This window comes from Pleurodeles waltl, chromosome 3_1, assembly GCF_031143425.1.
Source record: "Pleurodeles waltl isolate 20211129_DDA chromosome 3_1, aPleWal1.hap1.20221129, whole genome shotgun sequence".
NCBI classification, from domain to species: Eukaryota; Metazoa; Chordata; class Amphibia; order Caudata; family Salamandridae; genus Pleurodeles; species Pleurodeles waltl.
The window spans coordinates 272,998,259-273,068,564 of NC_090440.1; the positions used below are offsets into that span (position 1 = coordinate 272,998,259).

The following is a 70,306-nucleotide window of genomic DNA, read 5'->3' on the forward strand; positions in this document are numbered from 1 at the left end:
GACACACACCAGGGGGTTGGAGACTGCATTGTGTGAGGGCAGGCACAGCCCTTTCAGGTGTGAGTGACCAGTCCTTTCCTCCCTCCTACCACAGATGGCTGATCAGGAAATGCAGACTACACCCCAGCTCCCTTTGTGTCACTGTCTAGTGAGAGGTGCAACCAGTCCAGCTGTCAAACTGACCCAGATAAAGAATCCACAAACAGGTAGAGTCACAGAATGGTTTAAGCAAGAAAATGCTCACTTTCTAAAAGTGGCATTTTCCAACACACAATCTTAAAATAAACTTTACTAAAAGATGCATTTTTAAATTGTGAGCTCAGAGACCCCTAACTCCACATATCTATCTGTACCCAAATGGAATCTACACTTTTATCATATTTAAAGGTAGCCCCCTTGTTAACCTATGAGCGGGAGAGGCCTTGCAACAGTGAAAAACAAATTTAGCAGTATTTCACAGTCAGGGCATATAAAACACATTACTATATGCCCTACCTTATCCATACACTGCACCCGGCCCTTGGGGCTACCTAGGGCATACCTTAGGGTGCCTTATTTGTAAGAAAAGGGAAGGTTTAGGCCTGGCAAGTGGGAACACTTGCCAAGTCGAATTTACAGTTTCAAACTACACACACACACACACACACACAGACACTGCAGAGGCAGGTCTCGGACGGGATTACAGAGCTACTTAGGTGGGTGGCACAACCAGTACTACAGGCCCACTAGCAGCATTTGGTTTCCAGGCCCTGGGCACCTCTAGTGCACTTTACTAGGGATTTACTAGTAAATCAAATATGCCAATCATGTATAAACCAATTACATACACATTTTGTATCGGAGCACTTGCACTTCAGCAGTGGTAAAGTGCCCAGAGTAACAAAAACAGTCCAGCACACATCAACGACCTGGGAAACAGAGGCAAAAGGTTAAGGGAGACCACGCCAAGGATGAAAAGTCTAACATAAATGTTGCCATGTTTGAGAACGCAGCGTACCAAATGCACAATTATGAATGGTTAGAGGTGGTGGGGTGAAGGCGGCAGCTGTGGTTGGCTCCAAGCTTTCAAGAGTATAGGGGTACATTGACATTCACACCTATGATGGTGAACTGCATCCCAATCTTACTCTGCCCTGAAGACACAGTGCTTGCAGTTTAGACCCCCTCCCCTTTCTGGATTGGCGGGTTTATGGATTTTCATTCAGAATTCAGCCTGTAGTGTTGGGGGCCCTAGGATCTCATTCTACTAACAAGCATTTGCAAAACAATAGGTCTTGCATTTGCTTAAGTTGGAGCTATTGCCATTGTAAATTCATAACTGGACAGTCATAGTCTAATAAGGATGTTTATCCGATATTACAAACAAGGCCTTAAAACAAAACTTCTCTCAGCTGTAAAACAAAAGTTCTAGCCATGAGAACGCTTAAAAGACACTGAATGGTGGGAGGGGTTATTATTTTGGGGTCCCCACTAACCTAGTGTGGGGATCCAGAGATGGTGTGGATAGAAAGAGCGTTTTGAAGATGGTCCCCTTGTCCTAGGGCCACCACAGGCTGAGTTATAAGCAAAAATGTTATGAAAAAGTAATGCCGTGCAAAGCATTACAGGGCGAGTTTTCATGCAGCGAATATTATAGTATGCAACACTGAATGGTGGAAGGGTTAATTATTTTAGGGTCCCACTTGCCTAGTGTGGGGACACAGAGATGATAAAGAGAGAAAGAGCACGTTGTTGTGAACGTTTTGGTGGTGATCCCATTGTCCTAGGACCACCATAGGCTGAGTTATGAATACAAATGTTTTGTAAAAGTAATGCCCTGCAGAGCATTATGGGACAAGTTCCAATACCACAAATATTTTAGTATGTTAACTGTAATGTTTAGAACAGCCCCTAGAGGATACCACAATGAAAACAGTATTTGTAAACATGGCCATGTAACTATATATTAGCCCCTAGAGAGTATAACCACGCAAAAAGAAAATGGCAATAAATAATGCAGAGATCTCCCTGAAGGTGTTCAGGCTTCATGGATAGTGAAACTGCAAAGCCGGAGGACCCTTGGATGAAAGGCCGTCTTCCTTGAAGGCCTTGGTGCTTCCTAACGTCCACTGGTACAGCAGCTTCAGGCTCCCCTCTTGTGCCAGGACTCCATCGCACAGGAGTCTGCTAAAGGGCCTTTTGCCGGGCTGCCATGGGAGCGTGTGGACTGTGCGGGGCCTGTCACAGGATAAGCAAAGGCATTGCTGAGGAACAACCACCAGGACCACATACAAGTCACGATTGCAGCCGCAAAGGTGGTTGTCACAGGGTTTGTGTGCTCTAGCCGTCGGGACTCATGTGCATGGGCCTTAGTCAAGTAGTATTTGGGTGACCAGTCTCTGTCTGCGACCTCAGGCGAATCCTGATGTGTCAAAAGCAGCTCTGCAATAGGCACAGGGAAGCACTGTCACCAAGACTCCCTTGAGGTCCTTGCCCCTGGACTGCCATGGGACCACGTGGGCTGTGTGGGTGTCTCATAGGCCATGCCAAGGGGGTCACTTCAGAACTCCTAACTGGGCCACGTCTAAGCCTTGTGCAACCCCAAGAGTGGATGGTCAAACGGTGGAGTATGCTCTTTTCACTCAAGGGAGCAGCGATTGTGCCTCGATACTGCGCCATCGCAGGGCTTGCTCCTGCCTCTGTTCCGGTTTGCTTGGCATGGTCAGTCACTCCTCATGACATGCTCAATAATGGGCCAATGGTGATCCATCAGGTGCTGGGGTGTGGCCCGCCGTTAGGGCATTGTTTGCTCAAAATTGCTTGTCACTCACAGGGCTCTCTTTTTCTCAGGCTCCTGCCCATGCTGTCAGGTCCGCTGGTTCGACCCTCTGTATATCCCTGACTTTATGCTCTCTGTCCTTCTTCCCGGGTGCCCTCGGCTGGTGCTTTTACGTGCCCATTCTCGGCTCACTCGAGGAGATGCAGGGGAAAGTACTGGGATGCAGCTGCGGGGCTCTTTCATTGCCAGCTCCACAGTAGGTGTTGTTTCATGACAGAAGGCTGCAATAGTGTCACACATCCGCATTATCTGTTGAGGCCACAGTAGTCTTCCTAGCGATGCGGGCCTTAATCTCCTGGGGGTGCAACGTTAACTCTGGATGAGGCAGGGCTGACCCAAGCTTCTCTCACCTGCGGGCAGTGTCTCAGCAGGCAGTCAGCATATTTCTTACTGTGCGCATGTCCAGATGGATCACCGGGGCAGTCTTCTCGGTGTGGCACTGTGTTCAGTGGCCGGCAGCCTGCACGTCTCTCTCACAGGCCGCTGCACCGTTTTCAGCCTGGTAGGCTGCAGGGGCCCACCGGGTGATGCCGCTGTCCCCAGTGGGTGGCCTTCTTGTCGCCCTGCACCGGTTGCTGTCCTGCTGGCAGTGGGTGCCATAGACAGAGGCTATTCTTCACCCACAAGGAACAGCAAAGTGGGGTCTTTCTTTCCCCCCCCCCCCCTCCCCACAAATCACCATTGTAGTGTTGGGGGCCCTAGGCTCCCCCCCACCCCACAAATCACCATTGTAGTGTTGGGGGCCCTAGGCTCCCATCATACTACAAATGACCACACGGACACATAGCTGTAATTCCTAGAACTGGCCCAGGGCACGTGCACCCAGCCCCTTTAATTAGCAGGGTCATCTGACTGGTGACACCTGTGATGGATGGGTGTGGGGCGAATGCGGAATCCAACCCTCAAGGAGTGGGTTGTAGAAGCACGTCAATGTATAAACACTGGTATGAGTCCAGCCAAACTCTACACAGCCTACACTCTGAAATGGAGCAGTGGGGAGCCACAGTCTTATAATATTTATAAAATGTCATCAAGCTGCCGACCTACAGAGGCTCCCACGTCTTCAGTGAGGCTTGGGAGCAACTGTAGCGGCTTTGGTAAATTGCCCTAGCTCCCAAAGACAATTACTGTCTTTACAGAGAAAAGGAAAACATACATTTTCAGACTAAGTTATTAGAGCAAAGAGGTGCCTAGAATCTCACAAACCAGTCAGAAAATATCTTGCTCTTAGAGGGTGGTTTAAATAAGAAAAAAATAAAGAAAGAAAGAAAGTGCCCACAAACCATAGTGTTAATAATTAGTATTTACTATGCACTATTTATTTTTCACAAATCATATAACAGTCATTATATTTAATATCTCATTGATGACCAGCATTTTCAAAGTGAATAAGATGTAAGCATCCTTAACCTATTAGTCAAAAACTGCCTATTTTCCTTACATCATCTGATTAACATTACTCAGTTGGCTGTCAAAGCACAGAATACGCCTGTAGACTATAGGGAAGTAGTTCTTAACACTTTGACCTCTGTGAATCCCAACGTAATTGTTACTGAAACTCGGGGACCCCTCAGTGAATCATTATTGGAATCCTGGACCCCAATGAGTCGTTACTAGAAGCTGGGAGCCTGGCCAAAGTACTTTTGATGATTTGAACCGCAAACAAATATACACAAAAAATACAGACACAAGCATTCATTAAATAAATATACAAATGATGAAATATTTGATTGAAACCACAATGTGAAGAAAAACAAAATAAATTGAGAAGATTGGCGTTTTTTAAACTCAAATTGAGGCCACTCATCGTCCATACTATATTCTGCTTGATGCACTTGTCCTGCTCCCATGAATCAATCTGATGATACTAACATAAGTTTTACCATCCAATTTCAAATTCCTTCACATTTACAGAATGTCTGAAATTTCAATTTTATATTTTGCTTCTTTATTCATGTACACTTTATTAATGTGGGTATATCATTTAATTTTTTAAGATGTTGTGGACCCCCTGAGTAGGTTTTGCGGACCCTCTCTCTGCAACAGATTTGAGCTGATCGGAGAATACTAAGAGTTCTATGATCTGGTTGAGGTGGACTAGAGACCACCTGAGGAAGAAATTTAGGATTTGTGCTTAGGATTACCCCGTCTTTGTGGACTTGTACAAAGGTTCATGAAGCATGTGGGCCTGAATCTTGCTTGTGCGAAGTATGGAGCCATCTGATGTGATCAGTAGCCATGCAGAGTGGTGTACGGAAGACTTCCTGACAGGAGTTGAATAGTTCTGGGTGTCGTTGAAAGTGGAGGCACCGTTCTCAGCACTTCCTCTGCAGTGGTTGTTTATGCAGAACCCCCTAGTAAGTACCCCCTGGGCGATTGCTGGTGATGCAGCTGCCTCTAGTGAGTGCAGAAGTGTTGAGGTTGCCTGCTCTGCAGTGTTGCCTCTGAAATTACCATTTGGGTGTAGCAGATTGAAGAGCACCCATAAGCATTTACGGTGTCTGCATCCTATTTCAGCTTTACTAATATTGGATACACTTGTGACCCAAAGAGGTGATCATCATTGAATAGCAAATTCAATGTATGAAGGTGGACACTTGGCTTTAATCCAGACAACTGCAGCCAGAAATGACACCTAGTGAGGATGCTGGTGTTGATACCTCGTGCACACTTACGTTCAGTGTGCACCAGTAAAGAGGTGGGCGGTAGTTGTCCCTAGATGTACATGGATCGCTAAGGGATGCTTTAGATTTGTTATCCACCTGGGGGTGATAACTAGTTTTCTCAGGATCAGTAGATGCGTCAGCTGATGTTATAAGCATTCGCTTGAGCATCAATAAGCATTGCACCATGTGTTGTGTCTTTGATAATGTCTCTACAAGGAAGTTGTAGTCTTCTTGTTCTTTTTGTCTTTCTCTAGGACATGCATGCTTACTTTGCGATAGCTAGCCACCCTTTAGATCACCTAGTGGTAAGTGGTGGTTTCATCTGGCGGGGATGGTCTAGCTGGGTAGACATCTGGGTCTATGTCACCCTGTCGGACGATATTGTAGTTCTCCTAGGGATGTCCTGCAGGCTCTGGGTTTTAAGGGGCATTATAAGATAAATATGGCTTTACTCCCCTTGTGAAGAGAGTGGGGACCTCCTTGAAGTGCATGGCTAAGGGGGCATACAAGCTGGTGGTAGTGGAGGATCTGAGGTGGGAGAACAGCCATTACTACGCAGCTGTTAACACGCATGCGTTACAAAACATGCTGTTTACCACGCATAACCTTAACCACACATTGTTTACAACACATATGCCTTTACCACACACGCCTTTACAACAAATTAGGTTGTAAAGGTATGCATGGTAAGGGCATATTCATGTTGAAGGTGTGGTAAAGGGTATCAGCATCGTTAGAGGAAACAGAAAGACTTCTGTTTCCTCTTTACGACCTGCCTCACTGGAGACCTGCCTGCTTGCCGTTGTGAGGAGATTAAGGTAAGGGACACGGGGGTAGGGTTTAGGACTGGGGAGAGAGGGGATTGTTTTAGGGCTCAGAGCAGGTTTTTAAAAAACTTTTTTTAAAGGGGCGGGTTTAGGGCTTGGTGGGGGATGGTTTAGGACTTGAAGGGGGTATAGCTTTAGTGTTGGGGCGGTGATAGGGCTTGTTGGGGTGGGTTTTTCTTTTTTAAATGGTTGGTGACAGAGGGGAGGTGTCACACTGTGGTACTGTTTTACTGCCTGGAAGGTGTGTGTGGGTCTAGTATTGGGGCAGGGGGCCCTTTTTTTGTTTTGCTTTTTATTTTTTTATAAAGAGTTTGGGTTGGGGGAGTTGTCGCTCTGGCGTCCTAATTTAGGGCTTGGGGCAAGGGGGGTGGTGGTGTAAGGGCTCAGGGCAGGGTGCAGGTATTTTTTTTTTTAATAAACAGGTTGGGGTTTAGGGGTCACTGGTGTGAGGTCTTAGGACTTTGGGGGTCAGTTTTAAAGGTTCAGGGCAGGAATCATTTTTTTTTTTTAAATGGTTGTGGGTGGGGGGTGCAGAGGTTCGGTTTTAGTTTTTAGGGCAGGGGCCAGGGAAAACCTAAACCACGCATATGCATTTAATATGCATGCTTTTACAACAAAATGCATTGTAAACGCATGCATGGTGTAGGAAGCCGGCTCTGTATATACTACATCAAAGTGAGATATAGTGTGCACAGAGTCCAGGGGTTCCCCAGAGGCTTAACAGAGGCTAAAGTAGATAATACTAATGCTCTTTTGTGGTAGTGTGATCGAGCAGTTAAGCTTATCAGAGGGTAGTGTAAAGCATTTGTTGTACACACACAGACAATAGAAAAGCACACACTCAGTGACTTAACTCCAGACCAGTGGTTTTTGTATAGCAAAAATATATTCTCTTTATTTATTTCTAGAACCACAAGATTCAAGTTGCAGGTACTTACTTCAATAGATTTGAATTTCACACATCAATAGTACTTTGTTTGAAATCAATAAGTGATACTTTTAAAATATTGGCAATTATCGTTTTTAAAAGTTGACAGTGCAATTTTCAGAAACAGTAAGTTAGTACGATTTAGAGGTAAGTACTTGACCTACAGTTCCAGTCCCTGTGGGGTTAGGAAGTCCACAGCTTGAGGTTCAAGTGGACCCCAAACACCCACCACCAGCAACACGGGGCCGGCTGGATGCAGGGGTCAATGTTGAGGCAAATTTAACATGGGCTCCTATAGAGACTGGGGCACTCGGAATCTGGCCTGCCTGCGGGTAAGTACCTGCGACTTTGAAGGGCAGAGCCAGGGGGTTTAGAGGTGCACGGGGGGGCACAAGTAGGCACCAAACATACACTCTCAGCGGCACTGGAGCAGCCAGATGCAGGGTGCAAACAAGGTGTCTGGTTTCCAAAGCTAGTCTATGAGGGGACGCCGGGGGTCACTCAGATGCTGCAGGCGGGGTCCAGGGGGTCGACTTGGACAAACCACAGGCAGGAAAGGGAGGAGGGCTGCCTGATGAACGTAGCTGCACTGGACGTCAGGTTCTCAAAGGCCTGGGGGTTGGGGGTGCAGTGGTCTTTTAGGCATCGGATATCTTTGTCTGGAGCTTTCGTGGTAAGGGGAGTCCTTGGTATTCCCTCTGCTGGCATCGGCGTGGAGGGGTAGAGAGGTCAACCCAGGGTGGGCACTTGCTCACAATCGCCTGGGGACTCTCTATAGCTGGTTGGCCACCTGGTCACCAGCCAACTGTGTCGGTTGCAGGGTGGTCAGGACTCTGGGATCAGGGGAGGCTCTGGAGTCCCTTGGTTGTAGTTTCTTCTCGGACAGGGCAGCTGTTCACGGGAGTCCTTGGTGAGGCAGGGTAGTCCTCTGGAGATTGGCAGAGGTTGCTGGCCCATCATTGATCCTAAATCTGAGGCTCTTGACTGCGGAGGAAGGTGAAGGAAGTGTCCCAAGGAAATCTGGCCAGTTAAGTTCCATCCAATTGGAGGGGTTGTTCCTTACAACTGGAACCTTGGTTTTTCCCCCGTTCAGTTTAAAACAACTGGTGGACATCCAGTTAGTTACCTGTTTCAGACAAGCGTTTGATTGGAGGTTTTGTTAGTGTCCAAAGTGAGATGAGTATCTGTGTGTGGTCAATAGCTCCACCAGTGGAAGAACGTATTAGTTGAAGAGCAAGGCACTTAGGAAAGAGATCTGTGGAACTCCACACTTTAGGGGGGTAAGCTGTTGAGAGCAACAATTCCTCCTGAACCTGAAAACTCCTGTTTTCAAGAACTGTGGCAAGCCATTTGAGGGCAGCTCCCACAATTCCTGCCTCTTCAAGCCTTTGAATTAGGACAGGAAGTTAAACAGTGACAAAGGCCACACTTCGATTCAGCAAAACAAATGTCTGCTGAGCCACCTTGGTTGATGATTGCTTTTAGTTCTTCGGTTGTTGCTAACTGAACAGTTTCTGTGCTGCTGCTCGGCCTGAATCATGTTTGGGTGTAGGATGGCATGTGCCTCCAAAAAACAAGAGGACAGGTGATTATTAAAATACCTCTCAGGTGCCTTGCTAAGCCCTGGAAGGAGGGAGATGGGTTGAAAGTTCTCTACACAAAGGGAATCTGCCAATGGCTTTTTCAGAATAAGTCTAATGATGGCATGTTTCCACAGAGGGAACAGTGTTGCTTTGCAGTAAGTAGTTGAAAGTGTCTGTCAATTTGGACAGGATCATATACACTCCTTTCCTGAGTAAATAAGAGAGGCTGGGTTGAGCAGTGACCCCGATTTAATAGTTCGAATGCTTTCCTTGGTGGTCTCACTGTTAATGGACGGGAAGGTCGGTAGTTTGATTTTAGTCGGGTTTGATGTGATCGAGGTTATGTTTAGAGTAGCTTATTTGGGAAGGGAGAATAATGTTATTCATTCACTTTTCCTATAAAAAAAAGTTTGCAAGCATCTTGCAGTGCTCCTCTGTAGGCAGGGGGCCGTTTGGCACTTGGCTGGTTTCACTAGCTTGTTTATCAGCTTGAATAACATTTTTGATTAATTAGGGGCATTTTCCATTTTAGCACTGAAATCTCTCACTTCTCTTATGGCATACTGGTATCTTTTCATAGTTTTCTTGTATGAAGCCTTGCCATCATACGTTTTTATCGAAGCTTTTTCTGGCTAGTTAGCTTCCTTTTTTAGTACAGCGAGTTTAGATGTGAACCAAGGGGCGTGTCCTGCCGGGCGACTGGGCCCCCCAATTTTTTTTTTTTTTTGGGGGACAAGGACGTCCATGGAGCCGCAGTCAGTCCTCAAAACGTTTGTATCTTTCTCCAATGTCCCATTCCATTGTGTGAACGGATTCCGCTAGGGAGCTTTCCCAACCTGTAGTGTGGAGGTTAGACCTACATAGACTATTCTTGGGGGCAAGGGGCAGTTTAGATTTGTGCCGGATTTTGTGCATGGAAAAGGGCACTCTGTAGTGGCCCGACCAATATATTGGGATGGGAAAGTCTGTTGCCAAATCACTTATATTTGAAAAGATGGGATCACGTATGTGCCCAATTTATGGGTCGGATGGCTCACGAGTTGAATCATCTGGATAGCAGCCAGATCTTTAATTACGTTTTTTTTTAAACACTGCTGTCATTGTCGAAGTGTAAATTTAAATCTTTCAGTAATGTGAAATTAGCATTCTGTAGGCTCAGTTCAGCTATTAGCTCTGGGAGTGTTGGCTATATTTATTGACGGGGGGGGAGGAGAAAGACATATCAGTACACCTGGGGGGGGGGGGAAGAATATATCAGCATACCTGAGAAGGTGAACGTGGCAGAAAGCTCCAGGGTGAAAAGCAAACTTTCACTCCCAGGAATCTTTATGGGTGTTAGTTGTCCTTTTAGTTTGCCTTTGAAAATTATGGCTAACTCCCCCCCCCCCTTTTTTCTCTTCACAGTCGCACCTTGCGATAGATAACATAACCTTGTGGGAGAGACATGACTGAGTAATAAACACTACACAAATAGAAAGCCTATATAAAATTAAAGATTGTGACGTCACTATTTCTTCCATAACATTCTGCAGGTAGTTTCTGCTTTTTAAACATGTTAAAATTACAGTTCAAAATAATTTACAATCCAGGAGGCATGCTAGATTTTTGATATTGTAAATCCTTTGGTGTTTCGGTACATGTTCCTTGTTATAAGCCTGAGGTTGTCTAAAGCAGGTCTCATTAGAAAAAATATTTTGTTTGGGTGTTGAGTACGAACAGCTGTTTTATCAAAACTTAAACTACTAGACTGCCATCATCACACACAGAAAGAATGACTACTTTTAACTTTTTGTAAACGTCTTTATTGGTTGTCACTTAAATTCGTGCATTCCTTACATTCACTCTATTGTAGACATTTTTCCTGCATTCATTTTTAACAATGTTAAACGTTAGGTGTGGCCCAGGACTCCCTGCTATCTACACCCACATTTTGAACGTATTTGCCGACACAATGCTAATCCTGCAATTTTTAGGGAATTGAGCTAGGGAAGTTCAAGGTAAACAACCTAACAGAACTGAATTAGTAGCATAAAGCATGGGAGGGTTTGTTTGTCATTTAAGTGTTCTACTCCTGCACACCATGATGCCTCGCAGAAACTACTTGCATGCCTTCATTCCATATCTTTCCCTCCCTGTAACTATTTCTTCTCTGTTATGGGGCTGTACACCTTCATCTTGTTTGACAGTCCCAACTGTGTTCACAGCCTCGTTGCTGCATCCCATTTGGCTTTAACTTCTGGGTCCCAGCCATAAGTTAGTGACAGGGACATAATGGCTCAAAATGTGGATCTGTAGTTTACCAGTAAAGCTGCATGAACCAAACAAGCTGTAGTTTCTATAAACATGGCCAAAGGAATTGGGTCTTAACACTCATTCCACAGTATGTACGTCTTTTATCTTGTGAAATCAAATACTTTTTTCACTGAAAAAAAGATTGTAGGACGATTACTTTTAATAAATACATTGACTGATTTAACCTTAATAAAGGCAGATGAAGTACAGATACTGTACATTAAATATGCAGAAAAGTGTCAATACCACGATGTTAAAACTCATTTTCCTGCTTTAGACATCGTAATGTCACTAAATATACAGAGAGCCATCTGCGGGTCCCACATACCCTACTCCAATTAACAGAACATCTATCAGTGTCCATATTCCAAGACCTCCAAAGCTGAAAAGTTTTCCAAGTCCCTCACGCCACTGGCCCAGGTAAAAGCGATCTGCTCCAAATCCACCAAGGGTAATGCTGCAGGGAAAAAACAACAGAAAGAACGTTAGATAATTCTCCATTATGAGATTGTCATAGTCTTAAAATTTAGAATCTCTCTGCAGTTGTGGAAGCCTAGAACATAGCAACTAAACGTTGATGTAAAGGTACATTTTTTTGTGTGTGTATTAAATATACATAAACACATACATACAGTACATTTTATACTAAAACTTGCTGGAATAAAAATGGTTTAAAACTTAAACAAAGAAGCAGCCTGCGCCAACCATTATTCTGGTTTCTTTCATAAAAGAAAAATCAAGGACAAACTAGCGTATCATTTTAAGGCAACAAAGAGCCAAGAGAATCCCAGCATGCAACATGTTGGCACTTGATCATGCAGTTCTTGCTTTCTTAAGAGTGATGGAGATCACAGTACACCGACTCCTTCTTTTTCAGATGCATGTTTGTTTAAAATTGAGTGCAGCCAAATAATATCACAGTATAATTTAAGTCAGACTCGTCATCAAGATTTCTTCACTTCAGTTAGGATTTATCATTTCTCAATCACTTCTGTTGCAGTGGTTTCTGACCCGCTCAGTTTTCTCACTTTTTTCCAATAGCATAATTATAATAGTTTATAGCTTACAGTAGTACTAGACTCCATAGCCCTTATTTCTAGAGCACCCTTAAGGGTCTACATTCCAGTCCAGTGAAAAGTTTGACTTCAAAGCTAGTTCATAAGTAGATGTTTTTCACTCCAAGTACAAGTTACATCTCTCCACACTAGTCCAATTCCAATTTTCTCTTCCACATTTCTTACGTCTATCTCCATGAATGTAATGAGCTTGCTATGCTATTCTAAAATCTATGAATTTAATGAACATTCGATGAAAGAGGTTAAAATTTTAGGGATGGAGTTTAGCCGTTTCAGAAGATGGCATGCCTTTGAACGGCTCAGTGAGCAGCTGGGCCATTACTTGCGGTACTCATCACCACATGTCAGATCGCGATCAGGCATACATGGCCAGAATCATGAAGAGGATCTTCATGCTGAGCTGCCGCAGCACAGAAGGTATGGTGCTGCAGACAATGTCCTGCATGCACTCATTCAGGGGTTCACCTCTGGGTTGCTGGCACCCACCAAGGTTTAGGATCCCGGAGTCTGGAGGGAATCAACACCACCTGAGCTTCTCTCTCTGGCTGCGACAATCCCGACGGGACTGCTGGAGGGTTGCTGTATTCACAGTGGCAAGACACCCTCCCACCTCCACCGGATTATCAACAATATTCACCAGCAAAATTTCACACTACCTTCCCCCTACAATGAGTACTGAAGAATTATAACAGGAACACAGGGCCTCGAGGTGAGCGGGTCATCAATGATGTCACTTACCGATCCTTAATGGGTAGTGGGGTGAGAGAGTTGGTGGGTCCATAAGCGGCAGACATCTTTGTTTGGGCAAGAGCCGGAAAAGCAATATAATTGAGGATGCAAAGTTCCTCTTTTGGACAGTCTAAAGGTAATTTTCTATGCATACTGACAACTAGTGGCGAAAAAGGAGTACTGCAGCTATGTATGTGTTATCTAAATCACCTGCATTTCTCCTCTCTGCAATTCTACTGACCTCTTACTAGTTGTTTCTAAAGATGAACAGGTGGGTACTGGACCATACAGGCTGGCATACCTCTTGTTCACTACTACTGAGGGGCAAGAAGTCCCAAAAGTTATCTTTTTCATAGGCGTCAATAAGCAGAAGGAGGAAAACTCATCCGATGCTTTCAGACTCCAGCACGGTTTGATCAAACTTTATGGACTTATGAAAACTGAAAGACATTAAAGTCTCAAACACAGTGGAATCATCATTAGCAGAAACAGAGATGAAATCTACAAGGAGAGGTCACTCTTTAAAACTCAACTTAGTAAGTCCTAAAAACTTCTTGAAGCTCTGGAAAGGAGGCTGAAGAAACACTGGACTAGGGTGCTGAACAATGGCACTTAAAACGGTCATGGACTTGGAAGAAAAAAGCAGAAGAGGCAATGTCTACCTACATGGCCACCCACAAACGGAGGAAAGAGAAGGTATGTCAGGCTTTTTGGCAACTTTCCTACCAAAGCTAATTCAAGTGGACTTTCGAAACCTCTAGAATGCTAAAGATCCTTTGGACTGATATAGACCAGGAACTCGAGCAGAAAAAAAAAACCAACACTGATGAAAATGTGCCTCTTATGACACCAGCATGCAATGTTCACGGTTCAGTCAGACATCACGGCCTTTGTTTCTAAGGGCACTGGTCTATTCTTTGCCACCAACTTCTCCCATAAAATTAGTGTGCTCTGGAGTAGATTCCTCACCCTCCATCCTGCATTATAATAAAAAGGAATTATATTCGTCTTTTATAGATCTAGCAACAATGCTTATAACGGTTGAGGAGATAACACAGGAGTTTGAAGATCCTTAAAAATGTCAAAACGTTCCTGGAACTGCTGGATCAGAATCCGATGGATGTGATGCTTTTATCTCCCAGAGGGAGAGAGTTAAGCCACTAGTGCAAACTCAGACTGAGTTGGAAACCTCCAAAATGGATGCCAGCTCCTTGCAAGTGCAATACGGGTATCTTCCCAGAAATTATTACACACAAAGGGGAGATAGAGAGAGCGCACCCTACGCCTGACACCCTGCCTCCCAACATTATAGATGTGTAGCTTCAGTTAGAGAGACCCATATTTTTGGTCTACTGGGGCACTACAAGTAGACAAAGATAATAGGAGAATACACACCACCCACAATTCATTGCGGCATGCTTTATCATTAGTGCCTTCTCACCATCCAGGTACGTTAATACCCCTTGAATGGCTTAAACCATTGGTGAAAGTTCGATAATTTTTTTTACTGGATAGAGCAGGGATCAAAGTGCCTAAAAAGGTCTTAGACTACACCCAAAGATTTCTCTTTTATTACCATGGCATCCTAGACACATTTAAAAATAGAAATGGGATGTTTGAAATTAATGTTTCATACATTCACTCTAATTTTGCCTACCAAGGGTGCTAATGCCATGAAAAAAGTGTTTTTATCAATTTCAAGCTACTTTGCATTTTTATTTACAATCAGAATTCTGACCTACTGTTACTCATGAAAAGGGTGCTTGTGAAGCACGCAGGTAATTCAGTTTCTTCACAATTAGTCATGATTAGCACTGGCCTTCACACAGACAAAATTAGCATCAAGCTTAAACTACTGGTGATGCAGTAATCACGTCGGATATAATGTGAATATTCTACGGACCTGCCTACTCCTACAGACGTATTGGATCCCAGTTTGGCATTAACTGTAGAGACCAGTGCGCTGGCAACAGTGCAATTATTGGAACTTGCAATGCTTCATGATACTGACAGGAAGTACAATCCCAAGAAAAGATGACTGAACTTTGCCCAACAGTAGTAGCATTTTGTGCTGTTAGACATTGGAAATTAGGAGACCCACCAAGGATCTCACAATGGAAAGTAGCCATGATTTTAATGGCATCATATGAACATGTGATTTAAAAGCTAAATCATTACCCACAAAAACACAAGGAAGTATAGGAGTCCTATATTCAAAAACTTGTAACCCACCATAGTGAACATGCTGGAAGCTCCTATTACTTGTGTGTTTATGATTCCACTTACATTGAATGTGTTTCATATTGCTAAGTTTCAAGCTGAAGACCTTGGTTGGGTCAGGACTCTCCATTTTTTTTTTGTACTGTGCTATCGCGTGTTAGGACATTGTTACGAATCATGTGATGAAGCATGTATATCCCTGGCCTTTCCTTCTAGTTGTGCTTATGTTAAGTAGGTCACACTTCTGAAATTCTGTGTAATGATGATAATCTAATAAAAAAGTTCTCAGTCATGCCATCTTCCATAATGTTGTATGCAACCATTCATCCTTCCACAGAGAGCCGTTGAAATGGAAACAAAGCTTTGAGCTCTAATTTCTTCACTAGATCAACAAGACGAACTAATGATTTAACTTTGACTGTCATCATGCTGGGACTGTCGTCACTTGTGGCTACGTTAACGGAACAGTGATGTTTTACTTTAAAGTGAGACATGCCTATGGGAACAGTTTCCAGGGGACACAAAAATCTAGAGCATCGACAATGTGTGTAGCTTTTAACGACATTTTGATTTTCAAGCCGTTGTCCTCTGTTTTGTTAAAAGAGAACATAGACATTAAGGACAAGTTTAGGAACCCTCAATTTCTTATACAAACGTATCCTGCTTAGAACACCACCACCACCTTTTTTTTGCTAATCACAGCCGCTATAAGCACTCCCCCCCCTTGAATCGAGATTTCTTTAAAAATGTGCTCCAGAACAGTTGTTTTCATTAAATTAACTGAACAGCTGCACTGTAGTTCAGCTAGGCCTATGGAAAGATTAAGTATCTGAAGCGTGGCGGTCTCTAAGTGGATCCTAGCTTGTGACACACGGCGGACATGCTGAAAAACGCAAGGACTTGCCTTTGAGATTCTTCTCTGTGACAAACAACTGTTCCCTAGGTGGTTTGCTGGGCTGTCAAAAAATCCCACTCGCATAAGTAAAATATTTCATGTCCTTGTGCAGGCTTCAAGAGTATTTCATCATGGCTTTCTTTCAGCATCACAACAAGTTTGTCTCCGCTTAATGTATTTGATTTATGTGACAATGGTATCAAAAAAGATGGATAAACAATGGTCATTGTGCGTTTTTAATGGCCAGTTACTAATCATCTTATAATTGTATAATCACAGAATTCTTATTTCAGAATAGCCAATATGGTTTATGCCTCTACCAGAAAGTAACAAAGCAACACGTTTCTTCACTGATCAAGAGGTTTCATGTCAAGGAGCCACAGAGGACAAAGAAAAGCTTTGTCAGGGGTAAGTCATCTCCCTTATGTAAACCAGTCACAGTTTCAAAACAGACTTCCAATCCACTGTACTACAGATGCTGCACCCAAGTTCATTTTATTCTGTCAATAAGGCACTCCTTGTAAGAAGTGGGAAGTGAGTATCTACTAACTGAACCAGCCTTATAACCCATACCCACTTCAGTAAATTGCTATCTAAAATATTAGTTTTCTACTACTGAGAAGAAGAAAAAAAGGTATGTCCCGGCATAAAATAAAAGGAATTACACAAGTCTGCACTATATGAGCATTGCAAAATGCAAATCACAGTTCACCTTCAGTACACCCCTCGTGTCCACGGCACTGGGTGGTGAGGATGGCTCTCAGAGGTATACCTCACAGTCAATCAAATATACCAATTTTATGGTTGTTCTTATGGTCCTTTTGGTAGCAGCATCGTCCTTCACAAAACCGCTAAAACATCACAAAACTGATCTCAAATGTCAGCGGATTTATATGACTGGCAATTGAGACAATAGGCTGTTCATGTCTCAGAATGCAGTCATCAGGAAACAAACTACTTTCAGCAACTACCTTCTGCAGGATCAGGGACACACAAACTGAAGAGAATATGCCATCCCACCTCCCATGCCACGAGAGGCACATACTAGGTTTCAACAGGCTAGGAACAAACAGTTCTTCAACTTCCAAAATAGAAGGCAGTTTGAATGAATACAGATTCAGAACTCTTTCTCTCCCCGGTTAGAAAAGCTGGGTGGGTCAGGGATGTGGAATTCCTATCGCCCGACGCCCGGGACATCTTGTTTGGGGTCAAGGGCAACAAGTTTTTATGTTTACTTTGTCCTTGGGACAAGTAGGCCCAACCCTCTGCAGCACAAACCCTTTGGCTGCCTGTTTACAAAGAGTGGAACTCTCTGCAGTTGAGGTAATGTGTTTCCAAAAGATAATGCTGTTCGAACTTGTATTTATGGTTCATTATTTGAAAGTCTTCATTATTAGGGTGAGTGCTGTAAATAAATGTTTTAAGGTCACACTTCACTACTGACGTTGGTTCCAGTAAAAAAAAAAAAAAAAGTGTATACACATATTTGAAAAGTTTAGGCTATGAGGCTAAATATAATGCTCCCAGAATGCTCTCTGATTAGATGCAAATGAAGTGTCATTTAGTAAAATGTGTTGATGCATGCTAGTATTTCCCAAAAATATTTCTAATGGAAAATCAGTGTAACCATTTTCAACACGATTATGGGAAGCATAAAAATAAACAAACACTGACAAAGTCAACTGATCCAACTTATTTTTATAAGTCTTTTAGTTTCATCAATGCGTGTCTTGTTTTGACATGGTTTTTGTAACACTTTATTGTTGTGGGAGCTACCAGGCCCTCAACATTGTAACAAACACTGGCAAAAACCACCCAAAAAGTTTTTGAACTCTAAAAGCACACGTTGCCACCAGTGGCATAACAAAGGCCCCGCAGCCGCCCTCCAGGGGGCCCCTTCAGCACAGCACCTGCCCTGAGTGAGTCTGGAGAGGGGTCTCCTCCATGTTCTTTGCAAAGGGGCACACTCCAGTTTCGTTACGTCACTGATTGCCACTGTAGTTCCTGACACTGAACAAAACTACTTTGTGTGCCAATATGTTCCTTGTGGAAGAGCAGAATGCGATCACTCACAGTAAAGCCAGCCGAAAGAGAGAGAAATAGAAGTTTAATAAAAACAAAATGTCTTTGTTAACACCAGACCTAATTAGGGACCAAGACCCACATGTAGGTAGCTTTTTGCATGTCGCAAACAGCGACTTTCGCTGTTTGCAATGTGCAAAAAGCACATTGAGATGCACAAACCCAGTTTTGCGATTCGGTAACCTGGTTACCGAATCGCAAAACTGGTTTGCGACTCGCAATCGGGTGTTCCCTTCCTAATTGCGACTCGCAGTGCAATGTAGGATTGTTTTGTGATCGCGAACGAGGGCGCAAACCAATCGCAGTTTGCACCCATTTCAAATGGGTGCTAACACTTTCGCGGAAGGGGTCCCCATGGGACCCCTTCCCCATTGTGAATGTCACTGTAAGCATTTTTTCAGAGCAGGCAGTGGTCCTGTGGACCACTGCCTGCTCTGAAAAAATGAAACTAAAACGTTTCATTTTCCGTTTTTGTAATGCATCTTGTTTTCCTTTAAGGAAAACGGGCTGCATTACAAAAAAATAAAAAATAAAATGCTTTATTGAAAAGCAGTCACAGACATGGTGGTCTGCTGTCTCCAGCAGGCCACCATCCCTGTGAGGGCCGCCATTCGCAAGGGGGGGGGGGTCGCAAATTGCGACCCACCTCATGATTATTCATGAGGTGGGCATTTGCGAAGCCCTTGCGAATCACAGATGGTGTCAGGGACACCATCCTACATTCGGATTTGCGAAATTGCAAGTCGCTCTGACTCGCAATTTGCGGGTCGCAAATCTGAACCTACCTACATGTGGCCCCAAATTCTTAAAGTCACAAAAGTGCACCCATGGTATATGTCGTACCCCTATAAAATATTTGTGAACTGTATTATAGCATGGGTAAATACGATGTGTAGATTTGCTCATGTGAAAATCTATTGAGCATTTGCAAGTTCATTTTCCCTCCAGCCACTTTCTTCCCAACCCTGGAAGAAGTTCTAATTCTGCCATTGTCAGGAGTAAATGTCCAACCTTTCTTATTATGGGAAAATATTAGAGAGAAGCTGGTGAAAATCTTTAAAACATGCAGGTTAGTAGGTTTGCAGACTCAAAGGCATTCCAGCCCTGGAACTATTGCTTACTGCGTCCTCCAGCCCCAGTATGCAGATCTGCAGAAAGGTGGCAAAATAAGGAAATTGCTACAGTAGGGATTGAAACTGCAAGTATTCAAGTCCTACTATGGTAGTAGCTCTGGCATAATCAGAGAGGCTATTATCAGAGCTCTTCCATAATGAGATTGCTGCCATAATTTGTCGCCACACTACATGGCACCAAAGGGACAAGTAGATCTTTTTACAGGACAAGTAGATTTGAGAAGCAACTTGTCCCCTGGACAAGTAGATATTTTAATAAATTCCACACCCCTGGTGGGTTGTTGGCATACTCCACCCAGGTAATCGTCTCAAGACCTAAGCCATACAGAAAATTGAAAAAACAAAAAAGCAACACTTTAGAAGTGCCAGGTCAGAACTTTAACGGTAGGTTGTTGATGACAAAACAACTGTCAGGTCAAACTAAAATGTAGTGTAGATGCCATCAAACCAGGCTGTGCAGCAAGATGTAGCCAGCTGTCAACTGGAGGGAGGAGTCCATACTGCACATTAACTGCTTGCTGTTTCATTCGTGATATAGAGTTTTGCAAAACCAGCATCCTCTTCCTCAGATTAGACAATGACTTCATGCTCCAATATATAAATCAGTTCGGAGGCATAAAGTCCAGGCCTTTCTGAAATCTGGCAAGGAGCATTATAGAATCACATCTCAGTAAACGCACAATATCTAGTAAGGACTCACAGCAAAGTAGCTGACCCTCCAGATATTTTCTGAATTGCAGCACCTGCTGCCTGCATCTCACTGTCTTCAGAACCTGAAATCCAAAAGTAACCATCTTTCTACAGACATTTTTGCATATCAACTCCACTCACAACTCCAGTTCATCAGCTGGAAACCCAAACAATCTAAAAGTCCTGATACTAAAAAAAAAAAAAAAAAGTGTTGAGGTGATCAGCTACCCTTTAGTTAATAGTGTTAGTGACTGCACTTCAACAGTATTAATAAAGCGTTCAACTCTTCGGAAGCTTTAAGCATCGTCACTCTACTTCCTTTGTTTGCTTTTGTCTGAATACAGGCTGGTACTCTAGAACTAATTGCCTGTAGATTTTCAGGTCTACTGCGAGAATCCTGGGTCTTCTGCAACCAGCAAAGCAATTTAGTCAAGAACTCTGGGCCCCAGGTACCACCAAAGCTTACATGTCAGACTGGAAACCTTGACATAGCTGGCGCTTGGTTGAGAATATTCACCTTACTACTATATATCTAGTCTGTTCAACATTCTGGTAGAACACAGATCATCTATTTTTGTGAAACATTAATAAATAAATAAATGGAAAACCTTCTAGTCAGCAGGGTTATGAGAGATGATCACCTCTGTGCATCTCCATCTCTTAAATGGTAATTTCCTCTGAATGTTACTCTTTCCTCAATTTTGAAGTCAGCAGAAAAATAAATCCATCACTCTCAAAATGCTTTGTGACAAGTCTAATATGGGCCTCTCTGATCTCATTTACGAATGTGTGATAACGGCAAGATATAAATCCCACACTTTTGCTAGTCTCAAGGGCCTACCTCACACATTTAAACATACTCACAAAAATTTGCAGGCAAGGGACAAATTCAATAATTATTTCAAACAACCAATATTAACTCTTGGTTTCAAGGGGTAAATTATTAGCCCTTTTTTATTCCATTTAATTGCAAACAACAGCATTCGACTCATTGGAGAGCAACCTATCTCTAATTCTATCAAAATAGCGCAGATATATACAAATCTATATACATTTAGAACAAACGTATATAACAAACAGTACATGAAGGGTCTCAAAAATAAGAATCTAAAAGAAAACATGTGCCCAACTACAAAACCTTATATGATAGTCACTATAACACAATAAACAATGTGATCTAATACCATATGATGACCAAGGGTCTTGCACCCAGCTGTACAATACCTAAATGTTTTTTGAAAAGGTATTATGTAGTGCTAAACAAATTTTGTATAACAATTCATTATCACTCCAGAACCCTTGATCCCACTAGAAAGATGTCGACGCGTTTCGGCCTTAACACTCAGGGCCTCCTCAGGACTGTCGGAGGGCACTGGCACCACTTTCTTTCCATTATGGTGAGTGTCCGATCTTATAAATTATTATGTTCGTTCTCGATTCCTTCTATTGCAGTACCACATCACAGTGGTGTTGTGCACAGAAGAAAAAAAACCTCATTGACAGATAGTAGGCAGACAGGCCCACAGGACCAGGCTAAGGGCCCACAATTCCAACAGACTATAAAGGAGGTAGTTTATGCAGAGAACAAAGCCTTTTGATCTTCTCCTCTCTCAGGTGACTGCCACAACCCAGCAATGATGCATCCATCACCATAGTCAGGTCTGGATGGGGAAGAGAGAGAAGGGTCTGTTGCTGGTCAGGTAGCAATCAAGTTACACCACTGCAGTCTCTGATGAAACCTGGATGAATTCAGACCAGTTTCCATGGTGCTTCTCAAACTAAGACTTCAGATTCCACTGCAGCACCAGCATATGCCACCTGGCCAAGTAGACTAGCAAGATGCACAAGGGCAACAGGCCAAGAAGCCTGAGAGATGCTCCAGATCCAGAACAGAGACAAACATCAGGATCAAAGCAAACTGACCTGGCCTCGTTTGGGGGAGAAAAGACCTAAACTGCACAGTGCTGAAGATGGCACTAATACAAGGAAGTCTTTGTGAAGGAGTAAGGTGTGACTTCTAGTTGATCGACAACCCCAACTACATCACAAGGTTCGCTGTTGTCTGGAGGTGGTCTACGAATGACTGATGAACAATCCATTTACAGTCAGAGGTAGGGAAAAACTGGCATCCTCAACCTCCAAAGATGGGTGGTGACCACTGCCATCACCTTTGTAAACATATGAAGGGCGCTGGTAAGGCCTGAGGAGATCGTCGCAGACCGAAAATGATCTCGGCTAACCTTGAAACACAGGTAACATCTCTGGGATTGCAGGACATCCACATGAAAGTATGCATCCTGCAGGTCCAAGGTTAACATCCAGTCATCCAGACCCAGGGAAGACAGAACCTGGGCAAGTGTAAGCATTGTGTCTTAATGCAGGAAGACGTTCAGAGGGAGATGATCAAATACAGGGCGAAGTCTTCCTTTGGTATAAGGAAACAGCAAGAGCAACATGCTGCGCCTACTCCAAATCCAAATTCATCTCCATAACCCCTTTATACAGTAGCGCACACACCTCCTGAAGTAAGATGGATAGGTGTTTCTCTGAAAGCTACTTCGATATGGGTAATACTTGCAGTGTGTTGGAAAGCAATGAAAGGGCACAGTCCTGCTAGACAATCTGTAGGATCTATCTTTTGGATGTAAATGATTGCCACCCTGGGGGAAAATGTTGTATTCTGCCACCAAATAGGTTATTGTGTGCCGCAAAGGGTGAACTAAAGTGGCTTGGGGCAGATGTTGTAGGGGCAGGAGACTTAGAGGGTGTCCCTGATGAACTGCAGGTTGCCTGTTTGGGCCCAGTCTCTGGACACCAAAGGTCTGGATTGTGTGCTGCAAAGGGCCTGGCGTTCCCTGTATCACAAACACATGGAATAACCCCGAAAGGAACAAAACCGATGAGTAAACTGTCTGGCAGGAGTCAAAAGTCCCAAAGACTGCACCATGGCTCTTCATAAAATAGGCTGGAATCCATCAAAAGGCAATCCAGGAGGGAAGCCTGTGCATCTCCAAAAAACAAAATTCTTGTGAATCGTATCCATGCATAGCGACAAGAACCCCACTAGCACAGCCTGCTAACCCCAAAGCCCCCAAACAAATCAGGTCTTATCTAGGGCAGCACAAATCACATACTCGGCTCACCCTGACCATCTTGAATGGAATGCACTAAGGAGGCCCTAAACTCCTCCAGAACTGCCAGCATTCTCGATGGGCATGTGTATAACAGTCTAGTATGGTGCACACTGTTGACAACATCAAGGCGAGGATGGCTGAAGATAACATTTGTTTTCTCAAAGCCTTTTTTTTATTTTGGGGTGAGGGGTGGGGAGGGGGTAAATAGGTAACAAATTAGGATCCATCTTCCTGGTGGAAGCTTGGACCACCAAACTCTTAGGAGTACAAAGCTGTGAGACACAGTCATGGTTGCCAGGTGCTGATCCATGTCGTATAGCCACCTACCTCTTCACAGACAGACAAGAACCAGGTTTAGAAAAGTGCTCATAAGAGCGTCACTTAGTGCTTGTTGAATGGAAGTAAGGGCTTAGAAGAAGCAGGCCCAGGTTGCAAAACATCTGCAAGGATATCAGTTTTAATTTCAAAAGAAGGCAGTTTAAGCCCCATGTCCTGTGGCCCCCTGTAAGTCCAAGTATAAGCTATCAACATAATAACATTAATGAGCGATAAATCATCCTCATCATCACTATTGTCCTCTCTGGACATTGGCAAGCTCCCGTCAGATTCAAAACCAAAAATGTTATGGAGATTCCAAGGACTACTTTGTGGTAGTGGGAGTGTAGTGTCCTAATAAGGCTGTTCAGGAACTGGGAGTGCTGAAATGGAGTTGGAGCATGACCTCGGCTAGGGTCAGACATCTGAACTCAATCCCCTTCTGGCACCAGCAGTGCTGGAGCCTATGTAAGTCTTGGAGTCTGAATGGGAGTCGCCACTGAAGTTGGCATGCACTCAGTTCAGGTCCTATGGGCTTGGCTCATAGGATGCCACGGACTGATCCGTCACCGGTAACCCAACTACAGAACCATGCAAATCCCTGAGGCCCAAAGACACACCACAGGGAGCTGGAAGAGTGCCAAAACTATACAGCATGGGCTCCTTAAAGGCTTAGACCTGCTGTGGGGTCACCAATGGACTAGGAATCTCGGGCCCAATGGTGCCAATTGCAAGATAGGTTCCTCAATCAGAGATCGGGAACAAAATAGATTGGCACATTTAAGCCAGTGCAAATTGTCTTTAAGAAGAGCGGCACAATGCTTGTTTTTCCAACTTGGACTTAGACTTACCAGAAGACTTCAACTGTGAAGAGGTCTTGTTGCAGGGTCAGTTACAGGGAGTGGGAATGGGGCAATGCCCGCGACTTGGAGGTCAGCGGGGTTTATGAGAGATCTGCAACTGCTTATAATAGTCGATGATATACAGCTTCTAATCACTGTTCTGGACCATCTTTAAGTGAAGGAGGGAACATTCACTGCATAACTTGAAGTTGTGCCTTGAGCAAAAATACCGAAGGCATACCTCATTCCGATTTGATACCTACATCTGTTTGTCAATCACTTTATAGCATGAACCCAGTAGGTTTACGTTGGAACATCGTTCTCTTGCACACTGAAATTCAATTTTGAAAAATCATCAAAACCGATGTAGAAGTAGAGCGTTCGAAGGTGTAGAAATAAAGGAACAAAAATCAGTGCTTAGGTGTGGTGCTTATATGTGGCTTTCCTCCATCACTTCTGCTGTACAAATAAGTAAACGCAAAACCTCACAGTAACACTTAGCGGGAGCACCACTATGAAAATATTTAGATCCAGTCCCTCACCTGCAGAATATTTAAAGGTGAGGAATCTGCATTTAGAAGTATCCATCAAAATAGGAGACACTCTTGGGGCTGCTGTTTGGTTCAAGAATTCTACTTTGCAAAGCCTTTATTGCATATTACTTGCTCTACTAGTTGCATACTAGCTGCTCTCAAATCTACATTTCTATTAGAAATGATGTAAACAAGCAGAAGACCCTATAGCCTGGTCATAAAAAGCAGATTTCGTTCAAATTAGTGTCAGGAAAGTTAAGATTACACTGAAGCCCCAAAGGCTAGCAATCGTGCCTTGTGCCTTAGTATTCTTTACATAAACATTTTTTCCTCCTGATAAACACTGCATATTTTTAATAACATTTGCTACTCCATCCATGAGTCAAGCTTACTTCTCAAGGTAAAGGCAGTTCACAACATTATGGAAGAATTAATCTTGGTCACTAGTGTTCACTCATGCTACATTCCAGACCATTGTTTTTGTCAGACTCAGCCACTCTGGAAAGTGCTTACTGTGTCATATATTCAATATCAGTGGTGTTTTCACAAAACTCAAAATTCCAATAGGACAGGTAACTCAGCATTCTTTGCAGTATAACAACCACAACAACAACGAACGGAAGTACAGTTAAACATCTATAGTGGTAATTATTTAAAGAGACCTAGGGATTTCATGCCTCCAAAAGAGGACTCCAGCAGCAGGCTATCCTCCTATGCAATTTACAGCATGAAAGCAGATGGCTTTGCATAAGGCAATTTTACCCTGGAAGTATGTGAGGATTCTTTATACTAAAACATGTTTCGATATAATCAGATATTATAATACCACTCACACACATCCTTTTCAGCAAATTAATTAAGGATTCTTACAACACTAATTGCTACATATTCTTTCAATGTACAAGAGCCTTGGTTTCTGTTCACGTGTCTTCAATTCCAAATCTGTTATATTGTGTGCACTTTAAGGCCAGTGTAATTCAATGTTTGAATCTTTTCAAGCATTGGCAATATGGAGGTGTATGTGTGTGTCTCTGTCTGTGTGTATGTCAAGAAGAAAAACAGTTTATGATGTCTAGTTATACTCGCCTTAGTGCCAGTGCTGTGGACCATTTGTAACCACCAGTCCAGTTACAATACAGCATCTTTGGAAAAGATCTATTACCTAAAGCAAAAAAATACAGCAGAGTCAAGAACGAAGTCTAAGGTTAAAAACTGCTAAAAATGCATCTGTTAAATTTAAATTGCACTCCCCTGATGCTTTATGGAAAGTAGGAGCCAGAGGAATAAATCATCGCACCATGCCATTAACAAGAACACACTGTTGAGAGTCAAAGAGTCACAGTATGCCTAACAGAATATTTACGTACATTTGCTTTTTTGTAGCCGACTATCATAAATATACATCATCATACTTTGATCGATAAGTCAAAAGATAGGAGGCAGTAAGATTTCATGGGTATGGCTAAACCCCAAACTATCAACTACTGGGTTATTGCATGGTTTGCTGCCAGGAAGGTATTAATCATAGTTGAGAAAACTTACTTTGACGGTTTTCCTGTAAAACAGGAAAAATTGAAGCAAATTAGTTTACAAAGTAATTTCAATACCGTATTGCCAGAGAACATTGATCTTCAACAACCACCAAATTCTTGTCCAGTATAAAAGGTCGGCTCAATTAAAATAGTTATCCTAGAGACCTGAAAAAATAAAAAGCGCAGGGGAAGGGACGGGGCAACTGTATTAGAACATGATATCAAGCAAGTAGTTGGGGCAGGCTAAAAGGATAACTTACAACAGCCTGGTGAGAAAATGGATTATTCGTTGGGGTGACTGTGAGACCACCACGAGTAATAATGGCACTATTCAGTATCAATTCCAGATAGATCACTATAATTTTAACCTCAGCTCAGTTTTGGGTATTCCACTCCAATTTATAAAAGTAAGATACATTTTAATAAATGAGTAAACAAAACCACAAGAATAGACTCAAAAGCCGATCACTGTTGTGATGGAGTAACTCGTCTGCCAATATCTAAATTAGGTCAGAGTCTTTTTTTGGAGGAATTTTCTTGTCGGCAGGGGGGCTGACGGCTGAATCTGACAGGGGGTAAGTGATGGTGGGGTAAAGCTCGGCACTGGTCCTGGTGAAATCCTCTATGTTGGGAGTTAGAAACATTTCTGAAGTGGAGCTGCTTTCAGCAGGGGAAACTAGCAAGTTGAATCGGACTAGAAATGCCATGATGGTAACGGTTCTGTGGTAGCCCTTGTTTATTTTATTTTTTATGAAAAACATCCACCTTTGCAATCCACAGAAGGGGAAAAGAGTATATTCTAACACCAGTCAAGAGTCCAGGATCTTTTCGGCACCACTTGGTGAGTTAGGACTCAATCTCCCAGAAGCCACCACCAGGATCCATGGCAAATCTAGCTGGAACTGGTCAGCTAGGCCCTCCTTGTTAAAGGCTGAAGCTACATAGGAGGGTAGCAAGCTGCCCCTTGGAGTCCACTTTTCTGTCTTGGGTTCACAGGTTAGCAGGCCCAGCCGTTGATGTTTCTCTCCACAGATCAAAACAGCAGGTTTAGTCCTTCTGGGTTCATGTCCTTTGGTTTAGCAGGTGCAGTCCTTCCGTTTTCCATAGGTCTACAAGTGTTTGGAGGAAGGTGTGCAGAGGTGACACTTTTTTGCTGTCTTGAGTTTGTGGGTAGGGAGGACTCCCTAACCAATAGGAGTAAAATTCCCCATGGGCAACCCTACCCAGTCAAACATCACTTCCTGGGTTTGGCACTAAGCTATCTTGCATGCATCTCTCTGCCCAAATCCAGGATGTCAGAACCCTTCTTCCCTGGGTCAGAGCTATGTGCACACCCAGAGGTGTGTCCAGTATAGTGAGGAATAACCTGCTGCAAAACCAGCTCTGGGAAAGCCTTTCCTCCCCCCTATTTGGGTTGGTTACTGGCTACTTAAAGAATGGCAAGGGCAGCTCTAGGTGTTGGTTTACATCTGCCTGTGACAGGGGCTGTCCTGTTGAAGCTTGTACAGTTGGTGGGCACATACCACAGGCTGTCCTGTGAGGAGGAAGTCACACCTCCTTCCCAAAATAGGCATTTCTGTTTGCTCTCCTGAGAGCAATTCAAAACTCCCAGCAGGCTACCAGGTGACAGTTGGGGGTTCTCTCTGAAAGGGCTTTTAGAGGCATTAAACATGTCTACGTTTTAAAACTCTGCAACACAAAAACGACAACTCAATATTCCCTTGTGGGCTTGGGTAACTAATCAGGTAAGTGAAGGTGCCAACAAGAGACTTACTTGGCATCACTTTTTTAGTGAGTTTGCAGTACATTAATGATGTTCAACAGTGACACGCAACTGAACTGAATAGCATATATACAGTAATCAGAGAAGAACAAAAATCTAGATGCAGGTGTGTATGTTTTTAAAATTTTATATAATCCCTTGTTGGCACTTTCACTTGCCAAACTTTCTAAAACTAGCATTTTTAAAATCCAACTTTACCATCATATTGAATTTTAAATTCTTATTAATTTTAGTCCTTGAATCATGGTCCTAGCTAGTCCAAAACTGCCTCTGCAATATTAGGGGGTATAGTGTAACCCATTACTTTTCTCTCGTAGAGACAGCCTTGCTACAGTGAAAAATTATGTTGGAGATTTTTCACTGCCACATAAAGCTTAAGTACACGTTCTACTTTTTAAATACCATGCACTTGTTAAATACTATGCCCTATGGGTTATTTTGCGAAGTCGAATTTGAAGTTTTAAAAATGGACATGCTAGGCTGCAGTGGCAAGCCTAGAGTCATTTGTCATTAGTGATGACAATCCTCACTAGTCACTAGTGATGGCATTACTAGTGATGGCATAATCATCCCTGGGCACAAAGGGTACCATGTATTATGGACGTATAGTTAAGTTGAATATGCCAATATGGTATCAACCAATTTAATTTGTATTTTAGGGATCTGAAACCATACACTGGGCGTTGAACATAAGCACCTAAGTCAGTACATCAGCACCAAATCTAGCAAAATGTGAGGGACAAAAAGTAAGGGAGTTCCTGCAAAAAGCACATTTCCTCACAGGCATGTGCAAGACAGATCATCTACAGTGGAACAGTGATCATGGGTTTAACAGCACTGCACCAGATAAAATAATGGGTTAATGGAAACGAACTAGCACAGATTGTCAAGGATAACATGGATCATTCTAATACTACCTCTGGTCCTCTTTTCCATCAGACATGAACATTTGTTCACCTAACCTACTTGCATTTGAAAACCAACATCTGGAATTCACATGATTCAGCTGTACCCACCACAGTCAAAACAAAGATTTTGGAATTATATTACATAGGTCAGTGAAGTAAATAATATTTTTGAATAAGCAATACACTGCACAACGTACAGCATCTAACATCATAAAGATTTGGAAGCACACACTTCCTAAATGTAAAGGGTTCAGAAACATTAATATTTTGCTGGTGGGAAAATAATCCAGTGGTGAGGCTGCAATTCTGCAAAGCATGTGGATCTCCCACAGAGTCGCCAAGTTAGTTGTATGTGGCTGATCTTTGGCATTCTTTTGCGAAAAGCCCTTTCTTTACATTTTCTTATATGACTCAGAATGTTAAGGGCATGTTTGGGTGTTGATTCAGGAAATAGGAGCAGAGAGGAAAGGGGGTAGCTCAATTGGCTTCAGTCTAATGTTACAATCCTCTTCGTAGTGTGTGCCGAGTGTATTAGTTTTATGATCATTTGTTTAGTCTACATCTTAAAAATCACTCACAAAAGCTTAGAAAAGAAAAAACAACAAACAATACATGTCTCTTCCACTGAACACAGAGGATTGCCTCAATCATAGGACTGGAGTACAATCCAGACTGATGTAGATGCCATGCCAATGCTGCACATAAAAACACCCAGCCGGGTTCCGTGAGACAGTCTATGCAGGAGCAGCATGCAGCTCACACTCTTGTTAAATAAACTAGTGTGCCACTGCCTCCGGCTAAGAAGCATGAAAATAAAATGCCACAGCGTATATGATTTGAACACCTCAAAACCTACACTGAAAAATTACTGATTCAAAGATGAATTTCTGTTTTTCTTCTTCCTTTTCTTTCTATGTTTTCTTGCTATCCTTTGTTTTTGTCTTACTTGCTGGATCTTTTCATTTTCTCCTGCATTGTTCCTATCCTAGGCTTCACTTCCTTCCTGTTTTTTTCCTGTTATTCTCTCCTTATTACCCTCCTTCCTTCTCTTCTTATTTCTGTCTCATGGTTTTTTCCTTCTCTCTGGTTCTTTCCTTTTCTCTCTGGTTTCGTTCCCATTCTCTCTTCTGTCAGTAATTTCTTACTTCCTTTTTTCTCATAGTCCCTACTTTCCTACATTCCTTTTCTTTTTGTGTTCCTTTTGTCCTGTATACTCCACATTCTTTTGTATATAATTTCTTCAGTTTGCTTCCTTTGTTCCTTGCTTTTTCATTCCATCCTTCCTTTCTTTTCTATCTCTCTCTCTCTCTCTCTCTCCTGCGTTGTCCTTCCTTCATATTTTCTCGCCTTCTGCCTCCATTTATGCACCTCTAGCTAATTCATTATGTTAGGAAGTAATTCAAGATGGTGTTTATGATCAAAAGTAGCTCTCATACCAGTATGCAGCACAAAGTCTGGAGATTCATGCTTTAAACTATCTGTTAAATAAAGACTTACCAAGACAATGGATATGATCACGGACTATGCAAGTGGCATTGTAGCGCTGACGGGGACAGGAGACAGTCATGCAGTTTGTAGAATTACTGCACACATAATCAGTCAAAGGAAGCTGCCAGCAGAACTGGCATGTCATGCTAATTGTAAAGTTCTTCTGTTTGTGTTTTTTTTCATCCTGTTAAATAAAAATCCTTGGTTAGATATCAAAACAATCTTTTCAGTGTATACCATTCTTGGCCCATTTACATTGCTCATGTACAGTCACGTGTAATTTATTTCACAAAGGGATTTCAAAGAGCATCAACCCAGTTTCTGACATCTCACCCCCTTTTCTCTTTTAAAGATATACAGACACAATACTGTTGTACTGAATTCTTACAGGTGAAGTCAAAGCACTGTAGAGGACTACAGGTCGAGACCTTCAGTCACAGAAATCACATTCAATGATTTGGTAACAGAACAACAAAAATGCAATGCAAATTGCACTTGCAATTTCCACCTTTCAGCTACTAAGTACTGCATTTTTGGCAAGATTATTTAATTTAGCAAAAGACGGAACATACCTTTAATTTAATGCAGGACACAGTATGGTTTAAACTGAAATGCGCCACTGCTTGTAACGCATCCAAGTATACTGGTCATTTACCCTCCACAACATTTGACAAGGTCAGGAGAGTTATGTATAACTGGGGCAGCTTATAATTGCTCGGGTTTAACTTAAATGTTTCCTCGTGCCCTTGGGTAAAGTGGGGAAGAAATGGTTCAGACATAACTATTGGGGCACTCAGCCAAGGCTGCAGATGTACAAGAATGGAATGTGTCTTTGGGAAAAGCAGGGGAGAAATGAAGTGATCCCAATCCTAGCTGACTGCTCAAGAAGCCCAAAAGGTTCATCAACTGTTTGAAACACCATTGAATCCCTGGTAAACCTCGCATTGACTTGCTGACTGGACTGCCTCTAGAGGCTTCCAGCCAATCACGCTGCTGGATTTTCAAAAGCACTGAATTGGTAAGTTTCTCCAATAGGCAAACTTGCCTATACTCCCCACATCTACAGAAGCGCGGACCCTCCTTCTCTCACATTACAGCAAAAACCTGGAACAGCCTCCCCACACACCTCCAGACCAGAACCTCCATTCTTGAATTCCGAATGGCCCTCAAGACCTGGCTGTTCCAATAAGCCTCCAGGACCCATCAGTGTCTACACACCTTATCCAAGGGGCATGCATACTCAACGGCCAATTACATTTCAGCTTAGAGTTTAAAAAAACGTCTCAAAGAAAGTGAAGCCCAATGGCAGTTATCACTATAGGTCTACACATGTGGTGCATTTCCATTAAGTATTTTTTTTCACATTTCTAAACAGAAAATTTGATGCTGGAATTTCTATGCTAAAAGGAGAAATCAATGTGTAACTGCCTCCTCCCCTGAAAAAGAAGGAGGCAATCAACATGAAAATGAAAAGGCCAGGAAGGAAGGGTGGCTGGAAAACAGGCACAGACAATTTATATTTAACACGAGAAGCAAGAGAGTTAAAGAAACGCTGGAAGTTAGAATTTAGCCAGGATGGACGGCTGAACTACAGAATCGTAACCATAACAATTGTAGCTGAGCTCCTTTCTTCCACTTGTGCATTTTTCTATTTTGCGCGTAGGATTAGAGCATTTCAAGTGGAGAGTAATCGTATAACTCACAAACGGGAAACGGATGCCACTTCAAAACAGCCATGATATAAAGACATCTGAGCCTGCTTTTAAAACTAAGTGATGAAGTGAGAAGTCCAAATCTTTTAGCTTCAGGAATACAGGGACTGTACATTTTGTGAGCCAGACAAATGGCAAGGTGTGCACAGACCCTTACAAATCTACTTTTGTAGAGAGAAGTCATTAACTCCTTTAACGTTCGATTATAGCAATCACTTTTTCTAACAATACTAACAAAACTGAAGTCTTTGTTTTTAAGGACTCACACAACCTGTTTCGATGGCTTAATGGAACCTTTCTGCAGAGTTAAAATCCTTCGGCAATGACTGAACCTCATTTACTATAACTTGCATTTATGACAGGGTCCTCTAACATGTTTATGAAGAATGTTAATGCTTATTTTGAGAAAAAAAGATTAACCTCTACTCTTATAAGTTACACATTTTTTTCTTACATTTATTAGGGAGAATATCAGCCTTCTCTATTACCCAGTATCCTTTTCATTCTACCGTGCTTAACAATTACCACCTTGAAGCTGCAAAAACCCATATACTGTCACTTTACAAGACACAAATATCTTTTTATGTAGCTCATGTAAATTTCTATTCACAAGCTTAACATTTCTTGTTTCAAAAGCAATCTCAAACGACTAAATGACTGCACACAGTAAGGAACACAAGGAGAAGGCAAAGAAAAGTCAAAAAGGTAGAATAAAACCTTATTCAAGACCAACTGCTGGCCAAAGAGTTGGGTCTGCAATAGCTGAGAAAGTATCTGATATTAGTCTCCTGGTGACAGGAAACACAAAACAGTTCCAGAGAAAGATGCAGAGATCTGCTCCGCTACCAGTTGTGGAGGCTCCAGGTTAGTACGGACTAGACCATGGAAAGGATTTTCAATTCAGTGTGCTGTTGGATTAGTGGCAGTCAAGCTTGAGTAAGGTGATAAGAACATTTCAAGGAAAAGATGAATGGAGGCGGCAAATGTTTTTCCTTGTTTATGGGTATATGTTTTTGCCTTGCCCCCTGCATTTCAAGATGTGATAATACATGCACAGAACACTGTCCCTACAGGTGTCTTTTCCAATTGAATGGATGCGCTCAAGGTGCTTTCGCCCATCTCTACTTATAGCCAACGACAGTGCATTTAATCGAAACATTCACAGTTTAGTTGTTCGGGAGGTGTATAAACTTAATATACGCTTTCGAATATGTGAGCTGTATGATAGAGCTTTACTCAATATAACCAGTCTCTTATTTGCAAGCTTGTACTCGCCCCTTTTGATCCTGCATTAGTATCTGTGAGACAATGATACATGAAAGTGCAGCTTCAGTACTACCTGGTTCTAAAATATTAGGATCACTTTCAGGATGGCCACCTTCTTAGTTATGCCCTTCAAATCACTCTGCTTTTACAATTCTTATAGTAGCAGAAGACTGACCAATAGCAGCACCAGTGTATTTAATGACACTAGATTTAGGCTCTGCACGTTTGTGAAGACCACCAGTGTAGATGTGCACTCCACATGAACAACATTTTTTATTTTGTTATTTCTAGGATGCATTTTAACTACGGAATCTCTTTACAGCCGAATTTCTGTTAGGTCTGCCTGCAAGCTTATAAATTACAGGGCTCAAACACTCGCTATGGTGAGTTTATTTTATGAGGTCGAGCTATTTTTAGATTCCACTCGACCCTTCTGGCCAGTGTGACAAAGAAAAGGTGTTCTGTTCAGTCAGAAACTGAATTATTAATGAAGATGCCTTTAAATCTTATTCTTGTCACATTTGCTCTCTGTTCAGAAACAGGGGTCAAAAGTCAGTTTGTCTTCCTGCAATGCAAATACGTTTCCTTGTGACTGCAGAGTATCGGGATTTTGTAAGGTGAACTGTCTGACCTATGTGAAGTGAAAGGCTTTTGGTATCAGGTTTTTCCTAACACACAACATTTCTATAATGAAGTCAACTTTACAAACATTTCATATATTTCAGTGGCTGTGAAAGACCATTTTTTGTACTTCTGTGTGATGAAACAAATATTTTAATAGGATGAAAAAAGTCAGAACATTTTACTTGGTAATGTGGAATGATAAAATGTTTTCTGAAACCCAATTTTCACACATCATTGTTAATACATTATATAGTTTTATCAGTCAAGTTGCAAGTTAGTGGGGAGGTTTTTGGAAATTTCTTGGAAATTTACTGTCTGTAAATGACAGTGCGCTACCAGATCATGCTTTAGTAATATATGTATTAAAAGTGAGTGTTAATACAAACTGATAAACACTCCTGCCCTGATGGCAAAGCTAATAGTAAACTAAGGCGCAAGTCATGCATGGATCATGTGTACCCTATATGTGGGCTAGAGGTATTATACACGCAGCAACTGTTTAGTGTATGTAATCATACAAAAGAGGATTTTTTGCAGCAGAATTGCTGAACTCACATATTTGAAGGTGCACTCATACGTGAGAATGAAGAAAAATGTGACTATAAAATACAATATTTGCCTAGGATCACACAATTTGAGACCCGTTTCCGGGTCAAGTACATTACAGTTAGGCCAAGTAGATTATTGAATCTACTCAACCTGCAGGTCTAGTAACATTTTTATGATTTTGAGAGGCCTGAATTGTATTCAGAGGGAGATTTACAATGTGCACTGAAATTACCTTTTCAGGAAAGGCAGGACAAAAAGTCAGATTTAGTAATACTCTAGTTCCCAGAAGATGTCATGATGTTACAATCAATGGTTGTCAGCCAGGAGAGAAGGAGACAGTGCAATGGCATCAGAGATTATAAATAATTTAGCACATTCTACTGATTCTTGCAACATTTGCATCTTTGCCTCAACCATACACTGAGTTGTTCATAGACTTAGATCCCATCTTTTTTATTTGTGCAGGAGAAAGTGTTATCCACAAGAGCAGCTTTTGTAAACATAGGAAGCTTTCATTTTTGGTAAAAGAACTAATCAGGCTCTTTGATTCTAAGCATCTGTAGTAAACCAGACAACCACTCTAGCTAGCCTACAGCAACACTAAGGCCAGACAGCCACTATAAATTTACCAGACATCCAGACTTTCAGAAGTTGTCTTCAAATTCTAACCTTGGTTTTAAAATCCATGCTATAACCCCACCATTTATGTAAGCACCAGCATGACATTGGAGATCTAAATAGAGCTGCACAAACACCCAAAAACACAATTAGTAAAACATAAGGAAAAGTCTCCTCCTTATGTAGCTGGAGTTATATCAGTAAGTTACTGAAAACAAAAAGACTTCACTGGATACTTACCTCCTCATACTAAGCCACATGTGCCATTTTCTCTACCAGCCTTCAAAAACGTATCTAGATGAACAAGTCTTTTCTGATATGTAATAACTTCTACCCAGTGCTGTATTAGTGAAATGGAAAAAATTCTGCTTACAATTTATTTTTGAATAACATAAGAGGAGGGCCTCATAAAGAAGACAGTAAAATGCTTATAAACAAACTGTGGCAATATTTGGAAAACTCAATTATCTACCTAAGCAGCCATTTTAATACATTTTCATACCGTGTCTTCAAGCACTTTGTGTGCAATTAAAAAGATACTCTGATAAGGAGATTATGCTGGGCAGCTTTTAAAAGTCCAGGTTGATACCATCTGCTTTATTTTCCAAATTCATCTAATACCAATAACTAAGAAAAAAATATCAGGTTACACCTCTGAGAATTAAAACAACAAGGCTTAATTTTACTTATGTGCTGCTGGTACAGATTTTCTAGAAGTATTTTATTACAAAATAAGTGGATAATTAATCAAAGATGGGAGAAAAACAGTTACGTGTGGTGAGCATGATGGGATATCTATTCAGAAGTGAAAGCACAAGAACGGATGTACAATACAGTACAGAAACTCAAATCTTAATAGTTTTGGTGTACCACAAAAGCCAGTATAAAAATCCCATCACTTACAACACAGTTAACTTGTGGTTTGACCATGCAGTCAAATGTTGCTGGCTTCCCATAAATGCAGGAATGATTGGTTACACAGCTTATGCAGTCCGGAGGCAATCTGCTACAAAGCCCACCGCTTGGACATTTCGCAAGATAGGATGGAGATTCAGTGCTCTCTGTGGAAGGAAGGAGTACAGATTTTAGACCACATAGCTGACAGATACACGTAGAACCAACTATCACAAAGTTCTATTTTCCTAGAGGCTATTTTTAAACACATTTTCAGATAGTGCTTGGGGAGGAGAATAAATAGATACAATCGGGGGTGAGGGGTTCCAAACATGTGACAAAATAGATTGTTGTAAAGATGCATTATTGCGTTCATGAATTACTATTGTTGATGTTGTGAACTGAAATCAATTTTCTACTGCAATCTACAATTCTCTAGATTGACGGCATCTCTGAGCTGATTACTCCATCCATGAACAAGCCCTGCTGCAAGACAAAGGGAGGCAGGTCTGAAACAGCACTACAGTTCTACTGTGCACAGCAGCCCACATTTACAATAAACTATCTGTCAAGAGACGGATATATACAAAGCAATGTTATAATCCTCTCCACGGACTTGGTATGGATGCCAGAGTCCAGTCAAACTCTTAACGTGGGATCCACAAACATACTTTTACAAAAAACCTACATTAAGTGCAAAAAATAAGATGAAGCGTCTCTTGCATAGTTTTCTGAACAGCTTCAGACTGTACATTCACAATGCCAAAATGTAACCTAAAACACTTTTCAGGAAAACTACAGACTGTAGCTGGTCCAGATATAATTTGCCTCTAACTCTGAATGAAAAAAGATCTGTACAGATTCAATATATAAGCGAAAATGGCTATTAAAGTTTTTTGTACATCATGCAACATACTGTATAAAAGTTACAAAACAGGACAGTGCTTCAACCATATACACTATGAGATGCGTATTAAAAAAATAAACACTTACATTCTCACCCCGATTGCTACAAAATAATTTTCCAAATTATATTGAATGCTAGTTATATCGATTGGCACTATACATCATTTAAAATCAGCAATGTTCCATGAAATAATGGACAGGGCACCTGATGGTGCATTAGACATATCAGGTATGACACTTGTAAATGATGTCTGCAGTAAGGCAAAATATCAGCGCAGTGTGGGTTGTCAAATTGGTATCTGAAATTAATCTCTATGTTAGGCTGTTCTAATCCCTAGTCATCTTCCCTGTAATATTCAAGTTAGCATGTAGAAGAACATATTCATTTTAAACAAGCTAAATAGGTACATCCGCCATTTAACAAAGACTCACCCCAAAGATTAACCAGCTTCTTAATAGTGAGAGGGAACTTCTTCATTCTAAGCTTGTGGATTGCAAAATCTACAGGACCTAGTATTAATGAGTACTATGAGAAATTGAGTTACTGGTTGGAGGGGATGGGGGTGAATGTGACGCTGTGCTCCCCCAGCCCAGCGACATTCCGGAGGCATCCAGTGGGGCAATTCTCAGGGGAGCACCTAGTTAAGCCTGGAGCTACGGATTGAAGCCCTGCGGACTTGCAGTACAGTGTCGCAGCTTGGTCCAGGACTGGTTGCTGCATTTATCGGCCTGACGCTTCGTGGTTCCTTAGTGACTGGAGGACTGGGCCTGTGGGGGCGAAACTGCCCATCTGGGTTCCCTAAGGCCCGAAACTGGTCCCACATACAGCACAGCTGGTCCTGGATTTAAATGGCTGGAGCAGACTGCAGTTCCCAGTGGCTGGGGCACTCGGCCTTGAGCCAACCATGTTTTTGGTACCACTTGGGGAGGATGGGTTCTAATATGATTTATTGGCAAGGTATGGACGCTTAAAGATGGAAAATGAGTGATAGCATTTCATAACTCTGCCTTTTCTGAGTTGCCACTCCACATATATCTTGATGTAAATGGAAACGTTTTCAAAATTATTGTGAATTTTATTATTAAAAGTTACAATTACAGTAAATGTGATTATATAAATGGATAATCATAATAATAAGAGTTATTATATTAAGTACACCAAGTAAAATGTATACATTTTTTAATTAATTTATTTTTCCAGAGCTGGTAGTGAATGACCGTGCTGCATCGTGGAGACTGAAACAAGCATATCCTGTTCCTCTGATCCCCAGTGTATAACTCATTTATAGTCAAATGTTCCACATGGAGTTATGCTGACAAGTCCACAGGACTTCTCATCATGGAAAACTTTGTTAGTTAGAGTCAGCTCAAGTAAGGAATCCCATTCCACTTTTATACATTGCAAGAAATGGGGAAAGCAACACGGTTCCCCAAGTATTTTACCACAGGAAGTGCAGAACTCCGTTTACTATGACGAGAGATTTACAAACTATTAAACAAAAAGCTGATGCAAGTGTCAATGATGATGGTGGAACGAGTGAGTGCACAAGTAAACGCTTAAAAAGAAAAACATCATTAAAGTCAAATGTGTATGCCGAAGAATGTATATTTTGTGGGATGATAAAACGCTACAAAGGAACATCAAAGCGTGAGAAATGAATCAAGGCCACTGAGCTTAGAGTTGACAAAAGGCTCCGACAGGATGCAACTATTAATTGTGATTCAAAGATCTTAGCAGTTTGTAATAGGGACATAGTGGCTGCAGAAGCCCATTATCGCGCATCTTGTTATAGGAACTATACAAGGATTAAAGGAAAAGAGGAAGATCATGCATCTAGCAATCAAACCCATGATCACTACAAAAATATGAGATTAAGCACATGATGAACTATTTCGATACATTAGAACTGTGATTGTTCCTAACAAAGAGGCAATATGTGTGACGACTCTCACTGAAAGGCTTGAAACCCTCATGACACGCAGAGGAATACAGGGAATAGACGAAACAACCAAGAAGCACATTTGAAGAAAATTGGACTCAGTTCGGTGGCAGCCTCCACAGATTCCCAGACAGATTTTCAGACAACCCAAGAAAATTATTGGCCCAACCTGATAATGTCATGCTACAGCACACTAAGAGAAAACACACAGTTTGAAAAGAGAATTATCAGTTTTAAAAGGTTAAGGCACCAGACAAACAGGATCATTGATCAATCATCATCGCACATAAGAACAATGATTAAAACAATTGACATTAACACCATGGCAATATCGTCCATCAGACATTGATAAAGATTCATCTACAGTGCCTAATTACCCTAAACAGTTCATATTAGGACTTCTGACTCGAGATCCAGAAAACACAAAGTCATCAAAAACGGTTGTCTTACTTATGCAATTATTTAGTCAGGACATTATATAGCAATCACAAATGGCCAGCACAATGAATGAGTTGGGCCTCAGCCATTGATGACAAGTACCAAAGTCATGCCAGAATGTGTTGTGCAACTGAAGCTTGCACAAAATAAGAACAAAATCGGGTTCGTTTCAAGACAAGAAGTGAGCCCCACATAGATAATTGCAAGTTGGACAGGATTTAACATTAGTACTAGAGACCTAGTTAGTGTATCAAAGGATTCCATTCGCTACTTGCCCACCACTAACACCCCTGCAGCTGAGCTGACAACCGTTTCTGGAATTTTAAAACAGTACGAGCAAATATCGGACTCACTACATTTGGCGAAAATTGTAGTGGTCATGGATCAAGCTCTCTACGCAAAAGCAATTGAGATCGAGTGGAAGCATAAAGAAATGCACCACAAAATCATTCTTTGCCGGAAGACAAGATTGTCTCTGAAGTGTCTTCTTTGACTGTTTTAGAATTCCTCACTGACGTATTTAGTAGAGAGGGTAATCCTAAGTCTATTTTGACCGATAATGGAGTTCAATTCACATCCAAACTTATGTGTGAGTTCTTGAGGAAAAGAGGGATTTTACACAAAAAGAGTGCATTATATCATCCAGAAACCAATGGCATGGTAGAACGCTTCAACAGAACATTAAAAGAGACTATCCAGTTAGCTAATCATTTAAATTGTGATTGGGAGTATATGGTTAAGAAGAAGGTTGAGGAATATAGGTTCACCCCGCACACTAGCACTGGTCAATCTCCGTTCATCATGTTCAGGAAACGTATACCTCACACTGTGATAAATCCACTGTGGGTTAAAAATTATACCAAGGAACATCTCAATTATGAGGGCAGGAGAGTTTCAGCAAGGAGTAAGCATTTGTCCGGTCAGGTTACAAGAAAACTTGTGTATGATGCAAGAAAATCTGTAAAGGAGATGCATTTTGGGGTAGGGGAGTTAGTTAAAGTCAAATTACCAGGGAGAACTGGTGGAGGGCAGTCTCACTTTAATAGAGTCTTTAAAATTATTAAAGTCTACAAAGGAGCGGTTAAATTGGATGATGGAATCTCAATAGAATTGTCAAAATAAAATAATGTGTATATGTGTATAGTTATTTGGGCATCTCAATAGGAATGTCAAAATAATATTATGTATTATAGGTTTATAGTTATTTGTTTGAAGGGGAAAGATGGTGTGGTATTCTGTTTGTTGGGGAAACATTTATGTATGCAAATTGTAATTCAAGGTTCAGGTAATTATATCTTGTCCCTTTACGCTTCGTTTATTTATGTTATGTGAAATGGTATCTTCCTACTCGCCCTGCTCTTAGAACAGTACTGCCTGGAATGTGGGGATTGGAGGCAGTTAAAGAAGGAGCTGAGCAGGAGCGGCTGGGGTCTTTCATTCTTCCAGACTTGAATAAATAAACAAGTATTTTACTTTTTTGAATTGGTATTTTCTTATGGATTTACTTCAGGAACCTTTCAAACCATTTGCAATGTTATGTCCACTCCTGGAAAACGTTTTCAAGATGCTGGTCTTCGTGACCTTTACATTGAAGCAGACATGATAGCAGAAGGATCAATATCATCAGTAGTGGAAGGTCTCATGTACAATCGTGCAGTTTGTATGAAGCGATGTTGAGACTGGCTTGGTTTGAATTTATCCCCTGGATGGAGAAGAATTACGAACAGAACATTCAGTTAGTCTACTCCTTCATTGAGGATGTTAATGACTTTGCAAAAGACCCATGCCAATAGAGATTACACAACCTCTTGCAGAATGCTGCCTTTGCCAAACTTAAACAGCTTTGGAATGTATTCCTGGAACATCTTCGTCATGACAATGGAGATCTCTCTGCATTATGGATGTCATATGTGGATATTGTTGAAAATGTCTTTCTGGCTCTGCTGCAGGATGCTTGCGAATGAAACCGGCATTTACATCTTAGCGCCTTACGCTCTATGATCCCATGGTGTTTTGTGTATGAGGATGAACTACGCTAAATATCTTCCTGTATACAATGCTGAAACTACATTACTTGCAGTGAAACATCCAAAGATACACCACAACTTCATCAACAGATGCTTTTCAGTTGAACTGTGAGATGTTAATCAGTTTAGACGAATTCCGGTTGATCAAGTGATAGAGGTAACAGTGCACAAAGATACACAGACTCCGGGTGGTGCAACAAAGTTCAACTCAAGGCGGGTGGTGTGAAAAGATACTATATGATGGCTGAAAACATAATCGCTGTTTTGGGTCATAACAACAGATCATATCATACTCACGCAGACCTACATAAGTCACAAATTGAAAAGCTACTGTTACAAGAGCTGTTAATCTGGCTCAAAGCTGGATAAACCCATTTGTTGGGTCACATGATCTCAATCTCTCCACAGCGAAAAAGGCATCTCAGGACATAGTATCTGACATAATGAAGGCGCATGAAATAGGTGAACAGTGCTATACAGACTTCAAAACTTGAGCTACTTCAGAATCATCCATCTATTAAGACGTTTTATGACCCAATGAAAATGAACAAACTAAAAACGTTTACTAACATGTCCTAGAAGAAAGCAGTGAATAGCAATGGCAGGACAATCAACATGAAAGCAGACAAAGCACTATTTGGTCGAATCATTGTGACAGCACAGAATCGGAACCTTCAAATGGTGGATGTACTTTCTCATCTCTTAGGATCTTTACCATGGGCTTTAGCAACTCCAGAAGGTCTGCTGCGAAAAACAAACAAAGCTGTTTTAGCAACATACTTGCAGGAAAACGTTACCCCTACTGAGGAAATACAAGGAAATTCAATAACCCTGATTGATGATATGGTTTTTGTTCAGAGAGTAAAAGGAGAGGAATCAAACTTTGGTGAGGTGGCTATGTCTATCTTGTCCATGGCTTTGCGGGAAGGAAATAGAAGTCAAAGAATTTATGTTGTGTTTGATATGTACAATGAGACGTTTATGAAGAACAGCAAAAGGAAAATTAATGTAAGAGCATTCAAAATGCTGTCTGCCAACAGACATATACAGGAAACATTCACAGCTCGGAAACAAATGGAATCTCTCTGAAGGACTAATGGATAAATTGAAGCAATTCTTGTGCTCGTTATACGCAAAAAAAATCTTCGGTTCATCGCGTTAATGGCTTGAGGTATCACCTATTCTGCACAAAGAAGGGTGAGACAGACTGTCATCAATTGCGCCTTGCAGGGACTGTCTGAAGAAACATGCCGAACATGCAAATTATCAAGCCACTATAAGCAAGAGATGTCTTTGGAATGATCCACAGACACCTGGTCCAATTGGGAGAGGGTGAAAGCTGAAAAAACATAAGGGAGCAGAGCAACTGGTAGTGGACTGGATGGAGAGGCAGCCAGTACCTCAGGCTGTGTTAGATCTACTAGTTTGCAACTGCATGAGGAACTGCAAACTGCCAACATGTGTCTGCTGTCTATATGACCTCTAGTGCAGTGACATGCGCAGACTTCCAAACTGTGAAAATCAGACGCAGAGAACGGTGACACCTATTCAGAAGGAGATGACGAACGTGAATGATAAAAATGTTCACTCATGACATACATTGAGTATGTAAGATGTGACAAATTAGGCAAATAATCTATATCAGTATGAGGAATACAATTAAGTTTTATTGCTAATATTTTAAGGACTTGGGGGGGTCATTATGCCGAACTGAATATCGCCATTTGACCGTCACTGCGGTCAAGTCCCCGCCAGCCCTGTTTTGAGGTTCCTGCTGGGCCGGCGGGCAGAAACAGTGTTTCCACCCAGCGGGAAACAGGGCCTCTACACTAATGCTGGTGCCAATGTGGTGGTGAGGCGGGTGCAGTAGCATTCGGCACGCATTTCACTGCCCATAATTCAGGCAGTGAAATGCGAGACCAGGCTGTGCATGGGGGGCCTCAGCACTGCCCATGCCAAGGGCATGGGCAGTGCAGGGGCCCCCAGGGCACCACCCCCCCCGGCCTCCCAATCCCCCCGGTCCCTGAAAGACACTTGGCGCATAAAATACCCCATGTGCAGCAGTTTTTCTTTATATTCTCCAGTTCAACTAAGGGAGTTGTATATGTGATGGCACTAATGATGCCTCATATTTACCAGAGCTATTTTGTACTTACTTTCAGGCCTCTAACGCCATACTAATTTATAAAGCAATCTACAGAAAAATGAAGCTTGGATGATGTCATCAGTGAGTCATGAGTGATTTAATATGTGAGGTCATCAGCAGTGCATAACGGAAGGGATAGTTAACGCTGCTAACTACAACTGGTGAATAAAAGGTGAATATCATTGACAAAACAAATTCACCTAACTATAATGATACTTTAACCATACATACATATATACACACACACACACAAAAAAAAAAAGAAAATAAATCTTCACAACATTTCCCTCCCCACCCCCCAAAAAAAAATAAAAAAAAAATAAATAACGAATTGCAGTGACTCTTCTCATGCATGGAAAGATTCAGGGCGATCCATCAAGCGGGGGCAGAGAAAGAGGGGATGTAAAAAAAAAGTTGCCTTTCCCATGTTAATTCCATAGGACCTTTAGACACTACTACAGGCCAAACCGCTGGACATAAATACACCAAATTTGCCAGAAAGGTAGCTTTCAGTATGCAGATTGTGCTTTCGCTTTTTTGGTGTAAATCTGTTCAGTAGTTTTTGAGAAATTCAGTGAAAACCAAATTTGTACATCTCTGGTCGTGGAGATTTAGCAATTATTTCATGAAGATTTGCTCATTTGCGTGTGAAAAGAAGCATTATAACCGGCTGACTGCAGCCTGACTAGAAAGTTGCAGCTGCCATTTTATTTCACGGGACACGGTCCCTGGGGGGTGAAAATCCTAATTGAAAGTGGCATAAGATGTCAGGGTGTAGGTACCCTGACCCCATGGGTGTGATATAGATGTGTTTAGGGGCAAATTATGGGTTTAAAATAACTTCTCATCACTATGTGTGATATACACACAAAATTTGCAAATTCTATTCACAAAATATTTGCGAATGCCATAATTTGAAAGGAAAAACCAGACTCATTCATACACTAATTCATTCACTCATACATGCACTTGGAGACTCATGCGCCCACTCACGCACCCACTCACAGATCCAGTGACAGAGACAGGCCCTATGACCAATCTGTGCTGCGCACGGCCAAGGGCCATGCATGGCACAGGGTTGGGTGGTTATAAGGGCCTGGCTGCAGGCCAGGCATTGCTGCCAGCCCCTGCTTCACAATGAGTGGCAGGGGCTGGAATAACAAAAACACAACAAAAAAACAACATAGAAATTCACTGGAAAATACAAAAGTTACAGGGACGTTATAGTTAGGCTCTGAATTTACTTGTACAAAACTAAAGACATTTTGCAGTTATAGTTAGTTCTTTCAAGTAACTATACCTCGTCCCTTCACCATGCACAGCTAATTACTCCACATAATGTATCATTGATAAGATCTTGTATGTCATCTTTGATATTATTACTACATTTGCAATAAAATTATTGCTAAGAAAACTGTACATGGGAAGGGCGCAAGTTATAGTTACCTTAGGCCACGAGTTATAGTTACTTGAAATAATTAACTATAATTGCTGAATTTCTATGGTTTTGTAAGACTAATTTCAGAATCCAACTAGAAGGTTCCTGTAAAAAATAAATTATATATATATTTTTTTTTTTGGGTGGAACCAGGGAAGTCAATACAGCAGAGTACAGGTTAGGCTGGTGAAACATCTGCTACCTAACAAAGTAGTATTTTATTTTCTGAAGCTATTGGGCCGGTGAACTAGCATTTTCAGATTTAGTTAGGACCACATCAGCCTGCAATTAATGGAAAAAAACTAAGAAACTATAAAACCTTTAGAAGTCTCAGGACATGGAAACCAATTTTAGTGACATTATAGCCTTAGAACCCGCCGTAGCGGGCTCTACCGGCTATTAAAGGCCCGCTCCCCGCGTTAAATGCCCGAGCCTAAGGCGAGGGCATTTAACAAGGGAGAGGGACTTTAATAGCCACTAGAGCCCGCTACGGCGGGTTCTAAGGCTATTTGAACATTCTGCCACTCAGGGCAGAATGTTCTATTAAAAAAAAAAAAAATGTTCACGGAGCCCGAGGGGATTAAAATCCCCTCGAGCTCCATGAGGCTTTGTTCACAGCTGTTGCTGTGAACAAAGCGAACATTGGAATGTTGGCACTGCGGGCTTTTACCGGCCAGTAAAAGCCCACAGCACTCCATTGTTTTCAATGGAGCCCCCAGCATTCCAATGTTCTAATTTCCATTTGTTGAAATAGTGTCAGAATGTGATACATTACAAAGCACAGATTCCTCAACTTGGCCCCAAAGTAGATAGGTTATATGAATGTCTTTGAAATTTGCCAACCACACCTTCAGGTTTTCACATTTTCCTAGAATGTCTGCTACTAGACCATGGGTGTCACTGTGTAATATGTTAATTTGGAGGTAGACATTCCTTGGCACACTAGTTATAAGAAGCTCTGTGGCATATATTTGATGATTTTTATTATTTCACACTTTACTTTCCAGGGCTGGTCAAGCCCACATGCCAACCAGACTTATTTTTACAAACACTTTGTTCTTCTCAGACCACGATTTTATTTCAGTAACAGAGGGGAACACAGGCGAGAGGGTGGTATGGCCTTTTCATGTAGCAATACTGAAAACATGGAACCGTCACTATTCTAAAAAAAACTTACAATATAACAAAATAGGAGCAACAACAGTTTGCCTTTACCTGCTTGTCGTGAGCCAGAGACAGAAGTATAAGGAGAGGTTGTATCTTTCAGTGGCTGCGACACAGGCAGTGAGTGTTCAAAGCTCAGAGATCCTGGCGAAGATAGAGAAAGTGACTCCATTCCTGTTAACATATTAAAATCAAAGTATTTTAAGACTCAAAACTGAAGACAATCCTAAAGTATCCAATGGACAAAAAAAGAAAAAAATACAACTCTTTGCATAAACAAATATTGTCTATAACGTGAACTGGTATGTAGTTATTCAGACAAGTGACTTATGGGTAGGCTCTGGGAAAATGCTTTTGGTGAGCTTGCTGGGTTTCATCCCAAGCCTTCCAATGTACTGACAATTTAAATGGATAAATGAGTAGCAAAATGCATTTCACAAAACAATTTGTAACTTTTCAGAAAAATTGAAAAAAAAAAAAACATACACCAAAGCGAAAACCACTGATGAACAACTCTAGTGAGTAATGCTCTACCATTGGCTGCCCTAAATCAATTAACACTTCTGTAGAAGAAGCTCCGAGCTGCACAGTATTCTTTTTCCTGCAAGACAAGAATAAAGGATCCCACTTGACCTGTATATCTTCTATAGTGACTAAGGGCCTGATTACGACCTTGGCAGATTGGATACTCCATCACAAGCATGACAGACATCCACCCACTGGTTTACAAGTTCCATAGGATATAATGGAACTTGTAATACGGTGGACGGAATATCCTTCACGTTTGTGATGGAGTATCCCTTCCGCCAATGTAATCCGTGTACAATGGCCTGACCACCATTATTCATAACATATATATTTATTATTTTAATACTTTTTATTTTATAATTTCTCAACATAGTGCGTATGCCCTACCATGCTTTACAATCATCTGTTCAAAACATAGTTTGCAATTATTTTCCATATAAATTTTGGTTTTAGAATTTATCATAAACACAGTATACATGGAAAAACACACACATCCAAACCCCTCTTTCTACCGATTACTGAATCATTTTCCTCTTTTTACTGCTGTGTACGACGGACATCACTAAAATGTCATTGTGGGATTAGAGGTTGTCCTAAATCCAAAAGGGAACTGCTTGGCAATACCCTCTGCCTGCCACAGGAAAAAGTGGTATACCAAATCATGATTGCACCCCCCGACCCCGACAATATATAGGAGGGTGCCACCACTACACCACGAGATGTTAGTCTCTCCCTCACCACCATAAAATCACTTATTTTCACCACTCAGGGAAAAGTGTAGTATGAGACACTGCATAAAATATAATTACTATTAGGTTGGTTGTCAAAGTAGGGTTTAGAAAGCTGACTGCTACTCTTCTCACAGAAACAGAGGCAAAGAGTGACCTTTACACTTTGAAGCAGAAAGTTAAACCACATTTTTTATTATCTTCATTAAGCATTACTTTTTGACTACAGAAATAGTATTTTTATAACCTAACAGCTTCTAACTACAAAGAACGGGAACAAGAATTGTTCAGATGTACATGCAAAGAAAAAAAATCTACATTTTAAAAAGAACATTAAAAAGTTTTGAATTCATACATATTTGATCCCCGTTTACAACATGCCACTCGAAGAAAAGCTTAATTCCTTAATAACACTTGTCTTCTATCATGCATCAGAGGCATTTTCTTAATCTTCCGCTACATTTCTTACTCTGGACAATACAATAAAACATGTCTAAAACCTGAAAATACATTATGATACCCAGGAGGATAAATTATTACAATCCCTCACTTGCATGCATTCGGACATCAGAAAGCACCTACAAGAAAGCTGCATCACTGTTAGGTCAGTGGCCCGTCCTTCGTGACCACAGAGGGTGAGCATTTCTTTCCCTCAGACACTGAGAGAAAATGATGTGCCACTTCCAGAACATACACTGTACCATAAGCATGGAAAATGTGAAAGTGAATCCGTTCAAGCAAAAATACTGCTCAGCTGCTTTCATATTTTCAGGTAGAGTTTGTGCCCACAATTAACACTGCAGTCACAGACTTGGGTCACCAATAAAGTCCTTTCGAAAACAAAAACGAAATAGTTACATTTTCAGGAGCTTTCTAAAACGCATGAGGTTGGGTTCCGATCTCAAGGAGAGATGGAGGGCCTTCCAGTGTCTTGCCAGGTATCTGCTACGTGTTTTATCTGCTTAAATGGCATTTGCTGGATCAGGTTAGCAACTGACGATCAGAGGTTTTTATCTAGGTGTAGTCGGAACTTCTGTACTTTTTTTTAACCTTTTTCCACGCATGAAGATGTTGTGGACGGTGCAAAGAACTTTGAATTTAATACCTGCTTTATCTGCAACCCAGTAGAGTTGTATCAGCATTAGCTTGCATAGGTTGAGACATTTGGGCAGCATGGTTTTGTAGCCTTGGTTGCCTGGAAATGATAATTTTAGGGATTCATCCCACCACACTTTTTGTCCTCTTTGCCTCTTATTAGATTTGTCATTGCTAGAACATTACTAATGGCACAGCTACGGAACTCGGCACTAAGAACACTCAGAGTCTGGCTCACCCAACATTGTGCCTCCCAGGCAGAGCACCGGCAGATTATAACACACCTAGGTTGCCATTTAAAACCTGCCCATGCCCAGCACTTAAGAACCTCACCAAGAGACCTTTGCCAGCTGACATTGAGCTGTCACTGGCTGCTCATTTTCTTGTCCCATGTTCTCTGGTAACACATTACACCAATGTCTATCAACTGTTCCCCGAAACACGTTCTGGGTCAGAGTACTGGCAGACTAGTGGAAGAGTCCCTTCCTTATCTCTGCATGCTGTCCAATGAGATAGGTGCTCAGACAGCTTAGCCTCCTGGAATGGGGTGTTTTACTAGGCCTATGAAGCTGGTTCAACAGAGACCAACAAACAAATACCAAGTACAGAAGTGACAGCTATATTGTTGCAACACACACAGCAAATAGGCAGGACTCATGTACAAAAGCCGCACTCCTGTCCAAAAGGCGGTGGCAGCATCTTATACGAATAGCTCACAACTTTTGTTAGCTCAACCATATTTGGCTTGCACAATTGGGAAAGCCTGCGTGACACAGATCAGGGTTGCAATGCTGCTAGCCCTTAAGGTTAAAGAGATGAACCCACAATGGCACTCGCTCTCTAAGACAGAAAATTGCAGACTTTGTGGATATAAATTTGAGACATTTAGCCATCTGTTGTCCTGCTGCCCGGCAATGATGAATGCACAACGCATTTTATTAAAACCTCTCTTTCTTCATCATAGCATAACATCTTGCAATGAGGCCAGATCATTAGTGTTCACCTTAAAGGAGCCATCTGACCTGGCCAAATTTGGGAAGTTTGTCTTTCAGCTACAAAAGAAGCTGAATGAGTGATCCGTATTTACACAGACCTCCTCATCCTAAGGTAGATGGATATGGCAAAGGTCCTGTTTATGTAATATCCTTATGATCCTCTATAGTCAAAAGGTCTTTGGACACGATGGTTTCAGCCTTCTGACCAAAATATTTTATATTCGCATTTTGTTCAAAATTGTGTTACTACTATTTTTATTGTAATTTTAAATGTGTTTTTTTCTCTGATTTTAATCTTGGTATTGTATAAACAAAAAGATTAAAAACAAGCGTTTGCAATGCAACGGGTCTCGGGTTTCCTCAAGTTACAGCTATGCGCATTTTAAACTCCTAACTGGACTTTTCTGGCCACATAAACTGAATAGTAAAACAGTTTCACGTAGAGCGAGCCCACAGCCACCATGAAGCATGACGGAGACACACAAAAGAAAACAGAAGTTCGTTCGCAGTGAAACATATCGGCAAAAGGGCAATTATCCATGTAACCGCCAAAAGTGCAATTATTCATGTAACAGGGTCGATGTCATGCAAAGCGGTCGACTACTGCCCAGCGAGTTTGCGCTGCCTGAGAAATAAAGAGAAAAAGTAGGCCAGAAACGATACGGAAAACATGGAGCCTCTTCTGTTTTTAGTAGTTGGCCGGTGAGCTTGAGGAGGGCTAAACACCCGAAAAGGCATGACGTGTGCATGCCTTTAACTAATGAAGTCAAGTGGATTTTAAAAGGCAAGCCCATGAACCAACCAAACTCATGGGCGTGGTTAAAAGCCCACAGAGAGATTACACCAGGGACAGAGCGCTTCACGCTCGACCCTAAAAATTCATGATGTGCAGTCTGGGGATTACTGAAAACTGGATTTTGGAAGCACCATTGCATCTTTTTGAGCATTGTGTAGCAGTCTCTCTTATAGTTTATGTAATGCAAGTTTAAAGTAAGGACTTACACAGTCACAGTGCTTTCTGTCACAGGCTGGGACCTCGTGGCACTAAAAGTAGACAAGTCACTACTCTCCACTGCACCATCCAAGATTTAAGTCTCTCTCTCCGGTCACACACAAACCTCTGCAGTGCATTAACTAATTGATGTTTCATAATGTACTATAGTACACACTAGCCACTGTTTAACAAACTTTTTTAAATTATTTTTTTCATTTAAGCTGTGCCTTATTTTATTTGTAGCTACCTGAAGGTGAAAGACAAAAAAAATGTATAGAATATTTTATTTTTTAGCCACACCTTTGACCTCGCCCCCACGCTCACTGGCCCCTCCCCCATTGCATGCAGCATCAGTTCCCACACTTTTTTAATGCACTTCACACTGCCTAGAGCCTGGTGAGTGCACACAGACCCTGGCTTGAAGTGCGTCGAGTCATTGTGAGGAAGACGTTTCCCTGCTAAATGTGAAGCAACAAACCTCACGAGGTCTCAACGAATGACCGATGGCAACACAACTTTGGTAGTTTCATTGAAATAACAAGCATTTGCAATGCAATGGCTCTTGCATTTGCTCGAGTTAGAGCTATTAGCGTTGTAAACTCCAAACCGGACTTTTTTTGTCACATAAACTGAAAATGGGAAGTAATACAATTTCACATAATGGAGCCGAATCAAAGTGCCATGCCATCAGCGTGAAGGAAACTAATCAGAAGGAAAAGACCGGTCCGGTTTCACCATTGCTTGCTCGATTACTGCCCAGTGAGATGCACTGCCCACAAAATAAAAAGTAGTCCAGAAATCATACGGAAAACATGGAACCTCATATGTTTTCAGTAGTTGGCCGGAGGAGGGCTAAACACAGGATGACCTATGCATGCCTGTCACTAATGAAATCAAGCAAATTTTTAAAAGGCAAGCCCACGAACCAACTAAAGTGATGGGCGTGACATGGGTGTGGTTAAAAGCCCGCAGAGAGATTACAACAGGGGTCAGAGCGCTTGTGCACTCTACCCTAAAAGGACTTGTGAACATGCTCCCATCAGAGTGTTTCAGCCGCGCCTACTGATTGCATCCCCGGCTCAGAAAGTACTGGGTTGATTGTGTATACTAGTAAGTAAGTAGAAAGTGAAGAAGATGGTAGCTGGCCCACTCCAATTTCTCAACATCCAGGAGTTCAGGTGAGTCCCCAGTAATGCTAACCTCTCATAATTTAGCTTCTGTGGCCATGGGATAGTCCTCAGGGGCCCATACATGACCCATCCCCAATTTATTTTAAGTGAGGAAACAGATTTTCAGTGTAATCCAGTGGCATAACAAAGGCCCTTGCAGCCTATGTGGTGCTGGAGGGTGGGGCTGCCGAACTCCAGGGGGCCCCCTCAGCACACTACATTGTGCACAGGCAGCAGGATTCCACATAGGCAGGCTCCTCTCTATGAAGAGCTCAGCAGGGCTCATACATTGGTCTTCACTAAGGCGGGATTTATCACATAACACCCTGAAGCAAGAACGTCAAAGACCCCACAGCCCCCTTATGCTAAAATATCCACAGAAACGGCTCCCTATGGCAGGATTGAAGCATCCCCACCCTCTTTGCAAGAGGACTCCGCTCCCACACGCAGCAGGACTCTACACCACCCACTTCTCAAGGATTTGCCGCAGAAGCACACCTTCCCATCACGCTGCACCGATGTTATACGATAGTAAGCCTCTCTAGCAAAGTTCCACGAGTGACTAGTCTTTTTCTCTCCACTACAAAAGAATCGCAAGACTGTCCCCAAGGTTGCTTGCCATGTATAGCAAGACCACTGGATCCCTTCTCTCTTAAGGAGGGATATGCCACAGAACGAACGTCCTGCAAAGTTCTTCCATAATACTGAAAGACTCTCCTCCTGTTCCCAAACTCCTGCAACAAGTTTCCACCACAGCCGAATGGATGCGACAACACTTCACCCGAACCTCTAGTCTCACTTTATAAACATGACTATACCAGGCTAGAAGCCTTTCCACCAGAAGCCTGTTAGCGCTAGGCAAAATGGTGCTACCGGACCCAGCGCCATCGATTAGTAACTGAGGTGGACCCTCTCCTCACATATGCCATCAATAAGATCCTACAATGAAACGGTTACTGCAAAAGAATTGCACACAACAAATTTAGCAAAACTCTAGCATGGATTATCTTCCCACCGACTCTCTTCTGTACTCTGACAGTGGCGCCTTCCGCCCAGAGCGCAGTACGGTCACTACTGCCCAGTACCAGTACTCACCACGACCGGACAGGATGAAAAGCTGGCACATGAAAAGAGCCGCTCCACAAAGGCGCTGCAGCTGACCAAACACCGCCATCTTTGTTGACAGCAATACTTCCGTATCCTCTTGATCACGTGACTTTAATCGAAGGCGTGGGGGCTGAGGTTGTATTGTGCGCACGCGCCGCACCGCCCCGAGGCTATTGCTGTAATATTTTGGCAAATTGGAAGGCCATAGCAGCAAGGTTTACAAAATTATTTGGTGTGGCCATGGCCATATGAACAATTCCACGGGGAGTGGAGAGAGAGACCTGCTGTGGTCGTGCACTTCAATGAGCAGACGGGGACGAGCAACGACATCGCCGCTGCAAGACCACGGAAACCGACGCAATGTAATTCTTGATGATAAGAGCAGATGGTTCTTCTGGTGTAGTTGCTTGGCATACTAGATATCACAGAACCAGACATTTTGATGTATTCACGTCTTTGTTTCACCACACCTGGGGTCGGGATTGCTCCAGTTTTAAGATGTGCAACACAACACTTTCTAACTGAAACAACCCGGAACTGAGGAGGTCGCCTTAGCCATGGAAGGGGTATCACTTGCACTTGACCACTAAAAGTTAAAATGCTTTTAACGTCAACATTGTTAAATGTAGTCTGATGGAGAGGGTCCTTGCAATTATAAATAATTCAAACTTGGAGGAATCCGATGTCACCAAAATCTATGGTCTTGGTAGCTGAACCAAATTCACCAGAAGCAAATTAGGTGACGTTTGACATCTTAATAGGAATGGTGAAAGAGATGCCAATATAGTGGACTTTCTTGGCAGACATTTGTAGTACAGAAGATGAAGCTGCAAGGATTGCATATGCTGTCTGGCACAGGGTTTCTTCACTATATATGACTCCCAAAGCCCCAGAAATCCTTTGAGAAACAGTGCAGCTTCTGAGGTGCATTCGAGGCAGAAAGTCTCTTGGTTAACATACTCTTTCAAGGCCTCGACAGACTAGTTAGTCTAGTGTTCAGGATGTCTCCTACAAACTGACTTCTACTTGATAATGATGGGATAGCAGTTTGATGATCTTCTGGAGCGCCATTCTATCAAAGGGTATCACTTTGTACTGAAAATATAGATTTTACCCCTCATCCCTAGTGGAGTGGGGTGTTCCCCCGTGTTCCTAGTGCAAGTAATGAAAGTAGGCCCCAGCCGGTATTAAAATATTGCTATAAATGAGGTGCAGCATGCCCATCACACTCCTGTACCCAGTGTCACTGCACCTGCAATACTAATGTAATTTACAGGTCTACAAGTCTCACATTCTATTCGTCTTTCCTTCCCGCCTCCCTATCTCCACCCTGCTGTCCTCTAATCTCCATCCAGTTAATGCTGTTCTCTCTGTCCCTTTGCACAATCTCTTCTGTCTTTCACTCATTTCCTTCCTCCCTATTTCAGTTTCCTTTCTCTTTCTTTTCCCTTGCCCACTTTGCTCAACCGAATCTCCTTTCCCTTTCTTGCTCAACCTTATTTCTTTCTCCTATTGTCACCTTTTACTGCCCCCTTCATCCTCTCTTTTTCTTTAATACATTTTGTTAGAAATTGTCTCTCTAGTTGGCAGAGGTATACACCCTTGTCCAAGTAGGGACCACAATCCTAGTCAGGGTAAGTCACAACACAATCCAAAGTATCCTGTGCTCACCCTCTGGTAGCTTGGCACAGAGCAGGGGGGCTTAATTTAGAAGGCAATTTGTAAAGTATTTGTGTAATAACTCATACAGTAACACAGTGAAAACACCACAAAAAAGTACTCCACACCAGTTTAGGAAAATAGATATTTATCTGAATAAAATAAGATAAAAATGACAAAAATCAAATATGCATAAGTCGAGATATTACTTTTTAAAGGTTTAAATGAGTCTCAATCCTAAAGAATCAGTGGTTATATCCTTGTAAGACACAGTACCTGGGATGTGTAAAAAAATATCGACTCAGGGGCCACAGAGGAGGAGATGCGTTGAAAAATAATGCGCTGCATTGGATTTTCCAGCGCGGTACAGACGATGCGTCATTTCTTTCCACGCTACAAAGTGATGCGTTGATTTCCAGGACAGCAGCATTGGTTCCGCGCTGTGATGTGGGGATATTTTGCACCCCAGGGAAGATACATTGAAAATCCTTGACGCACTGGTAGAAGGAGCAGGCGATGTGTCGATCCGGTAGGTAATGCAGCAGTTTTTATACCGCAAGGCAGGCGCTGCATCGATTTCTGCAGGTGGTGTGTCGATTTTCCAACGTACGATGATTTTCTTCGCTGGGGTGAAGTCTTTGTGGCCCTAATACGACAGAACAGGAGGCAAGCTCAATCTAAGCTCTTGCAGAGCACTTGTGGGGAAGGGAGAGTCCTTCCAGCAGAGTCTGAGGCCAGCAGGCAGCAGTGCAGCAGTCCTTCTCAGCAAAGTAGTCCAGATGAGTCCTTTGTTCAGGCAGGCAGTCCCTCTGACAGAATCCAAGTGTAGATCCAGAAATGTCTGATTTGGTGGGGTCACAACCCCAGTATATATATATATATATATATATATATATATCAAAAAATGCCTTTGAAGTGCGGGAAACTTCAAAGGGTGGTTTTGAAGTGCACAAGATCCCCTTTCAGCCCAGTGCTGTCTGCCAGGATCCCGGACGAGGGTTATCAGTCCTTCGTGTGGGGCAGGCCCCTGCCTTTGAAGTGTGTGTGAGAGCCCCTCCACCCTTCCTGCCCAGGGAGACCTATTCATTATGCAGATGCGACTGAGTGTCCTGTGTTTATGGCTGTCTGGGTGGAATGCAGAAGGGAAGCTGTCGACCAGCACAGACCAGACGTGGATTAGAGACAGGCTGTAAGGCACAGATGGCAGTGAGTACAGAGAAATGCCCACTTTCTAAAAGTGGCATTTCTAAACTAGTAATATTAAATTCAACTTCTCCAGTAAGCAGGATTTTCTATTACCACACTGGCCAAACTTAACATGACAGGGCTACTCCTTCCAGATCAGAATCTACCACTTAAAAAGTATATTAAGGAAGTTCTAATGCTAGTCTATGAGAGGAGCAGACCTCACCATAGTGGAAAAACGAATTTGTGAGTTTTTCACTACCAGGACATGTAAAACACATATGCACATGTCCTGCCTTTAACTTACATATCACCCTGCCCTAGAGGTTACTTAGGGCCTACCTTAGAGGAGTTAAGGCTTGGCAAGTAGTTTTAAATGCCTAGTTGAAGTGGCAGTGAAATTGCATACACAGGCCTTGCAATGGCAGGCCTGGGATATGGTTAAGGGGCTACTTATATGGGTGGCACATACAATGCTGTAGATCAACTAGTAGCATTTAATTTACAGGCCCGAGCACCTCTAGTACACTTTACTAGGGACTTAAAAGTAAATGTAGCACTGGTCAGCAGTGGTACAGTGCGCAGAGTCCTATAACGAGCAAAACAGTATCAGAAAAACAAAAGGAGGCAGGCAAAAAGTTGGGGGATGACCACAGTAAGGCTGTCAGGTCTATCACATTTCCACTTTCTTCTTTTTGTACAGTTATCCTCTACTTACTCTTTATTCCCGCAGCCTCAGAAATAACAGCTGGTGCAGAACAGGCTGGGCCCGCTCCCACCCCTGCTTCCTGGTGCAGTGCACTGATTACACAAGTGGTAGACCCCAAAAGCCAGCACCCTGAGCTAATGGAGGGGAGAAACTGTTGGGGAACAGATAATCTCTCCATCTTTGTCATTAGAAAACAATACACATAGAAACCCTGCCTCTTTCAAAGGGACTTGTTCTGTACCTGCTAAGGGAAGGAATCTCTGAACCACTACTAGAAGTACCAGAGACACTCACTGGTGCAATGATAGCCTTATTGGTGGTGGCTGATATAGATGTACAGTATGGCTGCTACAGAAAGACAAGAGCCCCTAGGAGTCTTGGGCGATCTCAGTCTGTTGATGATGTGAAAGAAATCTCCTCAGTCCTCATTAGAGTGGCATTCACTGTGTACATCTTGAGTTTGAAAAAATAGAGAATGCACAGTTGAGGTCCAGGTGATAATCTTGATCTGTACATAAAGAGAAACGGTAGCTCTAGCATATGTTTTCTAACATTTTTTCCCCTTGTCCTATTCCGCTGGGGTGATTGGCCTTTTTATGGTCTGGCCTGACACCATAACTGTCACCAGACAATAATTTGAGAATCACCAGAAGAAGGGCTTCGGCTCTGCCCATGTTTTGGGATCTAGGCAGAATGGGCAGAAGTTATGTGCCTCCAATAAAAAGTGCTAGCCCTCCACCCATCTGTGATTATTTTGTTTATTTATCCAGCTGCTTGAACTTTCAGCAGTACACACATGACATTGCAATATTATTAAAGTGCCTTAGGAAACTAGACAGTTTATGGTGTTTTTCTCTGGCAGCAGCACAGGTCGAAGGAGCGCAGTCATTAACCAACATGGACTTTTAGGTCTGGCTTGACAGTGCAATTGTCACCTTTGCTTTTAACCTACACCAATATTATTCTATAGTTTTTTGCTTCCACACAAATACATATCCAATCCTATGCTATCTACTTGTAATGCTTCACATTACCATTCAACATTCCTTTAAAGACAGACCTACTGGCATTGTCAATGCTTGTTTGTACGTGCTGTCTTTTTCACTGCGTGCTGCCTTACAGGCCCTTTAATGTGCACCCTGTTATGTTTCTACCCTGTACTTCTGGCTAATCAGTCATTCTCACATCAGACACCGGCCTCCATTTTAGTGCTAACCTTTCCTTGATATGGGACAAATGGTACTGGCATAGTGTTTAATACCGATTGTCTATATGTTTTTCCACAAAGTATGTGGTTACCTTTAGTAATTACGTGTCCGAAAAAGAACTAATACCCAAGTATAAAGGAACTGATACCTAAGTATTTTCAAGAAACACCGTTGTGTTCTTATAATCTTCAGTCTAAAGCAGCTTTTTTTGGACTGCAAAAATTAAGCAGGGAGTGGCTAGAACTGGCTGCTTAAGTGTGAAAGTATCATTTGCCTTCCATGTCTCATAAGCCTTGGCCGATGGGCAATACTTCTTAAATTAAACGTATTGACTTGTCTGTAATGAGAACTATTTTATACTGAGGGAGCACCTCATCCATCACAGGATCAAAGAGCGTCTTTCAGCCAAAAAACAAAACCACGTTTTCTCAAATATGTCTTTTAGACCAGTTATATGAGCTGTGGCAGAGCTCTGACAAGGCCATCATCGTAATTGAATGTCAAAAGGTAAAAATGTGGCGGAGCCTAAAAAGTGGGCATGTTAGTGGATTGGTCTACATAAAGTAGTGACCACTTTTGGAAGAAAGGAGGCTTTTGTGCGAAGCACCAGTTTGTCAGGATAGATGGTGAGGTAAGGAGGCTTGGTTGACAAAGCCTGAGGCAAACTTACTCTTCGGGCAGATGTTATTGCCACGAGGAAGGCTGTTTTAATTGTAAGGAGCCAAAGGGGACAGGTATGAAAAGCCTTGGAGGGAGCACACATCAAGAATGTTAATACAGTATTAAGGTCACACTGAGGCACAATAAGTGGAGAATGAGGAGAGAGCTGTACAAGACCATTGAGAAGCCTCTGTACAATAGGGGACTTGAAGAGGGATGGCTGGTCAGGGAACCGCAAAAAAGAAGAAATAACAGAGATGTCACCCTTAAGAGTGCCTAGTGCAGAGCCCTGATGGGCAAGAGAAAGTTTGAAACGGAGAACCTGAGAAAGTGGGTCAGAAAGGGGATCAACTTGTTTTTCTGCACACCATGCCACAAATGTTTTCCATTGGCAGCCATACCCTGCCTAGGTGGAGGGCATCCTGGCCACCAAGATGACAACACAGTCTTCAGGAGGAAGGTCAAAATCTGTCAATTGCTGCTGCTCAAGCTCCATGCAAGAAGGCGCAGACCGGACAGGTTCAGGTGGAGATCCCTCCCATGCTGCTGCCACAGAAGATCCCCCCCCCCCCCCGAAGGATCGATAATCAGAGGATCGATGGCCATGCTCAGTAGCTTGGGATACCAGACTCTCAGCACCCTGGTCATTCTTGATCTTCTTCAGAACTCTGGGCACAAATGGCATGGGCAGGAGACACACAGGAGGCCGGAGCATCACTCAAGATGAAAAGTGTCTCTGAACAAGAGCCGCCTCAGAAACTCGCAGAACTGCGGACATTGTGCATTCCCAACGGTGGGAATAGATCTAATCAAGGCTCTCCCCACTGCTGAAAGAGGTCTTGCACCACCTCCGGATGGAGATGCCATTCTTGATACACTAGGCAGGCATCTTTGGCTGAATTTGCCTGCCCTGGCATACCGAGAACCTGCCAGGTGTTGAACCACCAGGGGGATATGCCCTGATGTTCCAGCCATGCCCAGAGATGCAGATCCTCTGGAGAAAGGGTCCACAACCACACCCGTCATGCTTGTTGCAGAACAACATTCTGGTGGTGTTGTCTCTGCACACCTCATTTGATGGCAGATAGAAAGGCTTTCAATGCCAGCCAGATCGCCTGGAGCTCCAACAAGTTGATGTGGTGTGTGGATTCTGCCATAGACCAGAGACCTCTGATCTCCTCCTCTCCCGGATGGCCACCTGATCCCAGGAAAGACACGTCTGTCAATACTGTGAGAATTGGTTGGGGGAGGAAGATAGTTCTGCTTTGACTTTATTGTGGTTTGCTAGCCATTGCTGCAGATCCTTTGCAGTTCCCTCCGAGATATGGGCCATGTTGGAGGAATTCCCCTGATGCTGCGTCCACTGGAACTTTAGGTCCCACTGCAGAGTCCACATTAGCCATCTTGCATGTGTTACTAGCAGAATGTAGAGGCCAGGCGTCCCAACCCAACAGCCTCCAAGTCTGTCTCACCGAAATCCAGGATAGAGGCTGAAACACTGGAATCATAGCCTGAATATCCTGGACTCGCCGCTCCGGAGGATAAGCCCGAAAATGCATTATTTCAAGGACAGCCCAGATGAAAGGAGTATCTGAGAGGAAGTCAAGTGTGACTTCTGCACATTTATAGTGAACCCCAGCGAATGAGGGAGGTCCGCTGTAGTCTGGAGGTGGGAGACAACAGCCTGGTTTTAGCCTGCCTTCTAAAGTCAGTATTCGAGATAGGGGAAGAGTGACACCACTTATCTCCGCAGATGAGCTGCAACCACAGCGCCATCACCTTGATGAACACCCGAGGGTTGCTGGTAAGGCCAAAAGGCAGCACAGCAAACTGAAAATGCTTGTGGCCCACCGCAAAGTACAGTTTAGGTCTCTGAGCTGGCAGGATGGGGATGTGAAAATAAGCATCCTGAATGTACAATGCTACTATCCAGCTGGATCCAAGGCAGACAGGACCTGAGCTAATGTGAGCATTTTGAACTTCTCCTTCTTGAGGAAGTAGTTGAGGGGCTGCAGGTGTAGAATAGGACAAAGGCCTCTGTCCTTCTTTGGCACTAGAAATTAGCGAAAATAGCAACCGCAGCTGACTTCTGGCGTTGTCTCCCTCTCTATGGCTCCCTTGGCCAAGCAAGCTGTAAAATCCTGGCAGAAAAAAGATGATCCTTGTAGGAGGCTGGCCTGGTTTGTAGTGGTACCCAGGGGTACTTACACTCTGCACCAGGTCCAGTTATCCCTTATTAGTGTAGAAGAGGTGTCTAGCAGCTTAGGCTGATAGAAAAGGGTAGCTTAGCAGAGCAGCTTAGGCTGAACTAGGAGACATGTAAAGCTCCTACTATACCACTGGAGTCATATGCACAATATCATAAGAAAACACAATACACAGATATACTAAAAAATAAAGGTACTTTATTTGTATGACAATATGCCAAAAGTATCTCAGTGAGTACCCTCAGTATGAGGATAGCAAATATACACAAGATATATGTACACAATACCAAAAATATGCAGTAATAGCAATAGAAAGCAATGCAAGCAATGTACAATCACAATAGATTGCAATGAGAGCACATAGGTATAGGGGCAACACAAACCATGTACTCCAAAAGTGGAATGCGAACCACGAATGGACCCCAAACCTATGTGAGCTTGTAGAGGGTCGCTGGGACTGTAAGAAAACAGTGAGGGTTAGAAAAATAGCCCACCCCAAGACCCTGAAAAGTAGGTGTAAAGTGCACCTAAGTTCCCCAAAGAGCACAGAAGTTGTGATAGGGGAATTCTGCAAGGAAGGCCAACACCAGCAATGCAACAACAATGGATTTTCGGACGAGAGTACCTGTGGAACAAGGGGACCAAGTCCAAGAGTCGCGACAAAGTCGAGATTGGGCAGATGCCCAGGAAATGTCAGCTGAGGGTGCAAAGAAGCTGCCACCGGATGGTAGAAGCTGTGGATTCTGCAAGAACGAAGAGGACTAGGAACTTCCCCTTTGGAGGATGGATGTCCCACGTCGTGAAGAAGCTTGCAGTGGTGTAAGACCGCAAACAAGCCTTGCTAGCTGCAAGGGTCGCGGTTAGGGTTTTCGGATGCTGCTGTGGCCCAGGAGGGGCGTGAGGAGACAGAGGGGGCGCCCAGCAAGACAAGGAGCCCTCTCAGAAGCAGGCAGCACCCGCAGAAGTGCCAGAACAGGCACTGCGAAGGAGAGTGAACCCGAGCTCACCCGAAGTCACAAAAGAAGATTCCACGACGCCGGAGGACAACTCAGGAGGTTGTGCACTGCAGGTTAGAGTGTCGGGGACCCAGGCTTGGCTGTGCACAAAGGAAATCCTGGAAGAGTGCACAGGAGCCGGAGCAGCTGCAAATCATGCGGTACCCAGCAATGCAGTCTAGGGTGGGGAGGCAAGGACTTACCTCCACCAAACTTGGACTGAAGAGTTACTGGACTGTGGGAGTCACTTGGACAGAGTTGCTGAGTTCCAGGGACCACGCTCGTCGTGCTGAGAGGGGACCCAGAGGACCGGTGATGCAGTCTTTTGGTGCCTGCGGTTGCAGGGGGAAGATTCCGTCGACCCACGGGAGATTTCTTCAGAGCTTCTAATGCAGAGAGGAGGCAGACTACCCCCACAGCATGCACCACCAGGAAAACAGTCGAGAAGGCGGCTGGATCAGCGATACAAGGTTGCAGTAGTCGTCTTTGCTACTTTATTGCGGTTTTGCAGGCGTCCAGAGCAGTCAGCGGTCGATTCCTTGGCAGAAGGTGAAGAGAGAGATGCAGAGGAACTCTGATGAGCTCTTGCATTAGTTATCTAAAGAATTCCCCAAAGCAGAGACCCTAAATAGCCAGAAAAGGAGGTTTGGGTACCTAGGAAGGAGGATAGGCTAGCAACACAGGTAAGAGCCTATCAGAAGGAGTCTCTGATTTCACCTGCTGGCACTGGCCACTCAGGGCATTCCAGTGTGCCAGCAGCACCTCTGTTTCCAAGATGGCAGAGGTCTGGAGCACACTGGAGGAGCTCTGGGCACCTCCCAGGGTAGGTGCAGGTCAGGGGAGTGGTCACTCCCCTTTCCTTTGTCCAGTTTCGCACCAGAGCAGGGCTGGGGGATCCCTGAACCGGTGTAGACTGGCTTATGCAGAAATGGGCACCATCTGTGCCCATGAAAGCATTTCCAGAGGCTGGGGGAGGCTACTCCTCCCAGCTCTAACACCTTTTTCCAAAGGGAGAGGGTGTAACACCCTCTCTCTGAGGAAGTCCTTTGTTCTGCCTTCCTGGGCCAAGCCTGGCTGGACCCCAGGAGGGCAGAAACCTGTCTGAGGGGTTGGCAGCAGCTGCAGTGAAACCCCAGGAAAGGTGGTTTGGCAGTACCCCGGTCTGTGCTAGAGACTCTGGGGATCATGGAATTGGTGACAATTCCATGATCTTAGACATGTTACATGGCCATGTTCGGAGTTACCATTGTGACGCTGTACATAGGTAGTGACCTATGTACAGTGCACACGTGTAATGGTGTCCCCGCACTCACAAAGTCCGGGGAATTTGCCCTGAACGATGTGGGGGCACCTTGGCTAGTGCCGGGGTGCCCACACACTAAGTAACTTAGCACCCAACCTTTACCAGGTAAAGGTTAGACATATAGGTGTCTTATAAGTTACTTAAGTGCAGTGGTAAATGGCTGTGAAATAACGTGGACATTATTTCACTCAGGCTGCAGTGGCAGGCCTGTGTAAGAATTGTCAGAGCTTCCTATGTGTGGCAAAAGAAATGCTGCAGCCCATAGGGATCTCCTGGAACCCCAATACCCTGGGTACCTCAGTACCATATACTAGGGAATTATTAGGGTGTTCCAGTATGCCAATGTGAATTGGTGAAATTGGTCACTAGCCTGTTAGTGACAATTTGGAAAGTAAAGAGAGAGCATAACCACTGAGGTTCTGGTTAGCAGAGCCTCAGTGAGACAGTTAGTCATCACACAGGGAACACATACAGGGCAAACTTATGAGCACTGGGGCTCTGGCTGGCGGGGTCCCAGTGACACATACAACTAAAACAACATATATACAGTGAAATATGGGGGTAACATGCCAGGCAAGATGGTACTTTCCTACAATCCTCTGTTAGCCTTTCTTAAGATGATGGCATGATGGGAGGGGTGGTCACAAAGGGGAGGGCATAGCCCTTTCTGACGACCTGCAAAACCCACCTGTCCGATCTTATTGCCATTACCTGCCCTGCCAGTGGGGCAGGTAATGGCAAATCCTGCCACCAACTTGATGCCCATGTTGGTATGTGGGCAGATTAGGAGGGTTTGGAGGCTGCCGTGGAGGTAGTGGATTGACGTGACCACTTGCTGCCCGACTCAGGAGGTTTCCGAGTACCAAATGCTCAGCCACGCATGTGCCATAGGAGTCAGCCCAGAAAGTCAGCGAAGCGCGGAGCCGGACCAGGCACACAGTCAGCCGTCAAATAAGGCCTAAAATGCGGACGCTCCTGCATCTCGTCAGCCAAAGTCAAAGAGCACTTAGACTTCTTCTTGTACTGAGACTTACCTGAGTGTCCCGACAATGGAGTAGGATGATGACCTGGGGCTCTGTGACCGCTCCTGGGACCTTTCAACCGGGACTTTGAGTTTCACAGCATCACACGTCAGGCCACCATCAGGTTGATGGGTCGCTTCCTCAAAGCCTTGATGTTCATGGCGTGGTAGTCGAAGCACAACTTCGGGTTATGGTTGCTCTCAAAGCACCAAAGGCAAAAAAAAAAAGGTGCGGGTCTGTCACCGACCGATGACAGGCGCTGCTGGGCTTAAAGCTGCCCATTTTAGAAGACATCGCTGCCACACCAGGAGGAAAAACCTCAAAAAAGTTGAAAAAGCTCTGTTAAAAAGTGACTGAAGGGTAGCTTTCTCCAAATTTGCACTGCTGGCGTGAAAAGAAAAGAACTGATGCCAGAGCACCTGGGTGGCCCCTTTATAGGTGTTGCAGATGTCACGTGCAGATGCACACGGAGCTGACTGATGCTACCTACTGGCGCACAGGAGTACTGCTCATGAAAAATCTTCCAGATCCAGTTTGACACCTGGGGATCATTCTAAGGTAAGTAATCTACAGCTAGAAGTCTCTGTCAGATGAATAATTTTGCTTGCTTAGTTCCAATAGAATGAAAAGTAATAGTTTACAAGGTTATGTTCATTGTTATGAATGTGCAGAAGAAGTGCATTGTCCAGTGTTTCATTTCATGTTTATTTCCTCTTGTAGTTAGATCATGTATGTGCCTGGCCAATCACACTCATTTGGGCGTAGGCGATGCTTTTAGTGATTGCAAATTCATGGTTTGATTGGGTGCTATTCAAAACTACCATATTTGTACAGCCCATTTATGTAATCTAATGCTATGAATTTTGTTTTGCAATTGTCTGAAAACCTTATAAAAACTGCTGTAGTTTGGAGATGATCTAGATCCTTTTGAGCTTTCTAAATGATCAGACTCAATGCTAATCTGTTTATTTACTTTATAGTTAGATTTTTCTCAGGCATTTTATTGAGGTAGCCTCTATGTCAGTTCTCTTGCTGAAATTAGTATTTGCTGCTTACCTGCTGTGGATACTGACCTTATATTGATCCTCTCATATAATATGACTTTCATTTACTATTGAGACATTAATGATGATTTATGATAAACTACATAACCGGAGGGAAGCTCAGTCCACGCCCTTGGAGAACCTTTGGACACAGGATGTGGAAAGCCAAGTCCAGTCCTTTCTCTCCCAGAACAGATGCTTTGTTGTGCTAGCCTGCTGCTTGCTGCAACAGGCAGAGTGGAATTTCTTTCTATAGAATCCAGCTATTCTTCCTGGCAGAATTTCCTCAGTCTAGAAGGATTCTAACTATGTGGTGTCATAGGTCCAGTACTTATACCCATTTCTGTCTCTGAAGTAGGCAAACTTCAAAGAGAAGTCTTTGTAGTGCACAAGACCCTGCCTTTCCCTGCCCTGGCCCCAGACACACTCCAGGGGGTCGGAGACTGCTTTGTATGAAGACAGACACAGCCCTATTCTGGTGCAAGTGTCCGCGCCACCTACCACTCTAGCTCAGGAAGAACCATCAGCCTGGTGATGGGCCATCAGGATATGAAGGGCACACCTCAGCTTCCTTCGTGCGACTGTCTAAAGTGAATGCACAAACACATCCCACAGGTGGGAGCTCTATGATGAAGCATGCCACCAACTAGGTTGGTAAGTGTGGGTTCTTTTTAAAAACAAAATGTTTTTTCAGAGATGGTAGTCAATTGATATGACACTTGAATGACACATTAACAAGCTTGCTTTTTTTTGTTGTGATATCTCAATGTTGCAGAACAGGAATCAAAAGCTTGTATCAGCAGATACTGATCCTTAATGATGACATTATGTATGTAGGGCCTCTTCTTATAATGGAGGTCACAAAATGGCTGCTAACTTGTAGTCCTAATAAGGCAGCAGTAAAACAGGGTCTTCAGAATTGCATTTGCTTGGTGAAGCACTCCAAAATGACAGTTAGGACAACAAATGCTCATTTTACAGTCACAGTGAGGTGAAGAAAGTTTATCAATGGGGCGAGGAAGAATATAACCACTGCATGATCTCACAATACCTCCCTTCTCAAGAAGAAAAACAAACAATAAGTAAAGGCATTTTTCACGAAAAAGTGGTTTTACTGAGCAGGTTTAGCTTGCCTAGTAATAGTCATTCAAACTGAAAAAAGTAGTTTAGACGAAAATCTTCAGTTTAAAGAAGTTAAATCAAGTTTGATTTACTGTAGAACTGTTAATCTTATATGAAATTGTCACTGGGCAAACAAATGACACTGTAAAAAATAATTAAAAGAATCAAGTCTTTTTGTGAAGCAGTCATGATAGATTTTCCATGATTATAAGGTAAAATCGTGATTCACAGCAATCACTCCCCAAGAATGCTTTGGCGTGGACGGCACCTCTAATAGTTTTTTGTCTGAACTGACTGGCCTTTAATTGAGCAGAACCTTCACTATACTACACATATTCAGTTACTGAGTCATTTATTTTGGGATATTAAAAGTGTATTTGATTAATTTCGATGGTTTTCAGGTCTCGCATGAGACTCGCTTGCGAGAGATATTGGGGGTCATTACAACCCTGGCGGACGGTGTTAAAGCGGCGGTAAGACCGCCAACAGGCTGGCGGTCTTATTTTTTTAATTATGACCATGACGGTTACCGCCATGGTCATCCTCCGCTTCTCCGTCCGCCTGCCAGGGCGGAGACGACCGCTGGGCTGGAGACCTGGGTCTCCAGCCCAGCGGCCGTGACAATACCGCGCCGGTATTTTGACCCGGCTTACCGCCGTGGATTTCCAGCGGTAGGAACCGCCATGAAATCCATGGCGGTAAGCACTATCAGTGCCAGGGAATCCCTTCCCTGGCACTGATAGGGGCCTCCCCCACCCCCCACTCCCACCCCAACTCCCTCCCCTACACCCCCCACCACCCCTGCCACCCCCCAAAGGTGACAGGACCCCCCTCCCCACCCCTGACATTACCTTACACACACACACCAGACACGCACGCAGGAACCACCAACACACATACACGCACACACACCGACACATATGCCAACATCCACACACACAGTCATACACGTACACCCACATTCACACATTCACGCACACAGACATACCTACAGACATACATGCACTAATTCCCAAAACACGCAACACCCCCGCAAGCATACACGTACTCACACCCCCCCTACATACACAGACGTACACCCCCATGCAACCACACAACACACAATGCCCCCCCACGCCCTTCCCCTGACGGATGATCGACTTACCGGTTCCGTCAATCCGCCGGGAGGGGACGGGAGCCATGGGGGCAGCTCCGCCAACACCACACCGCCAACAGAACACCGTCGCGCAGAATCACAGGACGTGATTCGGTGGGCGGTGTTCTGTTGGCGTGGCGGTGGAGCAACCTCCACTTCCCCGCCGGCCGCAAGGATGGCTGTTGGCGGCTCTCCGTCGGAAAAACGACGGAGGGCAGCCAACGGTCATAATACGCCGAGCGGCAAACCGCAACTACTGGCGGTCTTCCGCACGGCGGTCCCTCAGCGGTCTTTTTAAAAGACCGCCGAGGTTGTAATGACCACCATTGTATTTAGCCAGGGGCTTGCAGCCCGCCCATTGCTTAGATTTGTTGGCTTCATTGTGACCCTTATTTGCTGCCTTCTGACTGGTCAGGGCATGCTGGCTTCATTTCCTCTTCTTTCTGCTGCAGCATGGACCAAGTACTGATTGTCTCAGCCTGACTGCTGTTCCACTGATCGTGCTGAGATTGAGGCAGTACTTTTTTATTTTTTTATTCTTTCCTGTCATCCTTGTTGAACCCCTTGTCATTTGTAGCTAAGTTTTTCTATTACACACACAATACAAAAATCTTTTTTCCTTTGAAATAGATGTTTATTATGACAAAAGATGCTTTCTGCTTCTAGAAGTATTTTCACTATGATGTGGACATGGGTGTAGTGTCCCAGGGTGAGGGTGTGTAAATCACAGTTGGAGCAGGACTCCTGGCGGACTGTGGGGCACAGCGCAGGTCCCTCGTCACCAGTGTAGTGTCCCAGAGTAAGGGTGTGTAAATCGCTATCAACGTGTAGCGCGGCTATATTAAATGAAGACACGGGACACCTAAGGATACGTTTGCTTGTGGTGGAAAGGCCGGTCATACACCACTTCTAATTCAGAGCCTTTTCCCACCTTTTTTTACCTTCATCACGTAACCAGTGAGGTAATCCACCATGCTACTTAATACAGGGGTCCTTCTCTCAGACCCACATGGGTCTGTTCCAGGTGGTGGCGTCGGGAGCTCCAGTTACGATTTGTTCTTAAAGAGTATTTGGTGCGGGTGTCCCAGCCCTCTGGTGTTGGAGAGGACACAGTTGATGAATGTCTTGACGAGTGGGCATCTGAGATCCCTTCTGTGGTTACGAGCGGGACTTCTCTAGCCTGAAATGAATCAGGGGGTGTACTTGGCCGGGGACGGAGGAGTCTGCGGTGATGGCTTCTTCTATGGGTTCAATTTCCAGGCCTACATCTCCGGCATGATATCTTTTGAACACTGAGATGTTTCTGGCAACTTCTTCCTCATCCTGCCGAACCACGACGAATGTCCTGCGGCGTTTCACAATTACCCACGGACGGGGATCGAAAGGTAGTCTGAACTTGCTCTCTGAGTTTGGATCTTTCATGAGGACTAGATCACCCGCTTTGAGGTCGGAAATCTTAGCCCACCGAGTTCGGCTAGCTCAGTCATTGGTTAACTTTTGCCTCTTGTCAGTCCGGTCTCCGTCAGCAGGATTTGGTGCCCAGTCGAATGATGTGGATTGAATCAGTGATCGTTCGCCCCATTAGGAGATGTCCGGGGGCACATTCAGTGGTGGCATGGGGCGTGAGTCTGTAGTTTCGAGAAATGAATAGGTGGCAAGTTCAGGGGCTTGTTGACGAGCCATCGCAATTTGGATGATTTTATTAAGAGTCTGCATACCTCTCCGTTAGCTTGCGGCCACCGGGGAGTTATCTTCTTGTGAGTAATGCCCATGGAATCCAGGTAAGATACAAATTCCTGGCTTTGGAAGGGGGGCCCGTTGTCAGTTTTCACTTCTCTCATGAGGTCATGTGAGGCTATTATTTTCTCTACTTTGGGGATCACCTCTCATGATGTTAGTGACTGCAGGATATCAACTTCTGGGTACTTTGAATAGTCTTCTATGAGCACCAACGTGTGGCGACCATTGGGGAGGCTCCCGATGTCAAGGGTAGTCAACTCCCACAGCTGTCGGGGTCCTTTCTCGGTTTCCACCGGAGCAGGTGGGCTAGGATCGCCTGCTGCTTGGCATCATTCACGGGCTCTGACATGGGATTCTACTTTCTCGTCCATCAGCGGGAACCACACTTTGGTCCGTAGACAACTCTTGGTCTTCACCATGCCCTGGTGTCCAGCATGGGCAAGTTCGACAACTTGATCAGTGAGGCTCAAAGGGATAACTAAACGATGTCCTCGAAGTGAGCACCTTTTGGGGTCTGCAGTCAGCTCATCTCGGACGTGATACAAGCTTTCCAGGATGCGCCTGGCGTTGTGCTCTAGCTGTGACCATTGTTTCCTCAGGAGGTGCCACTGGTTGGTCCGCACCGCTATGAGTGCTTTCTGCAGGCACTTGTCCTCTTGTTTAGATTGTCGAATGGTCTCGGTCGAGATGGGGCGTGGCCTAGACCGCTCGGTGATGTACCTCACATATTCTTTCGTTTCAATGGCTCTTTCCTCCTCCTCTTCTGTTGCAGCCCTTGGATGTCTTGACAGGTAATCAGCGGGTTTGTGAGACCCTGGGCGATACTCTATCTGGCAGTTGTATCCCTGTAATTGGAACATCCACTTTTCTATCTGTGGGGGCGGCTTCAAAGCTGTTCCACGAAAAAGGGGTAGCAGGGGTTTGTGGTCCATTACCACTGTGAAAGGGTGACCATACACATACAAGTGAAAATGGTTACAACCCCACTGTATCGCAATTGCTTCTTTTTCTACCTGCAAGTACTGTTGTTCCGTTAGGGTCAGGGACCTGCTAGCATATGCAACAGGAGCCCATTCAGTTCCGTTTTGCCGCTGGAGTAGCACTGCTCTGAGTCCTCTGGGGCCGGCGTCAACCGCTATGGTGATACTGTTCTGAGGGTCGAAATATCTGAGGGTGGTATCCACAGATAGAGCATCCTTTGTAGCCTGAAACACTGCTTCAGGTCCGGTCCCCACGACCAGGGCACCGCTGACTTTGGGAGGTCTTGTGAAGGTTGTGTCACCTGGGTGAGGTCTTTTATAAATCGTCCACAGTAGTTGACCATCCCCAGGAAACTCCGGACTTCAGTCACTGTTGTCGGAGGGGGGGGCATCCTTGATGTCTTGGACTTTAGCAGGGTCAGGGGTGACCCCAGTTGCAGAGAAGACATATCCGAAGAATCGAATTTTCTCTTTCAGGAATATGCATTTGCTGCAGTGTAGCGTGAGGCCTGACTCTTGGGTTCGC

The 70,306-nt window shown here is 43.3% G+C and overlaps 1 protein-coding gene across 1 annotated transcript; it reads right to left on the reverse strand.

Annotated features, from left to right (window-relative positions):
* Positions 1-10,613: 10,613 nt before the first annotated feature.
* TM2D3 (TM2 domain containing 3) lies at positions 10,614-52,901 on the reverse strand. Its single transcript, XM_069222370.1, has 6 exons — positions 52,801-52,901; positions 46,248-46,370; positions 36,147-36,304; positions 30,484-30,658; positions 25,850-25,925; positions 10,614-11,571 (listed from the first exon to the last, which is right to left on the reverse strand). Exons 1-6 carry the CDS (start codon positions 52,877-52,879, stop codon positions 11,406-11,408), a joined length of 777 nt encoding a protein of 258 aa, XP_069078471.1. The 5' UTR covers positions 52,880-52,901; the 3' UTR covers positions 10,614-11,405.
* Positions 52,902-70,306: the final 17,405 nt, after the last annotated feature.

Coding starts and splice junctions, on each gene's coding strand:
- TM2D3 (XM_069222370.1), bottom strand. CDS start 52,879: ATGGCGGTGTTTGGTCAGCTGCAGCGCCTTTGTGGAGCGGCTCTTTTC. Junction 25,926..30,483: donor TGATCATATCCATTGTCTTG/GTAAGTCTTTAT, acceptor TTTTTGCTTTAG/GTAATAGATCTTTTCCAAAG. Junction 11,572..25,849: donor TCCACAGCACTGGCACTAAG/GCGAGTATAACT, acceptor TTTTCCCTGCAG/CATTACCCTTGGTGGATTTG.